Genomic DNA, 72,089 nt, shown 5'->3' on the forward strand with positions numbered 1-72,089 from the left:
TACACCCACAGGTTTTGAGAAGATGGAGCTTTTATAGTCGTGTCTTTTATACGTTTGTTATACATTTTTGATGTCATACAAACTATGTATTGAAGAGATGTACATACTATATCCCATCAATGTAATGATTGTGTTTGCTTTGATTACTATTATGCAATTGTTATGATACTGTACATGACGTCCTCTGCCCCCGAACGTTTCTGTCATTCCGGTTTGGGGGTGTGACACATGAGCATGTGCATAGACTACAGATAGTTGAACAAGGCAACAGTGAAGAACAAGTATCCATTGCCAAGGATTGACGACCTATTCGATCGGCTGCAAGGTTCGAGCTATTTCTCAAAGATCAATCTTAGGTCAGGATATCATCAACTGAAAGTAATAGAGCATGATATTGAGAAAACTGCATTCAGAACAAGATATGGACACTGTGAGTTCTTGGTTATGTCATTTGGACTAACCAATGCTGCAACAGCATTCATGGATTTGATGAACAAGGTTTGTAAACCATTCCTCGATAAATCTGTGATAGTGTTCATAGATGACATTCTGGTTTACTCAAAGAGCCAGCAGGAGCATGGCAAGCACGTGCGAGAAGTGTTAGAAGTTCTGAGGAAGGAGAAGTTGTACGCAAAGTTCTCCAAATGTGATTTCTGGATTCGGGAAGTCCAATTCTTGGGTCATGTGGTTAACCAAGAAGGGATCATGGTTGACCCAGCGAATATTGAAGCTGTGATGAGGTGGGAACGACCGAAAATCCCCACGGAGATTCGAAGCTTTCTAGGATTAGTTGGATATTACCGAAGGTTTATCCAAGGCTTTTCTTCGATAGCTGCTCCATTGACATCTTTGACCCATAAAGGAGCTACTTATACTTGGAGTGAGAAGCACGAAGAAGCATTCGAGAAGCTAAAGAAGAAGTTGTGTGAAGCACCGATTCTTTCATTACCCGACGGATTTGAAGACTTCGCAGTTTATAGCGATGCATACGGAGTTGGGTTAGGTTGTGTTTTGACCCAAAGGGATAAGGTGATAGCATATGCATCAAGACAACTGAAAGAGCACGAAAAGAACTACCCCACTCATGATCTGGAGTTGGTAGCGGTAGTATTCGCCCTAAAGATATGGACGCATTATATTTATAGCACAAAGTGCAAACTTTTCACTGATCATAAGAGTCTTCAGTATCTCTTTAATCAGAAGGAATTGAACATGAGGCAACGACGCTGGCTAGAGTTGCTCAAGGATTATGACTGTGAGATACTTTACCACCCTGGTAAAGCAAATGTCGTAGCCGATGCTCTAAGCCGAAAAGTGAGCCTTGAAAAGATAAGGCCAAAAGCGTTAAGAATTGAAGTTGTCTCAACGATTATGGAAATCATTAAGAAAGCTCAGGAAGAAGCTTCAGAGAAAAATGACCAAAAGGAAGAGCGTTTGGGCAAAACACTGGTGTTCTATACAAATAATCAAGGATTGAAGGTATTACAAGATAGGATTTGGGTGCCTAAGACGGGAGGAATAAGAGATCTTATGATGGAGGAAGCTCACAAGACCATGTACTTGATTCATCCCGGCAGCACAAAAATGTATAGAGACCTAAAACCCTACTACTGGTGGCCGACGATGAAGCTCGATGTTGCAAAGTATGTGGCCGAGTGTGTAACATGTGCTAGAGTTAAGGCACAACATCAGAAACCATATGGGAGTTTAGAACCTTTACCTGTACCCATGGGTAAATGGTAAGACATTACCATGGATTTTGTCACGAAGCTGCCCAAAATGAAGGACGGTCATGACATGATTTGGGTGGTCATTGATCGGTTCACTAAGAGTGCACACTTCATAGCAGCCAATGAAAGATAGTCTATGGATAAGCTTGTAAATGCTTACGTGAAGGAGGTAGTAAGACTCCACAGTGTTCCTCTAACGATTGTATCAGAACGTGATAGTCGTTTCACGTCAAGGTTTTGGAGGAGTCTACAAGAGGAATTCGGTACGAAGTTATGTTTAAGTATAGCCTATCATCCGCAGACCGAGGGTCAGAGCGAAATGACGATTCAAACACTAGATGATATGCTAAGAGCGTGTACCCTGGAATTCCAAGGTAACTGGGATGAACATTTACCTCCGGTAGAATTTTCCTACAATAATAGTTTCCACTCGAGCATCAAGATGGCACCTTATCAAGCTTTGTACGGACAGAAATGTCGTACGCCGTCTTGTTGGCTTGAAGCTGGAGAAAAGAAGTTTATGGGCCCCGAGATAGTCCATCAGACTGCTGAAAAGCTAAAGGTGATTAAGGAAAGGATGTTAGCAGCTTAGGATCGTCAAAAGAGCTATGCTGACAAGAAAAGACGACCGATGACATTCAAAGTTGGGGATTCGGTTTTGCTTAATGTCTCACCATGGAAGGGACTTATAAGATTCGGGAAAAGAGGAAAGTTGAGTCCAAGATTCATTGGACCGTTCAAAGTTCTTCAAAGGATTGGGAACCAAGATTACAAGCTAGAACTACCAGAAGAACTAGATGGTATTCATAATACTTACCACATATCTTATTTGAGGAAGTTCACGGGAGAAGTTCCCGACATAATTCCAATTTCTGAGATAAGGATGGATGAAAATAAGAGGCTAATTGAAGAACTGGAGGCAATTGTTGACCGTTGGACGAAGAAGTTGCGACGCAAGATGGTCGACTTAGTGCTTGTGCGATGGAAACATTTGAATGCGCCAAACCTCACCTGGGAAACGGAGAGTGACAGGATGAGTCGCTATCCGCATTTGTTTGTTGATACATGATTCCGGGACGGAATCATCCTAAGGGGGAGATAATTGTAACGCCCGTGTTTCTAGACTAAGCATTAGTATGATGATGTAATAGTCTAGGTCAACCATTGTAACATATTTTAAAGTAATAAACATGAATTACTAGAATATTATGTGAATTATGTGATTTTATGTGATTATATACTTGTTTGTAACGATATAAAAAAATAAGCGTAAAAAATAAAACGTTAGATAAGCCCAATATCCATGAAGAAAGTTGTAATGGTCGTGACAAGGATTCCGGAGATATAAAGAACACCGAAATCCGAGTTATAACGAAGAAGTTATGACCTGTCGAAGTTTCGCGACAGAACCGGCACGACATTACGTGACGTAAAAAGTGAGATTACGATAAAGTGCTTTTTAGCCTTAGCGATCTAAATGAAAGTCGTAGTATACATTAAAACAAGAGCGTGCATAAAAAGAATGTCCAAATCTGACTTCCTATGAGGAAGTTATGAATTTTCTAAGATTTGGTATAGTTGTGTGCAGCCCAGAATTCGAATTATAAATCGAGCGATTTTTAGCTGACACAACCTAAACGAGAATCGAAGATCTTGTCAATAGTAGTTCAACGGTAAAAAGACAGAAAAAAACGGACGTCGTATGAAGAAGTTATGAATTTTTAACGGACTTTTCCTGTCTAGGTTTGTTATAAATATAACTTTAAAAATAAATTCAAAATTAGCCGACAGAGTTTAAACGAAAGTTGTAGAGTACGGTCTCACCTATGCGTGGATATAAATAACATCGAAAACAGAGCTCGTATACGAAAGTTATGAATTTTTGAAGTAAGAGGTACGCATTTCAAGGTTATATGAAGAGAACGCCCAACGTCTGAAGTACGCCCTGCGTATAAGGAAGGAATGTTGCGCGGTCTCACATTGCTCGGTCCGTAAGCGGCCACATCGATCCATCCGAAGAGTGACACGTGATGTATTAACTTTGCTCCTACGCCCCGCGTATCCGAGGACCTCCAACTATAAATAGAGACCGAAGCCAGCCTTATATTTGACATATTTTACACCTTCTTTCTCTCTCTACTCTCTCTATAGCCTCCCTAAACCACCCCGAAGCCTAGGAAACCCCTAACACTAGAAGAAATCCCCGTAGCACCCGAAGGCTCCAAGAAAAAGAGTTTTTCGGTTTAGAAACTCTGCCCCGGCAGAGTCCGGTTTTCAAGCAAACCTCCCGGTTTCGTAAAAGGAGATTATTTTAAGAAGCGAAGCGCTGTTCGAATCACCACCTTATCAAGTGAGTGCGTAGTTACTTTCATCTTACACATATATATGAAGTATTTTATAAAAATTACGTGTTATGTGTGCATATTTACTTAAGATCTGTGCTAGATGAAAGATTTAAACTTCTTGGTTTTTTTTAGATCTAAACTGTATATGTATTTTGTTTTTAGATCTAAACCTTTTCTTCAGATCTAAAATGTAGATGTATTTTGTTTTCAGATCTGAACCTTTTCTTCACATCTAAACTTCTGATGTATTTTATTTCCAGATCTGAACCTTTTCTTCAGATCTAAATTGCAGACGTATTTTATATCTACAAATATGTTGGGTAAAACATGGGTAGATGTAATAAGTGGTATGTGATGAAATAAAATGATGAGAGGCCTCGATGTTGATGTTGATCCAGTCATCTAGCAGAGTATGGATGACGACCATGGACTTTTCTAGGAAGTCTAGTGGTACGCTAGCAGGCTCGCAACCTGTAGGTGTTTGTGAACGATGTGTTCACCGGTGTACTCCATCCCCCACATGGTTGCCTTACCGACATATATGGCTGAGGAAACCCATTAGCAGTAGTTTCCATCCCGATGAAATTCCTTAGGATAGGTCCCTTATAATAGATGTTTTAGGGACGTAAAGTGAAGATAACGGGAACGGGTAATCAGGTTGAATGATTGTTGAAAATAATAAACTTATTTATTATGGGTTGAAAACCCTATGTGCTCACCAGGCTCCCCATCCTGACCCACTCAGTTTCTTGTATTACAGGTAGCGACACAAGAGCATAGATGCGATGATCCGATGAGAGATTATGGATTATAGGCCAGTAGAAATAATTAGAAATGTTGTAAGGCCTATGTTGTTTTGGTTTATGCTTTTGATCTGTATTGATGATGACATCCCGGGTTTTGTAATGTAATGAAAAAACATTTCTTCGGAAATGCTTTTGTCTATATTTTTATGGGAACAAATTCTGCAACACTTTCTTTAAAATAATTACTCTGATTTTATTATAAAGCATAAACAAAATCGGTCTTTTCTGGCCGTGAAAAATGGGGATTTCACAATTTCGCTACGCATCCTTGACTAAAAATATGACCCTTGAACAAGTTAAACAATTCTATCCTACCCTATGTGCTGCTCTGCATGTAAGTATTATATGATTTGTAGTCATAAGGTGCACTTGGGAACACGTAGTTGTTTGCCCTGAAATAGGAATCCATTATGGAGAAGAAAAGTTGTCCGCTTACCAAATTAAACATATGCAAGGGTTGTTGAAATATAAGGATCTATAACGAATAAATCATTGAAAAAGTCAAAGCTAGGTACTTCAACTCACATGGTAACGTGCATGTTGGTGCGGTGGCTGAGGACATCAGAGACCCAGTGATCCTGACCTTATATTTCACCATGAAGGTGAACCCCTCAACGAAAGGGATCCATCGAGCATGTTTGGGTTCATACCTTATCTTTTCGGAGGAAATATCAAAGAAAATCATGGTCTGTGTATAAAATGAACTCGAGATGAAATAAGTAGTGCCTCTAAAATTTGATTGCTTGGACTACAGCGTAAAATTCGACATCATAGGTGATATATTTAAGTCGGGATTCATGCACCTTCTCATTGTATCATCGCGGTCGTCTTGAGTACCACCTCGGTACTCCCCATGAGTTGCTGACCATCCTCGCCCCAACATATCGGGGTCCTACACTTCCTCCCGTAGATCATCTCAAAAGGAGGTCGATCAATGCTAGTGTGGTAACTATTTATGTAAGAAAATTCCGCTAACGGAAGATACGTATCCCAACTACCATCAAAATCCATAACGCATGTCGCAATATATCCTCTAATGTCTTGATGGTCTTCTCACTTTAACCATCTATATGCGGGTGAAAAGTCATGCTGAAGTGTAAATGAGTACCTAACTCCTCGTGAAGTCTCTTCGAGAACCTGGAAGTGAACCGGACTTCCCTATCCGAGACCCCAGCACCCCATGGCGTGCCACAACCTCCTGAATGTAGATGTCTGCCAACTTCTCCGTAGAGATATTCTCCTGGATCAGGATAAAATGCGCTCGCTTGGTCTATCGATCCACGATGACCCATATCGAATTCACTTTGCACGTCGTCCGAGGCAATTTAGCGATAAAGTCCATCGTAATCTCTTCCCATTTCCAAATGGGAATATCCACGTGCTCCATTTTGCGGTGGAGTCACTGATGCTCGGCCTTGAATTTCCTCCAAGTCAAGCACCTCTCCACATACCATGCCACATCCGGCTTCATACATGGCCACTAATAATTAGGCCGGAGATATATATACATCTTGGTCGCTCCGGTATGAATAGACAATCTCTACTTGTGCGCCTCTTCCATCAAAATCTACCGCACACCACCCAAGTATGGAACCCACACCTTCCGATGAAGGGTCAATAACCCCCGGTAATCATAATCGAAGGAAGCCACCTAACCCACAATGTGCTCACTCTTCCGGTACTCTTCCTTCATAGCCTTAATCTGAGCCTCTCGAATCTGCTCTAATAATGGGGTAATCATTGTCATCCTCAAACATAAATATTTGATCGGAGCTGCGCCGCCTTGCGGCTGAGAGCATCAGACACCATGTTGGCCTTCCCTGGGTGATAAAGGATCTCACAATCATAATCCTTCACCACATCCAACCATGTGCGCTGCCTCATGTTCAAATTTGGCTGATCCACCAAACACCTCAGGCTCTTATGATCCATGTAGATAGTACAGCGGACCCCATAAAGGTAATGTTGCCAAATCTTGAGGGCAAACACCACTGCCCGCAACTCTAAATCACGTGTAGGATAATTCACCACATGAGGCTTGAGTTGCCTCGAAGTATACACTATCACATGACCCCGCTGCATCAATATTACACCAAAACTTGTGTTCGAAGCATCACAATAACCACAAAGTCCTCAACACCCTCTGGCAGGGTCAGAGTACGCGCCTCACATAATCTATGACTCAAGGTCTCAAAATCTTCCTGCTGCTCAGGCCCCCAACGAAATGTGACAGTCTTCTTTGTCAGCCTGGTCAAAGGAACCGCTATCTTGGAGAAATCCTGAATAAATCTCTGATAGTAACCTACCAATCCAAGGAAACTCTGAATCTCAGATGGAGACCTCAGAACCTCCCACCTCATCATCGTATCAATCTTGTTCGAATCGACCAGAATACCGTGTTGGTTGACAAGATGCCCCAGAAACTGCACCTCGCGCAACCAGAACTCACACTTGGAGAACTTCGCGTATGATCTCTCCCTCCTCAAAGTCTCGAATACCTCCCTCTGGTGATCCTCATGTTGCTCCCGGGTCTTGGAATAGACCAGGATGTCATTAATAAACAGAATCACAGGTCGATCCAACATGGGCCTGCCTACACGATTCATGAGACTGTGAATGCGGCTGGAGCATTGGTGAGCCTGAAATGCATAACCACGAATTCGTAATGACCATAACGAGTTCTGGAGGCCGTCTTCTGCATACCCTCCTCCCTGTACCTCATCTGTTGATAACCCAAATGCAGGTCAATCTTAGAGAACTAAGATGCACCCTGAAGCTGATCAAATAAATCTTCGATCCTCGAGAGTGAGTAACGGTTCTTCACCGTTAGCTTATTCAGCTCCCAGTACTCAATACACATCGATGCGTCTCATCATTTTTCTTTACAAATAAGATTGGCGCTCCCCATGGTGAACTACTCGGCCGAATAAATCCCTTGTCTAGTAGCTCTTGTAGCTGCGTAGACAACTCCTTCAACTATGGAGGTGTTAACCGATAAGATGCTTTGGCTATCAGAGTCTCACCTGGAACCAAGTCAATCCGAAACTCCACCTGCCTCTCCGGAGTCACTCCCGGAAAATCCTCCAGGAACACGTATGGGTATTCCCGAACAATCGGTACATCATCAATGGTCGCCTCACCCTTCTCCCGGGTATCCATCACATAGGCCATAAACCCAGAACATCCCTGCTGAAGATAACAACTGGCCCCGGCTGCCGAACAGAGAGTCGGCCCACACTGAGCACCATCACTGTGGATCACGAACTCTCCCCTACTTGGGGTCTGAACACATACCAACTCAAGCCCACAATCAATCATAGCCCCATTAGGGCTCAACCAATCCATCAAAAGAATGACCTTGCTCTCGTGTAGGGGAATCGGAACCAAATCAATAGGATACTACTCACTAAATAACACCAAAGTGCATCCCTGGTGAACCCTCGACACTTGCACCAGATGGTCATCGGTAATCTCAACCTCCAGTGGATAATCCAACTCTCCAAGAACATCATCAAACATCTTGTTAAGCGTAAGAGATACAAAAGATCGGGTATACCCCAAATTGAATAAGACCAATGCAGGAATACCGTTTACAAGGAACGACCCTAAACAGCAATACAAACATATAATCATAAAAAATAACATAAATATGAAGGTAAGGAGAAGATACATACCAGTGACCACGTCGGGTGCTGCACGATCCTCCTCGGTTGTCAGCTGAAATAGCCTGCTCCGAACAACTGGCGCCTCCGCCTTGCCCTGGCGGCCATCAGTGATCCTCAGAGTCGCTAGAGCAGGTGCTGCTACTGTTCCTCCTTATGCTAAACTCGGGCAGTTGGCCTTCTTATGGCCCCTCTAATTGCAATGGAAGCAAATCAGATCTGATATCTCGGTGGTGGCGGTGGTAGCAATGCAATCCCTGCTGAAATACCTCGTCTGGTTGCGCTTGTATCAGCCCGAACCACCCGCTCTGCAGAATCTATCATGTGCCATATCGCACTTGCCACAACGGCTCTGGCCCTACTGGCCCTTCGATCTACAGTCAAAGCCTTTGGGTTTCTATGTCGAAACCCCAATCGTCTTCCCATGCTTTACCTTCCTCTTCCTTATGTGCTCCAAATATATCTCTCGTTCTCAGGATCTGGATATCATGTCGTCTAGAGTCGGTGTAACGCTCGTGTTTCTAGGCTAGTCATTAATATTGATGTAATAGTCTAGGTTAACCTTTGTAACTCGTTTTGAAGTAATAGAAATGTATTATTTAAGTATTATGTGTTTTATGCTTAATTATTGTGACTTAATTGAATTAAGGATAAAATAAGCGTAATAATAAAATATTAGATAAGCCTGATATCTATGAAGGAAGTCGTAGTGGTCGTTACGAGGATTCCAAAAATATAAAGAATGTCGAAATCCGAGTTATAACGAAGAAGTTTTGACTTGTCGAAGTTTCGCGACAGAGCCGGTACGACAATGTGTGACGTAAATAGCGAATTTATGATAGAGCGATATTTAGCCTTAGTGATCTAAACGAAAGTCGTAGAATACGTTAAACCGAGAGCGTGCATAAAAAGAACGTCTAAATCTGACTTCGTATAAGGAAGTTATGATTTTTCGAAGTTTCGACTTAGCGGTATGCAGCCCAAAGTTCGAATATGAGATTGAGTGATTTCTAGCAGAAACAATCTAAACGAGAATAGAAGATCTCGTCGATAGTAGTCCAACGTTAAAAAAGACAGACGAAAACGGACGTCGGATGAAGGAGTTATGGATTTCTAACGGAGTTTTCCTGTCCCGGACTACTAAAATAATTTAATAAAAATAAAGTCAAAATTAGCCGACGGAGTCTAAACGAGAGTTGTAGAGCATAATCTCACCTACGCGTGCATATAAAGAACGTCGAAAACGGAGCTCGTATGCGAAAGATATGAATTTCTGAAGTTCGGGGCACGAACCCCGACACTATGTCAGAGCTCACGACGTGAACACAGTGTTCACGACTTGAACAGGTGTCGGACGCCTTCCATATCAAGTGGACTGATGACGAACGCAATGACATATGCCTGACCAAACTCACGACGTGAATTTTTGAGATTCACGACGTGAATCCAGAAAATCGACCCTATAAATAGAAAGCGAAGGGCAGCCGGCCATGGTTGCTAATTCCTTCACTCTCTCACTCTCTACACCCTCTCTGACCCTCTTGAAGCACCCTCGAAGCCCCGGTATCATCCCGACACCCGAAGCAAGTCCCGACGCTCCGAAGATCCCGAGAAGTAAAGAGTTTTCGAGCCGAAGCTCTGCTCGCAAGAAGCCTGGTGTATGAAGATATCCCAGATTCATCGAAGAATTACTACTTGAAGAGCCGTAGTGATGTCCGACAATCGTCTTAACAAGTGAGTGCATAGTCTCTTTCATAAACACGATTTTAATACAAGTATTGTTTGAATGTATTAAGTATACGTATTGAGAGAGTGTATAGTCCCTTTCTTCTAACACATAGGTATGAAGTATCTTCTATAGAATATGTGCTATGTGTATATATATTATCTGTGTATTTGGAGTGAGTATTGAATGAATATTTTATACAGGTTTTAAGTTGTATATGAATATATAAGTATATTGTTATCTACTAAAATGTTGGGTAAAACATGGGTAGATAGTTGACGTGTGATAAAATGATGAGAGGTCTCGATGTTGTTGCTGATTCAGTCATCTAGCGGAGTTTAGATGACGACCACGGACTCTTCTAGACAGTCTAGTGGAACGCTGGAAGGCTCGCCACCTGTAGGTGTTATTGAACTTGGGTGTTCAATTGTTGTACTCCATCCCCCACATGGTTGTCTTGTTTGACATATATTGCTGAGGAACCCCCGAAGCATGTGTTGTCGCCCCGATGAAAATCCTTAGGCTAGGTCCCTTGTGATAGTTGTTTTAGGGACGTAAAGTGAGGATAACGGGAATGGGTAACTGGGGTATTGTTGATTGATGAAATTAATATAATTATTTATTGTGGGTTAGGCACCCAATCGTACATCTAACAAGGATACACCAGCGTACCATAGTAGTATCACAAAAAGCAACACATGCCACTTTAACGCCTATGTTTTCCCGATCATCAGCACAAATCAAATGCTGGCTTGCACCAGTAGCACGTCGAACAAAGATTAGCACACACATCGTTATTTTACTGCCACACAAACAGCACCATCCCGCACAGCCAAGGCGAGACCACAACCCTGGAATCGTTGTCGCAGCGACCTAACGAGGCATCCCGACACCCCGCCAAGGCCCCCACTCGGAGGGGTATTATGTAAGCAACACGAAAATAAGCAACCGTCACCCAAGATCACGCTCAAAGGCCGTCTGGCGCGTTCACCCCTTGACGTGCCCTATATGCAAACCAGGCTCCCAAGCCTGACCCACTCAGTTTTCTTTGTATTACAGGTAGTGGCGCGAGAGCATAAGTTGGACGACTTATCAAGATATTTTTATTATAGGCCTTTAGTGTATATAACTGTTGTAAGGCTTATAATGTGCAGTTTATGCTTTTGTTCTGTATCGCAACATGACATCCCGAGTTTTGTTATATAATGAAAATACATTTCTTTAAGAAATACTTTGGTAAATCTTATTTTATCATATTTCGTTTTGGGAACAAATTCTGCAACTCTTTTAATCAAAGGATTACTCTAAAATTATTTTAAAAGCATAAATTAAACCGGTCTTTTCTGGCCGTGATTTTGGGGATGTCACAGTTGGTATCAGAGCATTAGTTTAAGCGAACTAGGAAATTATAGGATTTCTAGAATTAAACTTAGGATGCTAAGTAAAGATTGTGAGATGAATGTCTGTTGTATTTTAGACACGAGTACTAGTTTATTTTAGGAGAGATGCCTAAAATGCTTTTATGTGCTAAATGTTATATGTTTACCATATATGATATTATTTGTTTAGATCTATGGTTTGTTGCCAACCGGATCTGGAGACCTTATGTGTTTACGACTCTAAGCGTAGGATTACGGTATTATAACTAGCATGTAAACGTTTCGGGGTGATTTGGATAATTTAAATATCTATCATGAATGAGGATCTAAATTCACCTTATTCGGTGTATAGATCAAGAATGGCAAGAACTAGAAGTGGAGTTGGAAACGCGAACGAAAACAGGAATCAACCACCTGTAATTGAGCAAGCACTTGTTGTAGCAGCAGCACATGAGCCAGTGACAATGGCTGGTGTACAAGCGATGAATCAAACGATGTTGGATCGTCAAATGGAAGAAACTAGACGTCTGCTTCAGCAGAATCGTGAAGAACTCTCAATGCCGATTGTACAGCCCGAATTGAGTGAAGGGCAGTCGGAAGGAGGAAACTTCAGTGGGGTTGTTGGTCAAGCCAACCCACCAATAATTAGACAAAACAACCAAGAGGGAGGAAAGGGTGGACGTGGATGCAAGTACAAAGATTTTTTGACTTGTAAACCATCAACCTTCACTGGAAAGGAAGATCTGATCGGAGTTATGGATTGGATCTCGGAGATGGAGCTAGCCTTCATGACGTGTGGTTGCAGAGGCAAGTTGCATACCATGTTCGCAGTACGTCAGTACATAGGGGGCGCTGTTCGTTGGTGGAACACTCTGGGAAAAACCCTAAGCCCTAATGAGCCACTGCAACTGACTTGGGCAGAGTTCTTGGTGCAATTCAAGCGCAAGTTCTGCTACCCAAAATCTGCTGGAGTTGGAGAACAAATTTCTGTCATTGAAGAAAGACAGCATGTCAGTTGATGAATACACCAATGCCTTTATAGACAAGTTGGAGTTTTCTTTGTGCATCATACCATACGAGCTGACAAAAGTTGACCGGTACGCATAGGGACTCCCATGGGAGTACGCAGTGCCAGTATGACAGACACCTACTCTGGAGGCAACTATTTGGGCTGCGAAGTTTGTTGAGGAGATGATCAAGGGGAGGACCGCCAGCAACGTTGAAGTTGGCGAAAAGAGAAAGTTTGGAGGAACTTCAGGTTCCAACAAGAAAAACAAATTTTCGAAGTCGAATTCGAAGAAGTTTGGAGGAGGAGGAAGAGGTGAAGGGGAATGGTGTGAAAAGTGCAAGAAAAAGCACTTTGGAAAATGTAGTGAGGAGGTGACTTGCTACAAGTGTGGAAAAACTGAGCATTATGCCAACGAGTGTCCGTCCAACAAGAGGATGTGCTTTGGATATAACGAAGAAGGGCACATTTTGAAAGACTGTTCGGAAAAGAAGGAGGCAGCAAAACCCAACATTCCACCAAATCCGAAGGCGAGAGCCTTTCAGATGACACTTGAAGCTACGAAAGATGAAGCTGATGTCGCTTCAAGTACCTTTCTCGTAAACGAATTGCCTGCCCAAATTTTATTTGATTCTGAAGCCAACTACTCCTTTATTTCGCATGAATTTGGTAGAAAACTAGCTTTGCCTGTCGATATACTAGATAATGTTTTATTAGTTGATGTTGCTAGTGGCAAGTTTATACATGTTAGCCATCTTATGAAAAACATCTTCATCGACTTAAATGGGAATAAGTTCCACATGGAATTATTGCCTATTGAGCTAAACGGTTTCGACATCGTGCTGGGAATGGATTGGCTTAGCGCCAATGATGCCGAGATATTATGCAAGAAGAAGATAGTAAGAGTAAACCCGCCAGGTAAAGAGTCATTTATGGTGCATGGGGAAAAACGCAGAGTAAATTTTGGAATCATTTCTCTAATGAAAGCCAAAAAGTGTTTGGTCAAAGGATGTACATCATATTTGGCATTCGTGATTAATGCAAAGAAGGAGAAAAAGGAGATGCAACGCATTCCTGTGGTGTGTGATTATCCGGAAGTATTTCCCGAAGATCTTCCTGGATTACCGCCTAATCGACAAGTAGAATTCTGTATCGACTTGTCTAGGAACCACGCCAATAGCAAAAGCACCGTACCGATTAGCACCAACAGAGATGAAGGAGTTGATGATGCAACTTTAGGAGTTATTGGACAAAGGTTTCATTAGACATAGTTCATCACCCTGGGGAGCTACGGTGTTATTCGTAAAGAAAAAGGACGAGAGTATGAGGATGTGCATTGAATACAGAGAGCTGAATAAGGAAACGATAAAGAATAGATATCCATTGCCATGGATTGATGACATGTTCGATCAACTACAAGGTTTAAGCTTTTTTTCAAAGATCGAACTAAGGTCAGGATATCATCAGCTGAAGGTGAGAGAGCAGGATATCGAGAAGACTGCATTCAGAACACGATATGGACACTACGAGTTTTTGGTTATGTCGTCCGGACTAACCAATGCTCCAGCAGCATTCATGGATTTAATGAACAAGGTTTGTAAAATGTTCCTTGATAAATCTGTGATAGTGTTCATAGTAGGGATGTCAAAAAGTCCCATGGTACCCCGATCCCGTGGGGCCCCGTCCCGTATGGGGGCATTTGTTCAAAAAAAAATAGGGGACGGGAGCAAGGTTAACCCCTATTTTAATTTTGGGGGCATGGGCGGGGGTTGGTAGTCCCGTCCCGAAACCCCTGTGGGGGCCCCGTTAATAAACTATATAAATTGACATATATTAATTATATAAATATTATAAACAATAAAATGATTTTTCCGTACAAAAATACAACAAAAAACATGTTTTTAAGTTGTTTGTAAAATGTAAAATTATGTTATAAATATCTATTTGTTACCTAAAAATAGTTTCTTTTAACCAAAACAAGAACTTATCTTAGCCCAAATAAGGTAGCCCAAAATCAATCGGGGGCGGGGGAACGGGGGCGGGGTCAGAAGGGGAATTCGGGGGCGGGGGCGGGGGCGGGGGTGGAAAGGATGGAGATTTCGGGGGCGGGGCGGGGGCGGGGGCGGGGGTGGAAAGGATGGAGATTTCGGGGGCGGGGCGGGGGCGGGGGAACGGGAAAATTTTCGGGCGGGGGCGGGGGATGCAATCCTTGTCCCGTTTGCCCTCGTTGACATCCCTAAGATGACATTCTGATTTACTCGAAAAGCCAAGAAGAGCATGGCAGACACTTGCAAAAAGTGTTGGAAGTCTTGAAGAAGGAGAAGTTGTATGCCAAGTTCTCCAAATGTTATTTTTGGATTCGAGAAGTCCAATTCTTGGGTCACATGGTCAACCAATAAGGGATAATGGTTGATCCAGCGAAGATTGAAGCTGTGATGAAGTGGGAACAACCGAAAAGTCCCACGGAGATCCGAAGCTTTTTGGGATTAGTTGGATATTACCGAAGGTTTATCCATGGCTTTTCTTCGATCACTACTCCATTAACAGCTTTGACCCACAAAGGAATTACTTATACTTGGAGTGATAAGCACAAAGAAGCATTCGGGTTGCTAAAGAAGAAGCTATGTGAAGCACCGATTCTTTCTCTACCCGACGGAGTTGAGGACTTTGCTGTCTATAGCGATGCGTCTGGTGTTGGATTGGGTTGTGTTTTGACCAAAAGAGAAAAGGTGATAGCATATGCATCTCGACAGTTGAAAGAGCATGAAATGAACTACCCCACTCATGATTTGGAGTTGGCAGCGGTAGTTTTCGCTCTAAAAATATAGAGGCATTACCTCTATGGCACGAAGTGCAAACTTTTCACTGATCATAAGAGTCTCCAATATCTCTTTAATCAGAAAGAATTGAATATGAGGCAAAGATGCTGGCTAGAGTTACTTAATGACTACGACTGTGAGATACTTTACCACCCCGGTAAAGCCAATGTTGTTGATGATGCTCTCAGTCGGAAAGTCAATCTTGAGAGAAAAAGGCCAAGAGCGTTGAGAATAGAAGTTGTCTCGACAATTGTGGAGAGTATAAAGAAAGCTCAAGAAGAAGCTTCTGAGAAGAATGACCGAAAGGGAGAACGTTTGGGCAAAACGTTAGTGTTCGGTATAAACAGTCACGGACTGAAGGTATTCCAAGATCGAATTTGGGTGCCTAAGTCAGGAGGAATAAGAGATCTTCTGATGGAAGAAGCTCACAAAACCATGTACTCAATTCATCCAGGCAGCACTAAAATGTATAGGGACCTAAAACCCTACTACTGGTGGCCGACGATGAAGCTTGATATCGCAAAGTATGTGGTCGAGTGTGTGACATGTGCTAGAGTTAAGGCACAACATCAGAAACCATATGGGAGTTTAGAACCTTCACATGTACCTATGGGTAAATGGGAAGACATCGCTATGGATTTTGTCACTAAACTGCCCAAAACAAAGAACGGTCACGACATGATTTGGGTGGTCGTGGATCGCTTCACTAAGAGTGCGCACTTCATAGCTGCCAATGAGAAATGGTCTATGGATAAGTTTGCGAATTCTTACGTGAAGGAAATTGTGAGGCTTCACGGTGTTCCCTTAACGATTGTATCGGATCGTGACAACCGTTTTATGTGACAACCCGAAATTTCTATTATGTACAACCATTCACTTCAGTAGGAGTCAAAACTGTTTCTGCTAATTTTCAAGCTTTTTGGAATAAGTTTAAGTATTTTAAGATTAGTACTTCAGGAGATAACAGGAGAGAGGATGCCCTAGGGTTTGTTGTGCAACAATATTATTCCAAAACTCCAAGAGTTTGGAGTTTACGGCCTAAACAAAGGTGTTTACGGCCGTAAACCCTAAAAGGGGGTATAAATATGACACTTAGTCATATTTTACCATTTTTCACATTTTCAAGATCCAAATCTCAATTCTCTCTCAAGTATCATCCAACATTTCTTCAAGATCTTCAACTTGTAAGTGTTTCTTACCCTAATAAGTTGATATATACCTTAATCTAGTGATCTAACATGATTCCATCCGTGAAATCATTCCAAAAGTGTAGATCTTCAAGTTTCACCAAGAACACCAAGAACACACACTAGTGTTCTTGGACTTTTAGCACCTTTTCAAGCTTCTACTTGTAAGTACTCTTACCCTAGTGTGTTATAGGGCTTGTTATACTTCTTAATCAACTAGAAAACACCAAGAATCAAAGGATCAAAGGTGTTTACGGTCCAAGAACACCTTGGACCGTAAACCCTAAAAAGGGTGCCAAAGTGTGCCCTAGCCCTTAAAAAGCTTTGGAAACTAGCCTAGACCCCTTCCTTAATGTGTTTAGGACTTGAAAACATCAAAAGACCATAAATCATTTGGGTTTACGGCCGTAAACCCAAAGACAAATGGTCCAAGGACCGTAAACTCCCTAAAGGAGTGAAATGGTGCCCTAATCTCTTCCTAAGGCTTATACATGAAGTAGGAATGCTTCTTAGGACTTATAAAGCTTCAAAACTCAACACGGTAAAAGTACCATGAGTTTACGGTCGTAAACTCATGGGTTTACGACCGTAAACTCAATGAGTTATGGTCACAAAACCGTAAACTCCAATAAAGGGTCTCCTTGAACCCTAAACTCAATAGCAATGTCCTACAACACTTAGATGCAATCCTTAGGACTTATAGCACTTAAATAAGGTTTTTTACATGTCCTAGGATGTCTTAACTTTATTAATTAGTTATTTAAAGACTAATTGGATACATATATGTGATATTATATGTTAACTAGGATCATCGTGTGTGTACAAGTCTTCACTTGACACCTAGCATCCTATACATTCCGTTCATCCAAACCACTCACTACAGGTGAGTTCATACCCCTTAATTAACCTTTTAAATGTTTTTAAATGCTTTTATGGGGGGGGGAATACAAGTTGAACTATTATAGTTATTATATCAATCACATGTGATTAATAACTACCAAACAAGTGGATTTCTTACTTTTCAAACTGTGTTATCAAACTGTTTTACTTCAAACTGTTTTACAAACTCTTTTACATATCAAATACTTTTATTAAACTCTTTTAACTTATATTCTGTGTATCTATATGGATATGATTATATAAGTAGGATTGAAAGGACTTAGGACTGATAGCTCACCTTACTTCATGTTCCTTGTTTGGTTGTGGACTTAAGGTATTCGGGTTATTTGTCCGAAGGTCGTTTGAATCCTAGTTATATATCATGTATATGTGTATAGATATAAAAGGTTACTTCTTTCATTCAGTTCAATGCCTTTGGGTAGCAAGGGTATACAAACATGTTCATATACACAAACAACATTACTAGTAAACTATAATAGGTATAGTTTAGGAAGATACTATTACTAGAACAATGAAACATACAATGAGCCAGTTCATTCATGAGTAATACATAGTGATGAGAAACAAACATAATACATAGTGATGAGAAACAAACATAATACATAGTGATGAGAAACAAACATAATACATGGTGATGAGAAACAAACATAATACATAGTGATGAGAAACAAACATAATACATAGTGATGAGAAACAAACATAATACACAGTTATGAGAAACAAAACATTCAGGCTAGACAGAGAAAGAACACACAATACAGCTAGCACATACATATACATATACATATACATTACTTATAGTTATGTGAGCCATTTACCGGGGGCATGGCACTACCTGTCATGACCCGTTTTGTATCCAGAATCTCCTTAAGTGGAGAGCGTATGAGTTTGTGTATAGATCTATACTGGATTGACTATCCTACACCTTGCTGCTCGCTACAGTGGGACTTGCAAGTCTACGGGTGCCAAACGTCATTTCTTACGACGTCTTACATCATCGTTTTTCTATAGAGTCGGTAGCAGGATACAGGCCGATCACATGGTACTTTAAATAACAATTGGTTTAAAGTAATTAGTACAGCAGTAGTTACTTAGTACAACACTACAGTACTATTTCATTTTCCCTTTACATTTACTTTGTGATATTTACACAATAAACAATAATGTAAAAACTATATTTTTGGTTAATGATAGTCAGATTTTGGGAAAATACACACTCGTACAAGAGACACACACACAGATACTAGATGCCTTGGTAGAAGGCTACTTTTAGTAGGAAACATAGGGTTTTCTAGGAGAGTTTAAACAATTACAAACTTTTACAAAACTTATACATTACAGACTTACAAACACTTTCATACAAATACAGACACTAATATACTTATGAACTCACCATCTTTAAAGCTGATAAACTCTTTCAAAATAACTTGTATTCTCAGGTCGCCAGTAGACAGGTACCGGAGCCAGGTTTTTGAGAAGATGGAGCTCGGTCAAGACTCATCTTTTATTTTGATGTATATTTTTGGTGTCTATAAAACTTGACAGAACACACCTGTATTAAATTATATTGTTAATGCAATGGATGATGTTGTTGCTTGTTTACTACTTTACATTGTTGTGATACTGTACATGATGTCCTCCACCCCCGAACGTTTCTGCCGTTCCGGTTTTGGGGTGTGACAGATTGGTATCAGAGCATTGTTTATAATGAATCGAGTGTATCAACCCATAAAAGATATACGAACTATAAACACAGCGGGATTAAAATACTCTGATAAAGAGTTTATACTTTTAAATAATAAAATATTTAACCAAGTATACATACATGCATTCATACTAAAATCAGTGTCACTAGGACAGAACAAAAGTATTACGATTGTTGGGCAGCACAAGTAGACTTAGAGACATATGGTCAACCCTGGGAAGATGTAGCCTGATCAACTACATTATCCAAGGAGTGATTAGCATGTGCCTAAGTGTGGTTGTGAGGTTGCAACAAGTCTAAAAACTTACCAACACTACTAACGAGAACAGTAGAACAGAACATAAACTTAAAATACTATAGGAGTATTTTGTGTTGCTATTAATTACCTATCTGAGAACTAAAGGTCTTTATTAAGTATGTCAATAGTTGCGGAGTGGATACGCTAAGGTTATATGTGTCTAGGATATCATAGACTTAGAATCTGTGATATTTGCTTTACTTCCTGTTCCTTGTTTGGTTGTGGGCTTAGAGTTAGGGTCGCTTATTCGAAGGTCTATCCTGTCTTGGTTACATATGACTGGCATGCACTACGCGAATGTTGAAGTAACTGATAAAGATTGTCTTATAATTATCTAATTAGTTCGTCTATTTAGTTATTTCGTTATCCCTTTTCTCGCATAGATTTCATGGTTGGATTCCATATCCCCGGAGACCCGTACTACCCCAACAACGGCAATGCAGGATGGCTGGGAGAAGAGCCAGAAGATGATCACCCAATCCCTTTGGATGATCACGAAGCTGAAGGATTTTCTGATGGTTCTGACTCAGAGCCTGAAGTCAACAACCAACCCCCAGCTGCTCAAGACCCAAACCTGAATCCTCGTCCAGCATTTCAAGGACCCACACCTCTGTGGGCCACAAACTTGAATAGATGGAGTCAGGAACAGGGCCAACCCATACCCTACAATGGAGACAGAAGCTTCTACAACCTCACTGAGGGAGGTTCAGCTGACAGGGTCCTACCCATAATGGTCCGTAGGATTGCTCGGAACACCTAGCAAGGTCGAGCAACTATCGACCGAGTCGTGGAGATTGACGCCAACTCTGGCATTAACACTGTCCGCATTCACCAACTAGAGTCTGCTCATGAAAGGACTCAGGTCCGCAATGCAGTTCTACAGAGGGAACTTGCTGAAACCTAAGCTGAAGTCAGGGAACTTGGAGCTCAGCAAGCAAGATCTGATAGGTGCGTGAGAGACATAGTACGTCTTCTGTCGGATTCAAGAACTCACTCTAGTAGTTCTCGTCGCCGATAGAGTCTCATCGACTTCTCTTTTGGATATAACCTAGTTATGTAAAAACTCTAGTCTAATTTCCTATCCTTGTAAATCTTACACCCGTTAGGTCTTGATTAGGTAGTAGTCTGTCAAAATTTTCCATCTTGGTTGATGTAAGACCTACTTCCAGGTCATTTTTCCCGAACTCATTACATCTGTAATTCCAGTATTATTGACAAATATCTAATCTCATGGAAATTATATCCAAATGCTTTCGTTTACAATCAATCGTGTTATTCATTTGTCCGGTTGGACTATGGAGAGTTAGTCCATGAGTCATTCTCATCTAACTCCTATTAAATTCTTATCAATATCTTCGTCTTTGTAAACTTATAGTTGAAAGATGCCTCCATGTCGATCAGCAAGACGCGATCCTCCCGCACCGACACCACCTGCTCCTCAATTCGATACGTCAGCCATAAATGCTGCTGTAGCTGCAGCTGTGGCTACAGCCATAGCTCAATATCATTCATCTGGTTCCACTGGAGGAGGAACTCCGGTTCAATCTACTCATGGTGAAGCTCCTGTACGCTTGAGAGAGTGCTCCTATAAGGACTTCAAAAACTGCAAGCCATTGTCCTTTAAAGGGACTGGCGGAGTCATTGCCCTCTCGCAATGGTTCGAGAAGACCGAATCGGTTTTCGAAATCTGCTCCTGTCCAGAAGGGATCAAGGTCAAGTTTGCTGCTTGCACCTTCGAGGCAAAAGCCCTAACATGGTGGAATAGCCATGTCAAGTCACTATCCCTTATAGTGGCAAATGCTATGGGCTGGGAAGCTCTGAGAGAGCTAATGGTTGAGGAGTACTGCCCGAGGGGCGAAATCCAAAAGCTAGAGGAAGAACTGTGGAGCCTAACCATGAAGGGCTCCAACATAGTCTCCTACACCGCCAGGTTCCGTGAACTGGTGGCCCTCTGTCCCAACATGGTTCATACAGAGGGGAAGAAGATTGAAAGATACATATGGGGGCTGGTGCCTCCATTCCAGGGAAATGTTTTGGCTTCAAACCCCACTACATTCGATAGTGCCAAGCGATTGGCACAGCGGCTTATAGACCATGGGGTTCGTACCCCGGCCGCAACAACGACCCTGGCCATCTCAAAACCCGCCATAACCGCTGATTCCAAGCGGAAATTCTGGGATGACAAGAAAAAGAAGAAGGCTGCCAAAAAGCAGCAGATCGTGGCAGTTCATAGTGCGATAGCACCTGCCACTGCTGCTGCTCCAGTAAAGCAGTACGCTGGAAGTTTGCCCAAGTGCAACAAGTGCAACTTCCACCACGTAGGAGCCTGCCGGGAAATGCAGTGTTTGAACTGCAACAGGAAGGGGCACACTGCTCGTTTCTGCAAAGCTCCGGCGAGGCCAATCACCCAAGTCCCCGGCGCTGGTGTGAGCCAAACTTGCTACGATTGTGGCGAGGTGGGCCACTACAAAAGGAACTGCCCGAAGGCAGGGAATGCCGGTGGAGTGGGAAGAGTTCTGGCCATAGGCCACGAGGAAGCGGTTGCCGACCCCACAGTGGTCACTGGTACGTTTCTCCTCGATAACTCTTATGCATGCATACTGTTTGATAGTGGAGCGGTGAGGAGTTTCGTGAACCAAAAATTTGCTCATTTACTTAAGCAAAAATCACGAGCACTTAAAGAACCGTTCACTGTAGAAATGGATAATGGAAAGACAGAGAGCACTAGCAATATATTCATAGGGTGTACCCTAACACTAGATAGCCATTCATTTTCGATCGACCTCATGCTGGTTTCTATTAAAAGTTTCGACGTCATTATCGGCATGGATTGGTTGAGTCTTCATCGTGCCGACATCATGTGTTATGAAAAGGATGTACGCCTTAATCTGTCATCTAGCGAAACTCTAGTAGTTTATGGCTACAAACCCGGCACGAACCTTCGTATCATCTCGAGCATTCAAGCTCAGAAATTCATGTGAAAGGAATGTCGCGCATTCCTTGCTCATGTGGTCGACGTGATCCAAGAAACGAAAGACATTCAGAACATTCCAGTAGTACGCGACTTTCCCGACATCTTTCCGGAAGAACTCCCAGGATTACCTCCGCAACGTCAAGTCGAGTTTCGAATCGACTTAGTTCCAGGGGCTACTCCCGTAGCCAAATCGCCCTATCGTCTAGCACCTGCAGAGATGAAAGAACTGTCCTGTCAACTTAACGAACTGCTCAGCAAGGGCTTTATAAGACCAAGCTTCTCACCCTGGGGAGCTCCAGTCTTGTTCGTCAAGAAGAAAGACGGATCGTTTCGTATGTGCATCGACTACAAGGAGCTCAACAAACTGACCATCAAAAATCATTATCCTTTGCCTCTGATTGACGATTTATTCGATCAACTTCAAGGGGCCAACTTCTTTTCAAAAATCGACTTAAGGTCCGGATATCACCAACTACGAGTGCTATGGGAGAATGTTCCGAAGACAGCCTTCCGAACTCGTTATGGGCACTACGAATTCGTAGTGATGCCGTTCTGATTAACAAACACGCCTGCTGTATTCATGGACTTAATGAATAGGGTGTGTCGTCCTTACTTGGATTAGTTCGTCATCGTCTTCATCGATGACATACTTATCTACTCTCGTAGTAAGGATGAACATAGTCAACATCTACGACATGTCTTAGAAACATTACGCTCGGAGAAGCTCTATGCGAAGTTCTTGAAATGCGAATTTTGGATCCGACGAGTCGAATTCTTAGGGCACGTGGTTAGCAAAGAGGGAATACACGTGGACCCTTCCAAAATTAAAGCCATTAAGAGTTGGTCAGCACCGAAGACGCCTACAGAAATTCGTCAATTTCTAGGCCTCGCTGGCTACTATCGTAGGTTCATTTAGAACTTCTCCCGCATTGCGAAACCTCTTACGACACTGACCCAGAAGGGTGTGGCCTTTGACTGGGAAGAAAAGTAGGAGAGAGCGTTCCAAACGCTCAAGCGAGCCTTGTACACCGCACCAATATTATCCCTCCCCGAAGGGATAGAAGACTTCGTTGTCTATTGCGATGCGTCAAATCAAGGACTCGGATGTGTTCTGATGCAGCGAGGTAAGGTGATCGCCTATGCCTCGAGACAGCTAAAGACACATGAGGTCAACTACACTACCCACGATCTTGAGCTAGGAGCAGTTGTGTTTGCTCTGAAGATCTGGAGACACTACCTGTACGGTACAAAAAGCACTATCTTTACAGACCACAAAAGCCTACAACACATATTCGACCAGAAGGAGCTCAACATGAGACAACGACGGTGGGTCGAGCTACTCAGTGATTACGAATGCGAAATTCGTTATCATCCGGGTAAAGCCAACGTAGTAGCTGACGCCCTAAGTCGGAAAGAATATTCTGGTCGTAGAGTCAAATCATTGACTATGACTATCCATTCACACTTGTCCATGCAAATTAAGGAGGCTCAGCTCGACGCTTTGAAACCTGAAAATGTGGCGGGTGAATCCTTGAGAGGGATGGATAAGAACTTGGAGGTTAAGGGTGGCGGAGCTTATTATTTCATGGATCGGATCTGGACCCCGAAACGTGGTGGTTTCAGAGACTTGGTCATGAACGAGGCGCACAACACTCGTTATTCTGTCCACCCGGGTTCAGATAAGATGTATATGGATCTTAAAAAGTTATACTAGTGACCTAACATGAAAGCAGATATTGCTACCTTCGTGAGTAAATGCCTTACTTGTGCCAAGGTCAAGGTCGAATACCAGAAACCCTCCGGTCTTCTACAACAACCGGAGATACCAGAATGGAAGTGGGAGCGGATCACTATGGATTTCATAACCAAGTTGCCCAAGACAACGGGTGGACTTGATACCATATGGGTCATCGTCGACAGATTGACCAAGTCCGCACACTTCCTGCCTATCAAGGAAACAGACAAGATGGAGAAGCTTACAAGAACTTACATTAGGGAGATTGTACGACTACGTGGTGTTCCCATATCCATTATCTCAGACAGAGATAGTAGATTCACTTCGAGGTTCTGGCAGTCGTTACAAAGTTCCCTAGGAACTAGGCTGGACATGAGTACAGCCTACCATCCACAGACAGACGGGCAAAGTGAGAGGACTATCCAAACCTTGGAAGATATGCTGCGAGCCTGTGTGATCGACTTTGGGAAAGTATGGGATACTCATTTACCCCTTGTAGAATTTTCCTACAACAACAGTTATCACACGAGCATAAAGGTTGCTCCATTCGAGGCCCTCTATGGCCAAAAGTGCAGATCCCCTCTGTGTTGGGCTGAGGTGGGTGATACCCAGCTAGCTAAAGGACGAGTTCCTGAAAGCACTCTCACAGGTCCGGAGATCATTCGGGAAACGACAGAGAAGATCGTTCAGATTCGTGAACGATTGAAAGCCTCTAGAGACCGACAGAAAAGCTACGCTGATAAACGAAGGAAACCGTTTGAATTCCAGGTGGGCGACCGTGTTCTATTGAAGGTCTCACCCTGGAAGGGCTTGATACGCTTTGGAAAGCGTGAAAAGCTAAATCCAAGGTACATAGGGCCTTTCGAGATTCTTGCCAGAATCGGCCCTGTAGCTTACAAACTTAACTTACCACGCGAACTCAGTAACGTACATTCTACTTTCCACGTCTCGAACTTGAAAAAGTGTCTGTCCGACGAGACTCTTGTAATCCCACTCGACGAGATTGAGATCAACGAGAGCCTCAACGTCGTGGAAGAACCAGTAGAGATCATGGACCGGGAGGTCAACCAAACGAAACAAAGCCGTATCCCAATAGTGAAGGTTCGCTGGAACGCCAAGCGAGGACCTGAATTCACTTGGGAGCGAGAGGATCAGATGAAACTAAAATATCCTCGTCTTTTTACTTAGTTATTTGTAACTACTTATTTCCTTAAATTCTAATTTCGGGACGAAATTCCTTCTAACGGGGGGATGATGTGACAACCCGAAATTTCTATTTTGTACAACCATTCACTTCAGTAGGAGTCAAAACTGTTTCTGCTAATTTTCAATGCCCTAGGGTTTGTTGTGCAACAATATTATTCCAAAACTCCAAGAGTTTGGAGTTTACGGCCTAAACAAAGGTGTTTACGGCCGTAAACCCTAAAAGGGGGTATAAATATGACACTTAGTCATATTTTACCATTTTTCACATTTTCAATATCCAAATCTCAATTCTCTCTCAAGTATCATCCAACATTTCTTCAAGATCTTCAACTTGTAAGTGTTTCTTACCCTAATAAGTTGATATATACCTTAATCTAGTGATCTAACATGATTCCATCCGTGAAACCATTCCAAAAGTGTAGATCTTCAAGTTTCACCAAGAACACACACTAGTGTTTTTGGACTTTTAGCACATTTTCAAGCCCCTACTTGTAATTACTCTTACCCTAGGGTGTTATAGGGCTTGTTATACTTCTTAATCAACTAGAAAACACCAAGAATCAAAGGATCAAAGGTGTTTACGGTCCAAGAACACCTTGGACCGTAAACCCTAAAAAGGGTGCCAAAGTGTGCCCTAGCCCTTACAAAGCTTTGGAAACTAGCCTAGACCACTTCCTTAATGTGTTTAGGACTTGAAAACATCAAAAGACCATAAATCATTTGGGTTTACGGCCATAAACCCAAAGACAAATGGTCCAAGGACCGTAAACTCCCTAAAGGAGTGAAATGGTGCCCTAATCTCTTCCTAAGGCGTATACATGAAGTAGGAATGCTTCTTAGGACTTGTAAACCTTCAAAACTCAACATGGTAAAAGTACCATGAGTTTACGGCCGTAAACTCATGGGTTTACGACCGTAAACTCAATGAGTTATGGTCACAAAACCGTAAACTCCAATAAAGGGTCCCCTTGAACCCTAAACTCAATAGCAATGTCCTACAACACTTAGATGCAATCCTTAGGACTTATAGCACTTAAATAAGGTGTTTTACATGTCCTAGGATGTCTTAACTTTGTTAATTAGTTATTTAAAGACTAATTGGATACATATATGTGATATTATATGTTAACTAGGATCATCGTGTGTGTACAAGTCTTCACTTTACACCTAGCATCCTATACATTCCGTTCATCCAAACCACTCACTACAGGTGAGTTCATACCCCTTAATTAACCTTTTAAATGTTTTTAAATGCTTTTATGGGGGGGGGGGGGAATACAAGTTGAACTATTATAGTTATTATATCAATCACATGTGATTAATAACTACCAAACAAGTGCATTTCTTACTTTTCAAACTGTGTTATCAAACTGTTTTACTTCAAACTGTTTTACAAACTCTTTTACATATCAAATACTTTTATTAAACTCTTTTAACTTATATTCTGTGTATCTATATGGATATGATTATATAAGTAGGATTGAAAGGACTTAGGACTGATAGCTCACCTTACTTCATGTTCCTTGTTTGGTTGTGGACTTAAGGTATTCGGGTTATTTGTCCGAAGGTCGTTTGAATCCTAGTTATATATCATGTATATGTGTATAGATATAAAAGGTTACTTCTTTCATTCAGTTCAATGCCTTTGGGTAGCAAGGGTATACAAACATGTTCATATACACAAACAACATTACTAGTAAACTATAATAGGTATAGTTTAGGAAGATATTATTACTAGAACAATGAAACATACAATGAGTCAGTTCATTCATGAGTAATACATAGTGATGAGAAACAAACATAATACATAGTGATGAGAAACAAACATAATACATAGTGATGAGAAACAAACATAATACATGGTGATGAGAAACAAACATAATACATAGTGATGAGAAACAAACATAATACATAGTGATGAGAAACAAACATAATACACAGTTATGAGAAACAAAACATATAGGCTAGACAGAGAAAGAACACACAATACAGCTAGCACATACATATACATATACATATACATTACTTACAGTTATGTGAGCCACTTAACGGGGGCATGGCACTACCTGTCATGACCCGTTTTGTATCCAGAATCTCCTTAAGTGGAGAGCGTATGAGTTTGTGTATAGATCTATACTGGATTGACTATCCTACACCTTGCTGCTCGCTACAGTGGGACTTGCAAGTCTACGAGTGCCAAACGTCATTTCTTACGACGTCTTACATCGTCGTTTTTCTATAGAGTCGGTAGCAGGATACAGGCCGATCACATGGTACTTTAAATAACAATTGGTTTAAAGTAATTAGTACAGCAGTAGTTACTTAATACAACACTACAGTACTATTTCATTTTCCCTTTACATTTACTTTGTGATATTCACACAATAAACAATAATGTAAAAACTATATTTTTGGTTAATGATAGTCAGATTTTGGGAAAATACACACTCTTACAAGAGACACACACACAGATACTAGATGCCTTGGTAGAAGGCTACTTTTAGTAGGAAACATAGGGTTTTCTAGGAGAGTTCAAACAATTACAAACTTTTACAAAACTTATACATTACAGACTTACAAACACTTTCATACAAATACATACACTAATATACTTATGAACTCACCAGCTTTAAAGCTGATAAACTCTTTCAAAATAACTTGTATTCTCAGGTCGCCAGTAGACAGGTACCGGCGCCAGGTTTTTGAGAAGATGGAGCTCGTTCAAGACTCATCTTTTATTTTGATGTATATTTTTGGTGTCTATAAAACTTGACAGATAACACATGTATTAAATTATATTGTTAATGCAATGGATGATGTTGTTGCTTGTTTACTACTTTGCATTGTTGTGATACTATACATGACGTCCTCCACCCCCGAACGTTTCCGCCGTTCCGGTTTTGGGGTGTGACATTTCGCCTCAAGGTTTTGGAAAAGTCTGCAAGAGGAATTGGGTACCAATTTGTGTTTGAGTACAGCTTACCATCCACAGACTGATGGTCAGAGCGAACGGACGATACAAACACTTGAAGATATGCTGAGAGTGTGTACCCTGGAATTCCAAGGTAACTGGGATGAACATTTACCCTTGGTAGAATTTTCCTACAATAATAGTTTCCACTCGAGCATTAAGATGACACCTTATCAAGCTTTGTACGGACAGAAGTGTCGTACGCCGTCTTGTTGGCTTGAGGCTGGGGAAAAGCAGTTTATGGGACCCGAGATAGTCCATCAAACTGCTGAAAAGTTGAAAGTGATTAGGGAGAGAATGTTAGCAGCTCAGGATCGTCAAAAGAGCTATGCTTACAAGAAAAGGCGACCGATGACTTTTGAAGTTGGAGATTCGGTTTTCCTTAAAGTCTCACCGTGGAAGGGACTTATTAGATTTGGGAAAAGGGGAAAACTAAGTCCAAGGTTTATTGGACCGTTTAAAGTTCTTTAGAGGATTGGGAACCAAGCTTACAAGCTCGAATTACCCGAAGAACTGAATGGAATTCATAACACTTTCCATGTGCGTTATTTGAGGAAGTTCACGGGAGAAGTTCCCGATATAATTCCAATTTCTTAGTTAAGAATTGATGAGAACAAAAGGTTAATTGAAGAACCAGAGGCAATCGTTGATCGAAAGACTAAGAAGTTACGACGCAAGATGGTCGAATTAGTGCTTGTCCGTTGGAAACATACGAATGGGCCAAATCTCACCTGGGAAACGGAGAGTGACATGATGAGTCGCTATCCGCATTTGTTTGTTGATGTGTGATTCCGGGGACGGAATCATCCTAAGGGGGAGAGAATTATAACGCCCATGTTTCTAGGCTAGTCATTGATATTGATGTAATAGTCTAGGTTAACCTTTGTAACTCGTTTTGAAGTAATAGAAATGTATTATTTAAGTATTATGTGTTTTATGCTTAATCATTGTGACTTAATTGAATTAAGGATAAAATAAGTGTAATAATAAAATATTAGATAAGCCTGATATCTATGAAGGAAGTCGTAGTGGTCATTATGAGGATTCCAAAAATATAAAGAATGCCGATATCCGAGTTATAAGGAAGAAGTTATGACCTGTCGAAGTTTCGCAACAAAATCGGTACGTCACTTTGTGACGTAAATAGTGAATTTACGATATAGAGATATTTAGCCTTAGTGATCTAAATGAAAGTCGTAGAATACGTTAAACCGAGAGCGTGCATAAAAAGAACGTCTAAATCTGACTTCGTATGAGGAAGTTATGATTTTTCGAAGTTTCGACTTAGCGGTATGCAGCCCAAAGTTCGAATATGAGATTGAGTGATTTCTAGCAGAAACAATCTAAATGAGAATCGAAGATCTCGTCGATAGTAGTACAACGTTAAAAAGACAGACGAAAACGGACGTCGGATGAAGGAGTTATGAATTTCTAACGGAGTTTTCCTGTCCCGGCCTACTAAAAATAATTTAATAAAAATAAAGTCAAAATTAGCTGATGGAGTCTAAACGAGAGTTGTAGAGCATAATCTCACCTACGCGTGCATATAAAGAACGTCGAAAACGGAGCTCGTATGCGAAAGATATGAATTTCTGAAGTTCGGGGCACCAACCACAATACTGTGTAAGAGCTCACGACATGAACACAGTGTTCACAACGTGAACAGGTGCTGGACGCCTTCCATAGCAAGTGGACTGATGATGAATGCAATGACATATGCCTGACCAAACTCACGACGTGAATTTTTGAGATTCACGACGTGAATCCAGAAAATCGACCCTATAAATAGAAAGCGAAGGGCAGCCGGCCATGGTTGCTAATTCCTTCACTCTCTCACTCTCTACACCCTCTCTGGCCCTCTTGAAGCACCCCCGAAGCCTCGGTATCATCCTGACACCCGAAGCAAGTCCCAACGCTCTGAAGACCCCGAGAAGAAAAGAGTTTTCGAGCCGAAGCTCTGCCCGCGTGAAGCCCGGCGTGTGAAGATATCCCGGATTCACCGAAGAATTACTACTTGAAGAGCCGTAGTGATGTCCGACAATCGTCTTAACAAGTGAGTGCATAGTCTCTTTCATAAACATGATTTTAATACAAGTATTGTTTGAATGTATTAAGTATACGTTTTGAGAGAGTGTATAATCCCTTTCTTCTAACACATAGGTATGAAGTATCTTCTATAGAATACGTGCTATGTGTATATAAGTATACGTTTTGAGAGAGTGTATAATCCCTTTCTTCTAACACATAGGTATGAAGTATCTTCTATAGAATACGTGCTATGTGTATATATATTATCTGTGTATTTGGAGTGAGTATTGAATGAATATTTTATACAGGTTTTAAGTTGTATATGAATATATAAGTATATTGTTATCTACTAAAATGTTGGGTAAAACATGGGTAGATAGTTGACGTGTGATAAAATGATGAGAGGTCTCGATGTTGTTGCTGACTCAGTCATCTAGCGGAGTTTAGATGACGACCACGGACTCTTCTAGACAGTCTAGTAGAACGCTGGCAGGCTCGCCACCTGTAGGTGTTATTGAACTTGGGTGTTCAATTGCTGTACTCCATCCCCCACATGGTTGTCTTGTTTGACATATATTGCTGAGGAACCCCCGAAGCATGTGTTGTCGCCCCGATGAGAATCCTTAGGCTAGGTCCCTTGTGATAGTTGTTTTAGGGACGTAAAGTGAGGATAACGGGAATGGGTAATTGGGTTATTGTTGATTGATGAAATTAATATAATTATTTATTATGGGTTGAAAACCCTATATGCTCACCAGGCTCCCAAGCCTGACCCACTCAGTTTTCTTTTTATTACAGGTAGTGGCGCGAGAGCATAAGTTGGACGACTTATCAAGATATTTTTATTATAGGCCTGTAGTGTATATAACTGTTGTAACGCTTATAATGTGCAGTTTATGCTTTTGGTCTATATTGGAACATGACATCCCGAGTTTTGTTATATAATGAAAATACATTTCTTTAAGAAATGCTTTGGTAAATCTTATTTTATCATATTTCGTTTTGGGAACAAATTCCGTAACTCTTTTAATCAAAGGATTACTCTGAAATTATTTTAAAAGCATAAATTAAACCGGTCTTTTCTGTCCGTAATTTTGGGGATGTCACAGTAGGGCAGGCGAAAAAACTAACAACCTCCCTGATATCATGTCTCAGCATGTCATGGTACCGGGTCTTCGTCATCACCTCATCTGCTGCATATTGGGGTACCAATAAAGCTCTCTCTTGGAATTTGGCGGTGATCTCTGCCACGGTATCATTCGTCTGTCTCATATCCAGAGACTCCCTAGCTAGTTGTTGCACCTCAACAGCTGGTGAAACATCGGTCGGAATCGGGTCACAAACTCTGACCAAGTCATGGCCTCAATGGTTGAGGCTCACAAGGTATAGCCAACCTCCTCCCACCAATCCCAAGCTAGCTCCCTCAGACATCCTGCATCGAACCTTACCTTCGATCCGTCGGGGAAGAAGCTCGTTATCTGGGCACACTCAATATCTGCTAGCCAATGCCTAGCGGCAATAGGGTCCTTCACCCCCAAAGAATTTTTTTGCCCCACATCCCCCAAAATCCTTGAAGGAGAGAGTGTGGGACCTAGACTGGCTAGTGGCCAAAAATCTGAATATACGAAGGTGATCCTCCATCAGCTCCATGATACCCTCCATGATCGACCCAAACATCACCAGGGTTGCATCAAGGAAGCATATAGTATCCTCAGACGCACTGAACTCGCGTAAACCCTCATCAAATGGTTCAGTTCCCGTTCCCAAACCAGAACCAGATCCTGATGTCACACCCCCAAACCAGAACGGCGGAAATGTTCGGGGGCAGAGGACGTCATGTCAAGTATCACAACACATGCATTATAGTAATCAAAGTACAACAACCATTGCATTAATAATGTATAATCTTTTACATAAGTGCTTAAACATTTGATTTCCAAATATCAAAGTAGGTAAAACAAAAGACAAAAGACAAAAGACGCAGCACGGAACGAGACTGTCTTCTCAAAAGCTCCGAGGGTGTACCTGTCTACTGGATTCCTGAAGATACAAGTTATTTTGAAAGAGAAGATCAGCATATAAGCTGGTGAGTTCATAAGCAGTAGCTATGGTTGTTTTGTTTTAAGAAAATGTTTGAGTACGCTCCAGAAAGTCCTATACTTTCTGCTTTACAACTGAAATGTATTTTTACTCCATAAAATCCTTCTGTTTAAGTGTTATTGTACTTAAAAATCTAGTACAGCATAATTTTAATTCCTCATAAAATTATAAAAAGACTATTTTCTGTTTTGGTTATGGAAAACGATTGATGCAGTAGTATCTCTTAAAATATACTACTGGCGTAATGACTACCCTATTATTATACTAGTTAATTAGGGTTAAAATGTGATGAAGTTATAACCATTCCTACATTAATCGTATTAATTAGTACCAAATTTATGAGTTATTATAACCATACTTGACCATTGAATTGCCTGAACGACGTTCTTCAGGCGTCGGAATCGAAATGACTTTGTCACCCAGACCTGTCGTCCTAACTGTAGCTAACAGTTATGGTGCGGGATTGTCAATCTCGTATAGATCTATACACAAACTCACGTTCTCCCTCCAGGAGACTCTTGTTATAATCTCAGGGCTTTTGTTAGTACTTAACTAAGTACGCGAAGGTGCTCACTCATAAAATGTTATACTCACCATTAGGTGTAGAATAAAATGAATCCATTGAATTTAGATTACTGTTTATATGACTCATAAACGATACTCTATGTAGCTTATATGTTCGATCGCATTGATTCTATGTTTTGCACATTGATAAAGCAATTGTTCCATAAACTATACCTATTATAGCTTATATGTTCATTAATGTATCCAATTCATGTTTTATACTGAAAACTCTATGATTATGTTGAAATCTTCCCTTATGCTCAGCATTTTACAAAAGGAATAAAGTTCTAAGTGTTTTATAAAATGAATAATATTTGGTTTGAATCAACCACACGAGTTTTAGTCCTATTTAATCCATTATGTATATCACAAAGTTTATATATGTTTTGCTTGTATCCTCCCCCTAAAAATGTTAAAAACAGTAAAGGTATATAGGTATGAACTCACTTGATGTTGAAGATTTGATTAAAGATATGATATAGGATGCTTGATATGCCAAGAGAAGTCTCGGGTACAGTAAGATCCTATTAGGCACATATTAACACATATAGGCCTACAATTAGTGTCTATAACCACAAACAAGCATAGGAAACAACCTTAGGATCTAGGAAACACTTACAATGAAGTGTTAGGACCGAATATGAGGGGCAAGAAGGGGTTCACGGCCAACCACTATCGGTTCACGGCCCATGATGAATGTTCACCACCTTAAGAAGGGTTCACGACCCAAGAACTTGAAGAACACTTGAAGTCACGACCCTACATGAAGGGTTCCTGGCCGTGAACTCTTGAAGGTCTTGTAAAGATAAAGTGATGAATCAAACGATGGAAGTAACGGGGTTTCAAGTATGAACAAGAGAAGGGATGAAACACTTACGATTTTGGAGTGGAACGAGGACTTTTGAAAGATGATACTTGAGAGTATTTCTTGATGATCACGGCCAGGAGGATGAATAATGGGGAGGAAATAAGTGAATCATATATATATGGAGGGTGGTTCACGGCCCAAAGATGGGTTCACGGCCATGAACCTAGTTTACGGCCGTGAACCACCTTTGAAGGTGTTTCAGACTCGATTGCAAACTACTGAACTCAAGCTAACTCGTTCCAACACTCAATCCTTAAGTGTACTAGGCTTAAAGACCCTCAAACTGACCCTTAACACAGCCAAAAGGTAACGGAATTAACTCTGACTGATGATTGATTAGACTGGCTTTATAGGATAAAGATTTCGGGTTGTCACATCATCCCCCCGTTAAAGGGAATTTCGTCCCGAAATTTAGTCTAAGGAATATGCATAGACGGAGGTGAAAGATACGGATACTCATGTTTCTTTTGATTCTCCCATTCTTACGTGAAATCAGGTCCTTGCTATGCATTTTAGCGGACTTTCACTAACGGGGTACGGTTTCGTTTCGTTCTCTAGACATCACTGTCTAGGGTTTCTACATATTCCTTCGCAAAGTTTGAGGCTCTCGCTTATCTCGATCTTAATCGAGTGAAATAATAAGAGTCTCGTCGGACTACTATATTTAAAGATAAAGATGTGGAAAGTGGGGTGTATGTTATTGAATTCTCAAGGTAGTTGGGGTCTATAAGTTACTGGATCAAATCTTGTAAGAATCTTGAATGGTCTCATGTACCGATTTAGTATTCTTCGCTTTCCGAAGTGTATCATACCCTTCCAGGGTGAGACATTCACATGACGTGATCACCAACGTGGAATTCCAAGGGTTTTTCTTCTATTGAAAGTGTAACCTTTTTATCTGACTCTGCAAGCTTTACGTCGCTCCTGTATTCGTACTCTACTCTTGGTAGTCTCTTGGGAGATTTCCAGACCAGCGAAGGTGTTGTTGGGAATTTGACATTTAGCTAGTTCCGTGTCACCTACTTTAGTCCAGTACAGAAAGGACCTGCACTTGCGACCACAGAAGGTTTCGAATGTAACAACTTTGAATGTTAGAATGATAAAGGACTCGACTAGTTGGTAAACGAGTATCCCATGCTTTACCAAAGTCGATCACATATGCTCTCAGCATGACTTCTACTACTTGAATCGTCCTCTCATTCTGTCTGTCGGTTTATGGATGACAGGTTATGCTCATGACTAGCCTAGTTCCCAGATATTTCTAAAGTACTAACTGAACTGGAAGATGATTCTACTATCTCGAACGGAGATCACAGATATTGGGACACCGTGCAGCCTAACAAATCTCTCAGACTCATGTTCTAGTTAGCTTCTCTATTTTTCCTGTTTCTTTCAATTTGCAGGAAGTGTGCGGACTTGGTTAATCTGGCGACGATTACCCAAAATGGTATCAATTCCTCCTGTTGCCTTGGGTAACTTGATTATGAATCCCATTTAAATCTTCTACCACTTCCACTCAGGTATTTCTGGTTGTTGTAGTAAGCCCGCGGGCTTTTGCTCTGTAGTTCATGATAAGACCCAATGCTTGGCTCATCCACCATCACCTCATGTATACACGTCGTATATAATTTAGATTGACAAAATGTTCGAATGGGTGACTCTGTCCCAAGTCCACAACCAGACAAGGAACAGGAAATGAGACAAAATCACATATCCTAAATCTTGTTGAGTCTAGATCATATACCACTCTTGCGTATACACTTAGCAGCGATAGATTAACCTCATGAGTCTTAGTCTCTATTCTTGAGCTTGTCATGCTGCACTAGTGACCTTATGAGATCTATTGGGGATTCTTCGGGTGTTTACTGGCTTCTAAGACTCCTTTGATGCTTTTCGCTTGCGAGTTCTCTATTTGCTAAGTAGGCTAGATGGGCGTGGTACCCCTCGTACGGGTACTTCTGAAGTTTTGAAGCAAGAGACGATATAAGGGTTCGTATTAGGTTTGTCGTTTATAGATCGAAATAATTTCGTTTGACGGTTGGTTAAGGGAAAAGTTCTTTTACAAACATAGGGATTTTTGTATGGTGAGGACCAAGCCAAAACATGTCAGACGATGATGTCGAAACTTCTCTACGTAATACATATTAAGTCGATTTGGAAGATGTGATTACTAGGATGATGAACTATCCTACGCACATATGATCTAAGCGCTTTCGGTTTTTATCCTGTCATTTTTACTGCGAACTCTATTGTAGCAAAATTAACAATTACGAACTAAGCGAGGGTTCTGATAATTCGAAATAATGTACTTTCATGAAATGACCCCTACTAGGTCTCTCTATAACCGCTTGGTGTATACAAGTCATGTATAATTAAGATTGGAATGACAGTTGACTGAGTGACCCTGCCCTAAATCCACAACCAAACAAGGAACATGAAATGAGGCGAAATCACTCACTCTAGGTCCACAAATCTTAATTATAAATAACCCTGATGTATACACTAAGCCCTCATAGTTCGCTTGCTAGGTTTCTTACTTTTATACGAGTGCTGCAATTTGGTTCGAACGGAAGTGAAAGTATAATTATGATTAATTATGAGGATTTAGGAGCGTACCAAAAATATAGTAGGGTTCTTTGGTGCCTCCCCATGCTCTGGGGTCAAACTTCTCCTGCTCCCCTGCCACCCTTCTTCGTTGGACAGTCCCTCTTGAAATGTCCTATTTCACCAGAAAGATGACATGTCAGACTGGTTTCAACATTGGTGGTTGGAGTAAGGTACTCAGCTGGAAACCTACAGAAGCGGGCGGTGTGCCCCTTCACGTTGCATCTAACATAGTGTGGCACTCGGCAGACTCCATGATGATGGTAGTTGCACTTGCTGCAGTAAGGGAGGCTTCCTAGGTACGGTGTGGGCTGTCTTGGGATAGTAGGGCTGATGGGAGTGTTGACTGCCACGGGTTGTTGCCCTTCGGTAGGTCCTTGAGTTGAACAACTCCGTTTCTCGTTCGCGAACTTTCGCTTCCGGATATTAGGTTTGATGTCTGGAGTGCCTTTACAAGTAGCCGCTCATTGCTGAGATTGGTTATTACCACAATCAGGATTTCCGGTCACATTTCCACTAACATTTGCGTTGTTAGCATTGAAGTGAGCCATGACAGCTGCTACGACTGCTGAGACGGCAGCTTGAAACGTGGCTGAATCTATCTGTTACACGATGAGAGAATGAGCTCGTGAGCAACGATGGTTGTCTCTAGATGTATTCTAATCATTTATAAATATAAATTTTTCGTTTCGTTATGCTGGTCTCAAAGATTCGACCTACATCCCTATGATGCAGTCCTAGTAAAGAGTAGAAGTAAGTTTATAGAATGATCATAAGACGAGTGTCATCCGAACAAAGTTATTTTGGTTGGTGGATACTATGATCCAACTTTCGAGAAGTTTTGAAAGCAATCATAACAGAGTCTACATAAAACAGACTCATGGATTTTTAGAAATAATCATTCTCAATTGAGATTTCGTGACCCAATTTACCGTTATTAGTCGTGGCAGGAAAAGGCAATAAGCTTAATACCTAACGTGAGTAGCATTATCACCAACTCACTAGGTTGTCTTAATTGATTAGTTATTATGGTGATGAAAACGGTACTTGAACACGTCGCATAAATCACTCGTGGTTTTCCTCTGTTCTCCATTTTGCTCTGGGCGGTAAAGGTCTGTTCTCTCCTGGTATCCATATGGTGTCCTTCTCCTCCGTAGGTATATTGAATTTCTGTGTCGTCTTACTTCCGATTCTAACACTGATCCCCATTACTTCATAATTGAGAGTTCGAATCCCGGAAGTTCTTCCGAAACTCTCATCAGTGCCCTTAATAAGGTAAAGGCACTAAATGACTTCTATAGTTTCTTTACTCTTCATTTGTTTCCTTCTCGGAATTCTCATAATGAAACTCTGTTGGATCCTCGCTGATTCCTCTGTTGGTTGTTGCAGTGGCTACATCTATCTAAGTGGTTTATACGAGAATGGGAATGTCTAAAGAATCTATGAGATTAATAAAATTTTAGTTTTTATGAAGATGATCTTTCCTGGTAATTTAACAGTTCCCTAAAGTTATTTGTGGCACCTAAAATACCCTCTATAATATTTTAATTATATATTTGATTCTTGAACTTCTAGATATAAGAAGTTGATAAGTTCTCAGTTTTATTGTTATCGCATTCTAAAATACTCCTATAGTATTTTAACCTATATGTTTGGTTCTAGGATTCTTCTAGTACTTAGGTAAGTTTTAGACTTGTTGCAACACTACAATCACTCCCAAACACATGTTGATCATATCTCAAATGAATATAGTTTATCAGGCTATATTGATCCCAGATATGATTACATAACTGTCCAGGTTTAACTGCAATGTCCAACATCCAAATACTTTTGTTTTGTTCTTCTTGTGATACTCTTTTTAGTATATATATTCTGCATGTACTTATACTTTTATAAAATATTGTTACATTTTAAAGTATAACTCTTGGTCAGAGTGTTTTTATCCCAATGTGTTTATAGTTGTATATCTTTTATGACTGATATACTGAGTTCACTATAAACAATGCTCTGATACCAATCTGTCACACCCCCAAACCAGAACGGAGGAAACGTTCGGGGGTGGAGGACGTCATGTCAAGTATCACAACACATGCATTATAGTAATCAAAGTACAACAACCATTGAATTAATAATGTATAAGTTTTTACATAAGTGTTTAAACATTTGATATCCAAACATCAAAATAGGTAAAACAAAAGACAAGAGACAAAAGACGCAGCACGGAACGAGGCTGTCTTCTCAAAAGCTCCGAGGGTGTACCTGCCTACTGGATTCCTGAAGATACAAGTTATTTTGAAAGAGAGGATCAGCATTTAAGCTGGTGAGTTCATAAGTAGTAGTTATGGTTGTTTTGTTTTAAGAAAATGTTTGAGTACGCTCCAGAAAGTCCTATATTTTCTGCTTTACAACTGAAATGTAATTTTTCTCCATAAAATCGTTCTGTTTAAGTGTTATTGTACTTAAAATCTAGTACAGCATAATTTTAATTCCTCATAAAATTATAAAAAGACTATTTTCTCTTTTGGTTATGGAAAACTATTGATGCAGTAGTATCTCTTAAAATATACTACTGGCGTAATGACTACCCTATTATTATACTAGTTAATTAGGGTTAAAATGTGATGAATTTATAACCATTCCTACATTAATCGTATTAATTAGTACCAAATTTATGAGTTGTTATAACCATATTTGACCATTGAATTGTCTGAACGACGTTCTTCAGGCGTCGGAATCGAAATGAATTTGTCACCCAGACCTACCGGCCTAACTGTAGCTAACAGTTATGGTGCGGGATTGTCAATCTCGTATAGATCTATACACAAACTCACGTTCTCCCTCTAGGAGACTCTTGTTATAATCTCAGGGCTTTTGTTAGTACTTAAGTACGCGAAGGTGCTCACTTATAAAATGCTATACTCACGATTAGGTGTAGAATAAAATGAATCCGTTGAATTTAGATTACTGTTTATATGACTCATAAACTATACTCTATGTAGCTTATATGTTCGATCGCACTGATTCTATGTTTCTCACATTGATAAAGCTATTGTTCCATAAACTATACCTATTATAGCTTATATGTTCGTTAATGTATCCAATTCATGTTTTATACTGACAACTCTATGATTATGTTGAAATCTTCCCTTATGCTCAGCATTTTACAAAAGGAATAAAGTTCTAAGTGTTTTATAAAAAGAATAATATTTGGTTTGAATCAACCACACGAGTTTTAGTCCTACTTAATCCATTATGTATATCACAAAGTTTATATATGTTTTGCTTGTATCCTCCCCTAAAAATGTTCAGAACAGTAAAGGTATAGGGGTATGGACTCGTTTGATGTTGAAGATTCGATTGAAGATATGATATAGGAAGATTGATATGCCAAGAGAAGTCCCGGGTACAGTAAGATCCTATTAGGCACATATTAACACGTATAGGCCTACAATTAGTGTCTATAACCACAAACAAGCATAGGAAACAACCTTAGGATCTAGGAAACACTTACAATGAAGTGTTAGGACCGAATATGAGGGGCAAGAAGGGGTTCACGGCCAACCACTATGGGTTCACGGCCCATGATGAATGTTCACGGCCTTAAGAAGGGTTCACGGCCCAAGAACTTGAAGAACACTTAAAGTCTTCACGGTCCTACATGAAGGGTTCACGGCCCTACATGAAGGGTTCGCGGCCGTGAACTCTTGAAGGTCTTGTAAAGATGATGAAAAGTGATGTATCAAAGGATGGAAGTAAGGGGGTTTCAAGTATGAACAAGAGAAGGATGAAACACTTACGATTTTGGAGTGGAATGAGGACTTTTGAAAGATGATACTTGAGAGTATTTCTTGATGATCACGTCCAGGAGGATGAAGAATGAGGAGAAAATAAGTGAATCATATATATATGGAGGGTGGTTCACGGCCCAAAGATGGGTTCACGGCCGTGAACCTAGTTTGCGGTCGTGAACCACCTTTGAAGGTGTTCTAGGCTCGATTGCAAACTACTGAACTTAAGCTAACTCGTTCCAACACTCAATCCTTAAGTGTACTAGGCTTAAAGACCCTAAAACTGACCCTTAACACAGCCAAAAGGTAACGGAATTAAGTCTGACTGATGATTGATTAGATTGGCTTTATAGGATAAAGATTTTGGGTTGTCACACCTGAACTCCCTACTCTATTGCATGTCACCACCATCCAGAAACATAACCACATAAACAATCAGTAAACACACGAAGAGGTTCACACGCTCGAGCTTCATCGATTCATCGTGGTCTTCCTGGTCTTGGGTATAAATCATGTGCTTCGAGTAGTACGGGACCAATACTACCTTCCACACCTATTATACCCTCCTCAAAGACTACCTCGACTCCTCCAAGTCACTCATTTCCATCTATAACTCTCTTCATACTATAAGGTGTCCTATGCACCAATACATATTCTAGGGACATCCTAGGGTTCCTTTCCTCGCCAATCTATGCTATCAATTGTAGAAGGAACTCCCACTAATACCATCTAGTTACCACATGAATACAATTACATACTATCGTTACTATATAGATCTTTGAATGAAAGGTCCCACACTACAACGGTTGGACTCAAACAAGAGTTGCACAATATAGTTAAACTTGTCCTTCTAAAATCATCCAATCTCAATAATATGTAACCAAATGCATTCATCCACTAGTTAGTTGGTACTAATAAAATTTCCTAAAAGCACAAAGCATGCAGCATTCGAGCATCAAGTAATTCAAGTCAGAACATAACCTAAACATGTTATCCTATCAGATAGCTGATCTCAAACGAGCATGTACATCTATAAGCTTATATAATAGGCACATAAAGTCATCTTTCCTAGAATACTACCATGTAATCCTGAGCTGATCCTTAGTCCTAATCTAGCATGCAATTCACATATCATAGATTTAAACATATAACATGTATGGGTATTTGGGGAAGACTTACTTGATCTCGGTTGACTTCACACATCGCACCCCTTTCTTTTAATAAAATTCCTTAATTAAAATGTTTCTTCTTATGGAAAATCTACCAAATCCTCGATTTGAGTTCAGGCACACCCGAGAGTATACCCGAATCCCTCAAACCAAGGCTCTGATACTAACTTGTAACATCCAGAAAATTTAGAAAAAATTTTTATTTTAAATTCATTCCAATCATACGATAATCATATCAAAACATTCAAGAGTATATCATAGTAAAATGTTATCAGAGTACAAAATCACATGATGCGGAAAAACATTGGTTGATGCAGTGCGATTAAGCTGGGCCCTTCCCTTTCGAGCTGGAAGTACCTGAAACATAAACTGAAAACAATAAGCACAAATCTTAGTGTGTTCCCCAAAAAAATACCCAATACCATACATATATAACAGTAAAAAACATATTGGGTCTATTTCACCCCCTTCGGTATCTTTCAACCGGTAATGGGTCTATTTCACCCCCCTTCGGTATCGTTCAACCGGTATTTGGTCTATTTCACCCCCTTCGGTATATTTCAACTGGTACTGGGTCTATTTCACCCCCCTTCAGTATCTTTCAACCGGTATTGTGTCTATTTCACCCCTACCATTAACACATATAATCGTAACAATAAGAGTCATAAAGACATCAAGTGGATACAGGCAAAACAGGTAATTGCCACGAAGACACACATCATACCACAAACATAATCTAGTGGGCCGGCATTGGTGCCTTCGACCCACGGATATAGTGAAGGAAACTCACCTCAAACATAATGTATCAAATAAAACTCGAGTTGCTGACTTGCGAAATCCTCTCACTAAATCACAAGTATAAAACCCTAATTAGAAATTAGGTCAATAATCCAACCCGCGAGTCCAAACCCTAAATCCTGAATTTAAGGGAAAAGGGCGGCTTAATCCTTACCTTATTGGGCCTACCCCAACAAGGCCCAAATCCAAACTAGCACAAAAGGCATTCCAAGTCCAACTAAAAAGGACCCTAAGGCCAAACATGGGCCCAAGAGCTCCATGATGGTCTAAATCCCACAAATTACCTGATACCACAAATAAGCCTAAGTCCTAAACTTAATCAAGGCAAAAGCCCAACTAATCCTGAGTCCAAAACACCAAAGGCCCACAGATGGACGTACGCACGACGTACCTGGCTCGTACGCCCAGTATACATTACTGATCCGGAATCGGGGAGTTGGCCCAGTACGTGCAGCGTACTCAAGAGTACGCCCGACGTACTGGTCGGACAGCTAAATCACTCCAAATATCTTAACCCATTAAGCTTTTAACGTCCAAATTCAGATCCAAGTTCATTAAAGTGTATTAAGCCATAAAGTTGCAAACTTTATGCTTTTGGATGACTTAATGGGACTCAAACCATGGATTAAGCCTTCTATCTCCCTTAAGTTGTCACCAACTCATGCATCGTTGAGTTCTAACCTCCAAGATCCGATTTTTATGAGAGCCCAAAATGACAGCTCAAATGATCCGCACTAGTCCATACTCCATGAGACCAAAGTTATGGGACCAAAATATGTTAAGTTCTTCCCCAAACTTAGATCTAGACTTAGAATGAACAAGTTTCAGACTTTATACCTCTAATGAGCTTGAAATGATGAACAATCTCTGGATCTACAAGCTCCTCCTTATCCAATGTTTCTCCTCAAGCCTTCTTCTTCTTCAAAATCACAAAAGAACACCCAAAAACTCTTAGTGGTCTCAAGAATGCACTCAAGATGGATAGGGTTTCGAGATTAGCTCAAAAAGGAAATGGAGGCTGATAAGGTGATGGACTTAGGGGGCTTAATGAGCTTAGATAGGGTGCAAACCCTAAAATTAGGGTTTGCCCATGGCTTGCGTATGCCATGCGTACGCACGGGTACGCCTAACGTATGTAGGGGACATCCCCGCTTCGCACATGCATAGGAGTACGTCGTGTATACCTTGTGTACGCCCATCATACTCGAGTCTGATCCATGGGTAATCGAAATAATTAGAAAAAGTTTTACATGTGGAAACGGGCGTTACAGTAAGCCTAAGATACGCATATTATTTGTATGCATGTAAGTGTATTGTGATATATGGTATTGTGGAGGAACTCACTAAGCCTAACGTTTACCCAGTTGTTATAAATATTTTTCAGGTAATTCGTGAGAAGGGAAAGGCTCAACTGTACATACACGCATTCGTAATCATGTTTTTGCATAATGTAATAAATACTCTAATGTAAATTAATATTTTGGAATAATAAAAATGAAATTTTTGGATTGAAAAATCGGGTTACACCCGCATATTCTTGTTTATTCATATTTGAAGATTTGCTAAAGAGTAAATGTGGTGGGACCTCAAGGATGATCTCCCCCACCTTTGGAATCACTTTTAGAATTTTAATGAATTTTATTTTACCTATTTTTTGATTAACCAGTGCCAAGGGAGTAGGATTAATGGGAATAACTCGAGGATAAAGTGGGGTTACGGCTAGGTTCGATGTTTTCTTCACGAGACTCATATTGTAAAGTCATATATTTTGCTTCAAGAAATGAGGGCAAGTGTTTAGTATTTGTTATGAAATCAACAATATTGTATCACAAGGTAGGTAATTGGTGAATGATTTTCATAAAAGTTCAACTTCTTTTATTGGTGAATCAACATCAGTTAAAGAATCGTCTAAGTTATTTTGAGAGAATAAAAATTTTGGTGATGGAATTAGTGCCCTTTTGATGTTTATGAACTTATCTTAGAATTGTAGCATCCTTAACATCTTGTTATTGAACAAGAATTCATTAAGCTTGTCCTATAAGTTCTTTGCTAAACAACTAGCACTAGAAATAATTTGAAGTAAATTAGGGTCACAGGTATTGTAGAACCAAGATTTGAGAAGGATGTCAATGAATTACTAATCCTCATCATTGTCCCCGACCGGTTTTGAATTTCTGTTGATATTATAGGATACATTTGCACCTTTGCACATGTCCAAAAGAATTGACTTTATAATTGGTACTTTTAATCATCCATCATTAGTATGAAACTAAATTGAAAATAAAAATTGGTTAAGGTATAGAGAAGTTGATGGGATGAAGGAACAACATTGGAGGAGGTCACGGGTCAGTCATGGGGTTGATAGGAAATATGAAGTAACAAAACAAAAACTTGTTCTAAGAAATCTTACCTTAGGTAGAGAGATCGTAGAAATAAAACCACTCTAACCTTACCATAGATGAGTCAAGGAAAATGATCTTTGATATGGATACAATATGATCGGAGCAGCAACAAAGGGTTGTGAGGCGGCAATGCAGTCGGCAGCCAAAGAAACGAATCAGAGGTGAGTCGGATATACAATCGAACCCTACAAATGATGGCTTAATAAAATCATGAACATTAAAAATACATGTTGGGGTTTGTGTTGTATTTGTTAGTGTATCCTACGTCGGTGCGACATGATCTTATAAGTGTATATATATGATGGAGTCTCCATTCTCTCCACAATGACACTTTTAGAAAGATAATATTGGAATCCACATATATCTTATATGGTATCAGAGTCGGCGTCCTGCACCCCGTGGTTCAATATTTGAACCGTGCTAAATGAAACTTCCTATATGATCTTTGAGATATTGTATATATTGTATATACTATATAATGAGATAGCAATTGAGTAAATTAACTAATCAATGATCGTTTATTTGATACTAAGGCAAGACATTGAGCATACAGATAGGTGATGATTTTAGTATGAGTTACCAACATTTCAAGATTGTTGACTCTTTGTAGGTTCCATAATACAATATTACAATGGATTATTGAAAGCCCTTTTGCTAGCATGCATGTATAAGTTTATTGTTGTTGTCATAATCATTGCCGCAATCCGAGCTATTTTTCACATGTAAACTAAATTAACCCACTATAAAAATAGGGTTGTGCTATAAGTACCCCTCTTAGCTGATTTTACCCCCCCCCCCTAACATCAATCTAATCAAACTTTTACATTTGATTTGACATCATTTTTTTTTTCTTTTTCTTTTTCTTTTTCTTTTTTTTTGTTTTTTTCCTTTTTGTTTTTTTGTTGTTTTTAATAATAATAATAATAATAATAATAATAATAATATTATTATTTTTTTTTTGTTGGAAAAGCTAACCACTTGGAACGATTTTAAAAAGATTTCCATATTGAGAAATATTACTATTCGTTTATTTTTATTATTATTATTATTATTATTGATTTGATATATCTTTATTTTTATCTTTATCTTTAATAATAAAGAAGTTGATTTGACATAACTTTAACTTTATACATTATATAAATGAACGATTCGTTCGATTCATTCAATTCACAAAATTATCGATCGTTCCTTCCGTCCCTATGACAAGTTTTCACACAAACATGGTATGTATTTTTGATAGATAATTTTAGTTTAATCGTAAGTTGTTATATGTTATTTTTGTAGTGGAATTCTTTTAAACTGACCAAATATATATTTATATTTGTTAGGTGTTTAGCAGTCGTGAAAACTTAACGGAGTGGGTGCAAAAAACGGCATGGTCTCTTGGATACGTGGTTGTTATTAAAAGAACAAAGACAAAAGGACATGGATATGGATATATTTCAAAAATTATATTTATGTGTGATCGGGGTGGTGTATCAAGAGGTCCGGAGACGTCCACCAAAAATACAGGGTCTAGAAAAACAAATTGTCCATTCGAAATTTTTGCTTGTTACTATAAGTCAGATGATGTTTGGAGGTTAAAGGTTAAAAATGATGAACATAATCATGAACCAGCAATGTATATGGAGGGTCACCCATTTGCAAGGAGGTTAACCCCAAATGAATCAAATATGGTTGAAGAAATGAAGATAAACAATGTTCCTGCACGGGATATTCTATCGGCGCTAAAGAGACAAAATTCCAAAAATGTTTCTACTTTGAAAACAATTTATAATGAGTGTTACAAACTTCAAATGGATGAACGTGGAGATCGAAGTCAAATGCAAGTTGTCTTCGGATTTTTGCATTCAAAAGGATATATATTTAACCATCGTGTAAATGATACAACCAATGCCTTGGAAGATCTATTCTTTGTTCACCCAACATCATTGGAAATATGGTGTGCATTTCCACAGATTATGATGATGGATGCCACATACAAGACTAACAGGTACAAATATTTTTTTAATTGTTTTGTATTTATTAATAGGTGTAACATGCCTTATATGTTTGTTATACTAATTATTTTTCTTTTATTAATAGGTATAACATGCCATTTTTGGACATTGTTGGTGTTACTTCATATGTCGTTACTCTGGATCAGGTTTTGCGGTATCGGAGTATTGGTTGATTATGCCAGACACTGCTATACTCATTGCTAACAGATACGGTGTTATCGTTATTTATCTAAGCAAACAAGGTTCTTCAACGTGGTTCCCACACCGATATGGCCCGCAAGACATACCAAACCCTGCATATGTCGTTATCGCCCACATTCACCCTAACCATTATGTAATGGTTGATTTACAAGGAGCATATCCAATGTCTGATGTTTTGTCCAGGCTTCCCCGTACATACAGATCAGAACATTCGGCTGCATGGAAAACATTGTATAGTGCTCGACTAAATGTTTTCAATCCGTATAATGCACCACGCAATACACAATTGTAATTCCGATTTTATATAGTCGTTCGAATTTATAATGTCCGATTTGTAAAATGTTGTTTGAAGTTTATAATAATAATAACAGTAATAATATAAATATTAAAATATAAAAAAATATTTAAAAACTGATTTTATATAGCCGTTTGAATTTATAATGTCGTCCGAATTTTAAAAATTTATGCGAAATTTATAACAATTATAATAATAATAATAATAATATATAAATTAAAAAAGAATTAACAAATAAAAATGTCGCCCGAATTTTAAAATTTTATACGAAATTTATAACAATAATAATAATAATAATAATAATAATAATTAAAAAAGAATTAAAAACAACTAAAAAACAAAATAGGAAAAAAACAAAAAAAAAACAACAACAAAAAGACAGAAGATCAAATCAGGGGTGGGATTGAAAAAGAAGGGGATCCTTATAGAAAAACCCTAAAAATAATCTTTCCAATATCTACAACCCAAAGTCAAATATAGCACCATGAACCTTGTATTAGTAATAAATAAATGTGGTGACATATCTTTGCTTCAGAGGTGTCGATCAATGTATTGTTTGATTTAATTAACATAGAGAGTGCATGCTGTGAGACATTTACACTATATATAATTGACAAAGTATATGACATATACCTACTAATTGTGAAAATTCGCTTGGAATCCATTTACTTAACTGTAATAAAAACACACGAAAAAAATACCAAATACTGCATACACGTCACTATCTACTTCCAAATTACCAACTCTTACCATATTACACATAATATAATTAAACATTTGAAAATGTGGTAGGGTGTCTTGATTCAGTAACAGGTGAGGTATGTATTTCTTTTGAAAATAATTACTTAACTGTAAGGTATATATTTCTTAAGTTAGAGATAAGTATGTAAAGACAAAAAAGTCGGCATGTGAATTCCTGGATAAAAATGTACATTATGTACGGATATACCTATGTTTTGAAGATTAAAAATTAAGTGCTGAATATCAAGTTTAGGAGAGGATCTCAAGGATTAAGTACACTGCGTTGTATGATAAGTTACTGTTGGCTACATCTGTCAATGAACAGCCAACATCAACCGAAAGAAACTGATCCCTTGAACATGATTAGGAGTTATTCTAAATGAGAATTTGGGAACGAACTAATACCTATTAATGCGGCTGTCATATTAAAATAAATCTAATACTATAAGGCAAGTGGTTTATATTTGACTTTCTTTGTTATTATATTAAGAGGTTTTTTTTTTGTTTATCATGATTTAAAATTGGTTTATTTCTAGACAATTTTCCGTCTATACATAGCACCTTAATTGAGAAGTCTTGGCACATCTTCTTATCATTTGATCATCAGTTCAAACATAAGTGAATTCCATTCAATAAGGTCGTCAAACATATCGAGGTTAAAAAGTCAAACCACATCATCATCAATGGAGGCTCCTGTTGGTTTCCTGGTTGTTTCTCTTCTTCTTTCTTGCTTTGCAACTACTGGCTATGGTGTTACTTTCAGTTCCCTTCAGAGAACTCTTGAAGTCACCGCTTCACCTACACAGGGCCAAGGTTTGACCACAAGTCTGAGTTTAATCTTAAAGAACACATGACACGACAGATTATGATTCCTTCATATTCAAATTCAAATTCCATTCCTTCCAAAACCCTTTTTATGAATAAATTTTTTATTGATTAAATATCATTGAATTCGGCTTTACAGCTCTCAAGGCAGGGGATGCAGATATTACAGTGACATGGGGATTCAATCGGACATTCCAAGCTGGGACAGACTCGGCCTACAAGACCGTAAAAGTGAAACTATGCTATGCACCCATCAGTCAAAAGGACCGTTCATGGAGGAAAACAGTGGACGAAATGAAAAAGAACAAGACTTGTCTGGTAAAGATTGTGGCTAAGCCATACAGTGCATCAAACAACTCCTTTACATGGACTGTAGAGAGAGATATTCCTACTGGAACATATTTTGTGAGGGCCTATGCGTTCAATGCTCACGATGAAGAGGTAGCCTTTGGCCAGACCACAAATGATAAAAAAGAGACGAATTTGTTCCAGATCCAAGCAATCACAGGTCGCCATGCGTCACTTGATATTGCATCCGTCTGCTTTTCTGCTTTTTCCATCGTCGCTTTGGCCGGTTTCTTCTACATGGAGAAGAGTAAGGGAAAGGCAGCCCAACAGAAATGAGTTTATCAACAAAACGGTATGGGGATTAATTTCTTGTTACTCGTGGCATATTTGAAGAAAAAAAAAAAGAATCCTAATTTTGTTTTAATATAGTGGTGAAGTACATGACTTATCCTGGGAGTGTGGATAAATGAAAGATGGTTGTAATAGAGATGATTTAATGATGTTTTTTTCCGTTTAAAATGAGGAGGATGTCCTTTTCGTTATTTTGAAAATATAAATTATCAAAGAGCCTCTTGCTAACATATACAATTTTATTGTTGTCTTAAATAATGATCGAGGGTCCCGTATGTACAAACCGTACACATCATCTTATGTCTGTGTCGCTTTATTTAGAAGTAAACAGGAATACACTTTTGTGAATTTCATAAATGAGACTTTGAATTAAGAATTGTACTCTCGGAGGCAAGAGAGCACAATGATCAAAGCATAAGGTATACATAACTGGGGAATGACCTATGTGCCCAACTTCATTGTTATTAGGCTACCCGGTATAGAAGGTTTTTTACGCATGAACATCTACATGGACAATCTTGTCTACACCTGAACACCGCCCCATAAGAATGTAGGTGTCTTGTGGCTTGGTGCACTTCACGGACGAAGATGATGGATTTGATTGGTGGAACAAAAATGTGACTGTTGATGTATCAGTTGGCAATAAAAAAATTATTAATTTTTAAATTTAAAACAAACTATATTTATCTATAAATACTATCACTTTTATACATTTTTCACACTACAAACACATCCATTTGTATACTCTAAAATTTTGCATCAAATTTTATGGATCAAAATCAAAATACTCCAAACACCCCCAAATAATATGTATTGTTAGATATATGCATATGTTAGCATCCTTAATTCAACAACTATTATTCACCAATCATTTATGTGCCACAAAAATACTTCTAACAACCTATATCACAACAATTTCATCATTCCTAATTCCAATCTTTTTAACAACAACATTCTCAACATTAACAATTTCAAGCATAACCATCTCAACCCCAAACTCAAGTCTTAATTTCTCAAACCCAACCTACAAACATCGACAATGACGACGGCGACGACGAAAGGGTCCAAGAAACTCAACCACCGCCTAGAAGAAGACAAAAGAAATGAAATGCTAAAAAAAGTTAGTCCGGTGGACCGAAAAAGAAGAAGCGGAGTTTTTGCGCATTGTGTTTTACACAACTTTCACGTGGAAAATGGGAAAGAGTCCCTACCAGATGTACGACGTAATCAACGAAAAATTGTGTGACATACGAACAGTTTGCACCAATATACGCAATAAAGTGGGAGAAACAATAACCGCCTCCCAACAGTTCTAGCTTACCAGCGGTGGTAGACCGTTTGGCCACCAAAAAGTGTGGCTAGTTTGTCGTAAGGGGTCCAAAATGGATCCTTAATTCGAAATCGCTTTCGGAATTGACCACTAAGTCCAACAAAAGGCCGAGAACATCCTATTGGAAATAAGTATCCAATGTCATAACAAAATTTGTATAACTTTGGGAATAATAAGAAATTCTTATTGGGTTACCCTCAAGAGCTAAAATTGCTAAAATGGGTTTGGGAGATTGAGATAATTACTTAATTGATTTATTATAGGTTAATAAATTAATTAGAAACTAATTAGAATTGACTAAGAATTAATTTGAATTAATTTGAATTAACTAAAATTAATCAAAGGGAACATTCTAGAACCCCTAAAGGGTATGGACGGTTTTGGGGAGTCTTGGAGGCTTCCAGAATCAATCCAGATAGCAGATAAGGAAAGGATTTTAATTTGTATTAAATCTGATTATTTAATTTATTCAAATCTGTTTTGTCTACAAGTTACCTCAGCTATAAATAGACCCTTAAAGCCTTGAGAGTTTCGTTCCTAAATCTTCTAAGAGTGAGATTCCATTCTCATTGTCCTCTCTCCTTCTCCTAAATATTGTAGGGTTTTAGTCTTTTGGGCGTGACCATTAGATGCATTATACTTTGGGTGCTAGTCCTTCCAAGTGATTGTAAGGAGTTCAAGATCTACAAGTGGTCAAGGGAAAATACGATTTTGTCCTAAAGGTTAGTAATCATTTCCCTTTTGATAGTTCATATTCATGTTTTAAAAGTATGTTGTTATAATAGTAAGATTAGATCCTAGGGTGCATGTACATTTAGGATATTTTAGAAATTTTCAACTACCTTAATCTAATGTATAGTTGCATAGAAAACCCAACAGTGGTATCAGAGCCTTAAGTTTTTATTATATTCAAAAGATTTAAAACTGGAAAACTTTCGCAAGAGAAACCTGTTATCGCAGGACGTGGCGTGCCTTGTCGAGTTTTGTGTGGTTTTGGATTTAAGCAATATTTTCAAATTTAGGGTTTATCTTTAGTTTTAATTATTGTATTAATTTGTTTAAAATTGATTAATAACACTAGGAAGATAAATATGCATAGTTGATTTGAATTTATTGATAACAATTTAAAAAAATAATTAATTAAAAGTTAATTAAAGATATGTTATATAAATTATATAATTTTAAATTGTTTAAAATTCACCCCTCATATAATTATAAAAGTTTATAAAAAATATGAAATTTATATATGTAATTACCTTACAATATGTAAAAGAAAATTTAAATAGGCCTCACTCATAAAATCATACTATAAGAGATGTATAAGGAAACGATCTATAATATAAACGTTAAATGAGTATCTTTTTCACTCACTGCTTCTTAGTATGGTGGGTTGTCCTTAGCCGAAAGGGATCGATAGGATGATGTCTCGTTAAAACTATAACAAGTATAAGTACTAAAAACAAAATTCTCGTTCATAGTTATTTTAGGAAAATGTGAATAGTTGTTAATCCATGATTAACGCACATTGCTAGTTCATGTCAAGTGATCCTTAGACAATTTGAGGCAATTAAGATTCCGAGATGATTGAAGATCTGAAGTTATTACCTTCTGAAGTGATAGATATTCTGAGATTGAAGAATATGGAATGATCTGAGATTAGTATTGTTTTGTCAGTTTGTATTTTGTCTTATTTAATGTTATACATGTAGGTGACAAGGTCAACCACAATGATATGTCAGTAGGTTGATATGCAGTTTACTCTTAGTACAAGTATCCTTTTGTGATTGGTTCTAGGTTAGTATAAATAGGACCATCACCCCATGTAATTCCATACATTTTACACACCCTTTTGAATCATCAGTCAAAGTATCATTCAGTCAACCATTCGTTTTGTTCTTATTCCTGTTCATACTTTTAATATTATTATCTAATATCTTGTTTACTTTGTTGTTCTATCTCTTCAAAGCTTGACTAGTATATTCCAGACTCGACTGGAAAAGATTATTTGCCTCCATTGTTGTGTTTAACTCAAGGTTTACGTTATTGAACCTTGTCCTAGATATCTTTGGATATCTACTGTTCTTACAATTGGTATCATAGCCAAAAATGGTTGTCCTTTGAATCCACACGATTAGATTATAGTTGGTTGAGATTACCTTGATGTCTCAATCATTTCTGTTTCGGGATATAAGTTCTATGTACCACTTTTTCTCGAAATACACACGACAATGACTACTCTTAATCAATCTCAATAATAAATGTATTCAATGCAAATCGCAAACAGCGTGGGTTGCCCCTCTAGAGCCCCATTGTTGGTTGTGGAAGACTATGGTCATTGGAAAGTTAGAATGGAGAGATTATTGGTTGGAAAAGAAAAGGGTGAAGAAATATGGAGATTTGTGGCTGAACGTCCTCATGTCTCGGATAGGAAGATGGTTAGAGACATTGCAGCTACGCTTATGGTTCAAGAAGAACTCAGACTTACACCTCTAACAGCCAATGACGTCGAGAAACTCCATGTTGATCAAATTGATTTTTTTGAAATGGTGTTTGGTGTTCCACCATCTCTCTTTGAGCATATCATGTTGTGCAAATCAGCCAATTAGATATGGGACACTCTTTAAGATTTGTTTGAAGGCTCAGAAAACATGAAAGACAAGCGTCTGACCTCAGTGGTGAATGATTTTGACATATTCACCACAACACCTAGAGAATATGTAGCTTATGCTTTAAATCGGTACAGGATCGTGGTGAACAACATGACGGCGCAAGTTTTTTTCCAAACTCCACTTGATTACAACCTGAAGTTCATCAATAGCCTCGGAAAGGGATGAGGTAACATCAAGTCTTGTCTTCAGAGTAATGGATCTCTAAAGAAATTAAAGTTGTATCAACTCTTTTACGAACTGTAAGGTCATGAGTCCAATGTGGCTCAAACCTTAAGAGAACTCTCTTGTGGTCCTCGTGCTCTTTCCAGTTCTGTAAACCCACCTACTCCAAACCCTATTGTTTCAGACCTATTTAAATTTGTTCCACTTATTCCCCCTCCTTTGTTTGTAGAAAACTTTGACCCAGAAGTTGTAGATGTCGAACTTCGTTTCTAACAAGTGTTCGCTTTGATGTCCATGTCTTAAATGTGACTCGATCATTTGGAGCATTCTCATGGAGCATCTGGATCAGTTCTCATGGAGCATTTGGAGCACTTAGATCTCAATGGAGCACTTGATGTTCTTGGAGAAAGTGACGAAGTAACTGATCATCTGAGATGGCTTTGGATCATCATAAAAATGAATAGATCAAGTGACAAAGGAACGGATCTTCCAAAAGGAGGTTTGGAGCAACTTGGAATGATTTGGAGCAACTTGGAGTGGCTTGGAGAAACATGGAGCAACTTGGAGCACTTGGAGCAACATGGAGTACTTGGAGTAACATGGAGCACTTAGAGCAACATGGAGCAACTTGGAGCACTTGGAGCACTTAGAGCAACATGGAACATCATGGTGTGCCATGTTAAAGGAAGTTGTGCCATCCTTGGGGATGTTGCACCAAATCATAGCATGATGTGTCATCATGTCTGAAGTTGCACCAAGGTGATGTTGAGCCAAGGAGATGTTGAGCCATGAACATGATGTTGCTCCATCAAGAAGGGAAGTTGCACCATGGAGGATATGTTGCGCCATCATGGACCATCTTGGTACATGATGTGCCATCTTGATTCCTTTGTTGTGCCATATTGATCCATGTTTTCTTAGAAGATGGTCATGCTCAAGAAATATACAATGTTGTGCCACCATGATGGACGTTGGCCCATTAGTGATCATGATGCTCTACATGTGTATCATGTTGCTCCACTATGGTTAAGGTGGTCCATAATGTGTCTTGTTGATGCTCATGGGTTGTATGACATGGATGATCTAGAAGATGCTACATGGTGGAATATGATTGGTTGTCAACTTTCATGGGCCTATGGGCCAATAGGCTTGGCCCATTAGGGTTTTAGGTCTGATCCCTCAACTATAAATCGGGATGATTGCTTGGTTATTTGAGTTGTCTTGTCTCTTGTATCCTTAGTGAGTAGGACGAATCTCTGGTGAATTATACTTGTAACATCTATTTGAGAACTCTGAAATAAAGAATATTCCCCTCCTGCCTGTGGACGTAGGTCACCTTGACCAAACCACATAAATATTATGTCTTTGTGTGCTTTTAGTTTGTCTTTTTATCCACATTATTTCCTAACAAGGTCATCAGAACTTGGCAAGTGGCATCAGATTTGTTCTAAGTCTTGACAAGTATCGTATGTTGATCCTAACAAGTGGTATCAGAGATGTGGTTGGTGTTCTGTTGATTGAATATGGCATCTCATAAGTTCGATTTGGAGAAGCTCAATGGTTTGAATGATTTTACTTTGTGGAAGGTGGAGATAAAGGCTCTTCTGGTTTAACAAGGATGTGCAGCAACACTGGAAGGAGAAGAAAAACTGCCAAAGGACATGGAGGCTGAAAGGAAGGTGGATATTCTTGAAAGAGAGCACATAGTGTTATTCTATTGAGTTTGACAGACGAAGTATTGAGAGAGGTCGTGGATCAAACGAGTGCTGATGGGATTTGGGAGAAATTATGTGACAAGTATCAGAATAATTCTCTGACGAACAGACTATACCAGAAGCAACGTTTGTATACTCTTAGGATATCGGAAAGCACCCAAGTGAAGGATCATCTGTACAACTTCAATAGGATCATCTTGGACTTATAAGGTGTGAATGTAAAGATTAAATATGAAGATCAAGCACTTATCCTCTTATGTTCACTACCGAATTCGTATGAGAATTTCGTTGATACCATGTTGTATGGTAGGATAACGATCACTGTGAATGATGTGAAGGATTATTTGATGTCTAAGGAACTGAAAAGAAAAGTTTCAGTTGGAGAAGAAGTTTCCAGTTCTGGTTTGTTCGTAGGCAGAGGAAGAAGATCAGAGAAAGGTGGAGGTAATAAAAGGAAGTCAAGTTCTGAATCTAAAGCCAGCATCAAATGTTATAACAACAAGGAAAAGGGGCACTTCAAAACAGATTTTCCATGGCTGAAGAAAGGGAATAATGGTGTTGGACCAAGCAACAACAATGTTGTTGTAGTTCAAGGAAATTCTAATGAAGGGGTGATGGTGAAGTTTTGATAGTATATACATCGAGTTTTGTTGATGCTTGGGTCCTGGACTCTGGAGCATATTATCATATGACATGAAATCGTGACTGGTTCGAGGTCTTCAAAGACTGGAATGGCACAGTCAAGATGGATGATGATTGGGTGATCAGTATCATGGGTAGTGGCACAGTTCAGATCAATATGCACAATGGTATGGTCAGGAAACTGGATTGTTGGTTCGTCCCATAGCTTCGAAAGAATTTGATTTTTCTTGGCACTTTAGCCAATGATGGATTGAAGTATTCTGGAAAAGGTGACTGGTTAAGAGTCTCCAAAGGTTTTCTTGTAGTTATGAATGGAAGGATAAATCCTCATGGAATTTATATTCTGGATGGTTGTACGTTTGGGGGAACGGTGACTGTATCCCAATCCTTGGATCAGTATGATGATGACAGGAAGTTGTGGCATCATAAGTTGGGGCATGTGAACGAGAAGGTGTTGTTTGGTGGAGATGCAACTGGAAATGCTAAACATGGTGAAGCTTGTTTTCAAGAGATACAAAGAAGGGTGAAGTTCAATTCGGTTTGACACTCAAGAAAATATATTCTTGAGTATGTTCACTCAGATCTATGGGGTCCCTTTCATGAATTCTCATGGTGGATGTCAATACTTTGTGACTTTTATCGATGATTACTCAAGGAATACATGGGTGTACTTTCTGAAGACAAAGGACCAATATTAAGTATTTGGGCGGTTCAAGGAGTGGAAGATGATGGTTGAGAAACAAACTAGGAACCATATCAAGTCACTTAGGATGGAAAATGGGTTGGAGTTTTGCAAGGCTTTGTTTGAAAACTTCTACAAAACAGAAGGTAAAGTGAGGCATCACATTGTACGGCTAACACCACATCAAAGTGGAGTGGCTGAACAAATGAACCAAACATCGGTGGAGCATGCTCATTGCATGCGATTATCTGTTGATTTATCGGAGAAATTTTGGGCGGAATCAGTCAATATTGATTGCTATCTGGTGAATAGATCTCCTTCAACTGCAATTAATTGTAAGACTCCTCAAGAGGTGTGGTCTGGAAAACCCTCTAAGAATTCTGGTTTACGAATGTTTGGATGCCCTGCTTACGCTCGTGTGAATGATGGTAAATTGGAGTCGAGGGAAATGAAGTGCATATTTCTAGGATATGCATCTGGAGGGAAAGGTCATTAATTGTGGTGTAAAGAAGAAAGAAAGTCTCAAAAATTTGTTATTAGCAAAGATGTCACCTTTAAATCTGCTATGTGTAACCAGAGAGGAGGTGGTACAAGTGTTATGGGGAATGATCATGGTGTTATCTAGAAGGTGGAGTTTGAAATAGAAAAGCCACACATTTTGTGATAAATGTGGAACAGCAGGTTGGTGTGGAACAGCATAGACGTGAGGAATCCCTTGATCAACCCAGGGAAGAAGTGTCTAGTGATGTTGATGCCAGGAAAGACAACTTGAAGAAGCTTTTCGAAAATGAGTTTTTGATCAAACGATTTAGGAGATGAAAAGAAGATAACAAGGATGGAGATTCAGATATATAGAAGAGCAGGATAGTTATACATTTCTCATTATATTGAGAAAATCTTGTGGCCGTTTTATCGTGATCAGTCCAATCGTGTTGGTACTTCTTTGGTGGTTCGAGATAATCTGGGGAAGCTTATTGGGAAGTGGTCAAGTGGATCTTGTAACACTTGAAGGTAACGGTTGATGTTTTTCTAGTGTATGGTGCAAATGCATGACATATGCACTTGGTTGGATTGATAGACGTGGACCATGAAAGTGATCTAGATATAAGAAGATCATTGGTGGTTGGTCTTGTTCAAAGTCTTCTTTTGAAGGTGGAGAAACCTATCATGTTCTATGGCAGGTTATGCATTAAAAAGTCTGGTGCCAAGGAGAATCCGGAAGACATGGTGACAAGGACGTTTCCCATAGAGAAGTTCAATCTTTACTTGGACTTAGTAGATGTTCGCAGGAGATAAGCCCCTTCGATGATTGATGGAAGGAAGGGAGAGAAAGTTCTTATTTAAGGTGTAGTTCAGAGGATGCTCAAGTCAAGGTGGAGATTGTTAAATGTGACTCGAGCATTTGGAGCATTCTCATGGTGCATCTGGAGCATTTGGAGCACTTAGATCTCAATGGAGCACTTGAGGTTCTTGGAGAAAGTGACAAAGGAACGGATCATCTGAGATGGTTTTGGATCATCATAAAAAGGAATGGATCAAGTGACAAAGGAACAGATCTTCCAAAAGGAGGTTTGGAGAAACTTGGAGTGATTTGGAGCAACTTGTAGTGGCTTGGAGAAACATGGAGCAACATGGAGCACTTGGAGCACTTGAAGAAACATGGAACATCATGTTGTGCCATGTTGAAGGAAGTTGTGCCATCCTTGGGGATGTTGCGCCAAATAATAACATGATGCGCCATCATGTTTGAAGTTGCACCAAGGTGATGTCGAGCCAAGGAGATGTTGAGCCATGAAGATGATGTCGCTCCATCAAGAGGGGAAGTTGTGCCATGGAGGAGATGTTGCGCCATCATGGACTATCTTGGTACATGATGCGCCATCTTGATTCCTTTGTTGTGCCATATTGATACACGTTTGCTTAGATATAATCATGCTTAAGAAATACACCATGTTGTGCCACCATGATGGATGTTGGTCCATTAGTGATCATGATGCTCCACCTGTGCATCATGTTGCTCCACTATGGTCAAGGTGGTCCATCATGTGTGTTGTTGATGCTCATGGGTTGTATGTAATGGAAGAATGTTCTAGAAGATGTTGCATGGTGGAATGTGATTGGTTATCAACTTTCATCGGCCTATGGGCCAATGGGCTTGGCCCATTAGGGTTTTAGGTCTGATCCATCAACTATAAATAGGGATGCATGCTTAGTCATTTGATGTGTCTTGTCTCTTGTATCCTTAATGAGTAGGACAAATATCTAGTGAATTATACTTGTAACCTCTGTTTGAGAACTCTGAAATAAAGAATACTCCCCCCTTCCCGTGGACGTAGGTCACCTTGACCAAACCACGTAAATACTCTTATGTCCTAGGTAATAACTGTAACTCTTATGTCCTTTCAAATGAGTATGTAACTCGTGGACTTCTCAACTAGTGGCGACGCCCAATCTTGCATCTGGTCTTCGTACTATGTTGGAATTTCAATTGTAACCTTCGAGTTACAATCTTGATTCTTAGTGGAAACTCCTTCTTCTTCTTAACAGACTTAACTTAAGATAAGTTTACTACGATTATCATAACAGACCGATGGGTCATGTCCTAATGATCTCCCATTGTATGATGCAATGCTTAGACTCATGTCTTTTTGAGGCAAATTCCAAAATGGAATATACCTTCCTTCATGTTCTAATCTGATATAATCACATTCTAACATGTAGCACTTCTAGCTATAAGCTTCTTACTTTAACGGCGATCGTGATACTTCTATGGATCGCTTCGATTATCTTTCACTTCAATCTTCTGGCTTAAGTTGGATGCTACATCGAACATGGTTCTCTAAACCACGTAACATACTTATCTTAGTCGGACTCGATTTGATATGACCACTAAGGTCGGAATAACAATCATCTTCTTAGTCATTATTGAAACGATGGTAACGACATACTTGAACAAAAAGGAATCAATTACTAGCTTCTTGGTAACCTTGTGACTTTCCCTGATCCAAGTGCGAGTCTTGTGCTTCCAGTAGTATAGGCCTCTACTAACTTTCACACCTACTCATACTCGTCCCAAGTATTGTCTCTCAGTTCTCCAAGTTATTATCCCAAAAAACAATTAACACTTAAAAATGTGTCCAATCAATCATATAATTTTCCCTAGACTCTACTAGGACTTCTTCCATACGTATCTTCAATCATCAATTCTGCTTTAATTCATTTGGTGGTGGAAATGTCAGACGATGAGATAACTTCATGGATTATACCAAAAGTTCTTTTTTTCTGATAATCGAAAGTTTACTTCTCCCATACTAGACATAATATTTATTTAGACGCATTCTAAAGGCAATATACCTCTCTTACGATATCTTCTGATAAGTGTCATTCACTATCGTAAGCCTCCTCGTTTCCTCCGTTTACTCAATTCACTACGAGTCTTCACCACGACGTTATGTTCACGAAAGCATGCGTTCAGCGTATCAGGACGAGAATACAGATGGAGAAGGTTTAGACGTGTAATCATAAATCATATATAGATTCGATCGGCAGTAGTTAAACATTTAGAAATTTGAACACATAAAATTTCCAGATCCGGTCGGCAGTAGACCAGAGATTCGATCAAACGATAGCATCATAAATCATATATAGCATTTGTATAGCTATAACATAAATCATTTAGCACATAAAAGCAATTTAGGCATCTTTCCTAAAATAAGCTAGTGCTTGTGTCTAAAATGTAGCAGACACTCATCTCACAATCATCGCTTAGCATTCTAAGTTTTAAGTCTACAAATCCTACAAATTCCTAGTTCGCTTAAACTAATGCTCTGATACCAACTGTGACATCCCCAAATTTACGGTCATTTTAAAAAAAAATATGCTTATTTGAAAATCAGAGTATTCATTTTAAAGAATAATATTGTGAAATTTGTTCCCAGAAAACATGATAAATATATTATCAAAGCATTTCTGAAGATATGTATTTTGTTTATATTAAAACTTTGGGATGTCATCGTCAATACAGAAACATAAGCATAAACAGACCTTACATTCATTTACACTAGTGATTTACGTCTCCTTTAATCTCTCATTGCAATGTAGCTTCGTATCGACACCTGTGATACAAATAAATTGAGTGGGTCAGGTTGGGAAACCTGGTGAGTACATAGGTTTTTCAACCCACAATAATATAGTTAAATTGTTTCTTCACATAATTCATGTCAAACAATTAACCCAATTACTCATCCCCATTTTCTTCATTTAATCTTCCCTAAAGATTTATCCTAAGAGTCGTCTCCTACATCATATTTATCTCTCATCTCCTTACATCACATTTCCTTATATGTTTGTTCCTAAGGACTTTTCCTAAGGATCATCGCCTACATTGAATAGACAGTACCGATTCGGGGATTACTCCCCCAATACTTTTCCAGTAAGGTTTAGGGTATCATCACATGAATACGTAGTTACAACATCGCCTGAACTCGTAATTCAAAGTAAGGGTTAGAGTATCATCGCATGAATACGTAGTTACAATATCACTTGAACTCATAATTCAAAGTAAGGGTTACAGTATCATCGCATGAATGCGTAGTTACAACATCGCCTTAACTCGTAATTCAAAGTAATGGTTAGAGTATCATCGCATGAATACGTAGTTACAACATCGTCTGAACTCGTAATTCATCACCTACAGGTTATGAGCCTGCTGGTGTTTCCACATGACTGTCTAGAATAGTCTGTGGTCGCCATCTATACTCTAGTAGATGACTACATTGCCACATTGTCGGTCAAGGTTATGACATCTCCTCTCATCTCACATCACCTATTTATCATCACCTATCTATCATCACCTTTCTATCATCACCTATCTCTCATCACCCGTCGCTACCCAATATATATTTATAAGTATAAAAATACGTATACAATTTAAATCACGTAAACATGTATAATTCATTCATCGAGCATAGATATCAGGAACACAGATAGTATGCATACATAGCACGTAATTTATATTAAATACTTCTTATCTATGTGTAAGATGAAAGTAACTATGCACTCACTTGTTAAAGTGATGACTCGAAACTTATACAGCGCTTCGCTTCTAACAATCGTCTTTTCCTTCGATGAAACCTAGTATCATTATCGCTAGATTTTAGTCTAATATTCATTGCGACTATTTATGAGCGATATTGTTTTATAAGTGTTAAACAATACTTTTCAACCACTATGTACAAACAGGGGCCAGACATGAAACACCGAAGGGCAGGACCATTTTGGCATTTAAGCACTTCTGAAATCCAACAACCCTATGCGGCCCTTCAAACCATATTCCCCGTACCGCGAGTAGTTAAAATATATTATAATAACACTTTATATATTATATTTTATAATACATATATTGTTTATAGGTTCATAATAACGATATTAAACTTAAACATAAGCTATACTTAAAGTAGGGTAAGCATAACTAACTTATAAAGGGGTTTGGCTAGGAACCGGGCTCTGCGGGGACATAACTTCCAAGCCGAAATCTCTTCTTCGCGGAGCCATTTGGCGCTTTGGGATTCGCCTCTAGCACTTAGGAAGTACTAGGGAAGGGGAGGGATAGTTTTGGAGTGTTGAGAGAGAAAGAAGGGTGAAGTTGTGAAGAAAATGGATGATTTGCACCTCTATTTATAGGTTGTCTGGGGGCGATTCACGTCATGAAACTTACATTCACGTCGTGAACTTGCGTGGGCACCAAGGCTTCGCCTGGTGCTGACATGTGGCGCTGGACGCAGATAAAACAGCCAATTTTAAAATAAATCATAACTTTCGCATACAAGCTTTGTTTTTTACGTTCTTTATATCCATGTGTAGGCATTGACAAGATCTACAACTTTCCTTTTTACCCCATCAGCTAATTCTCGACCGATCTTAAATTAAACAATCTGAGATGATTACATTGTTAACGACTGTGTAAAATTCATAACTTCTACATACGGACTCCGTTTCCAACTGTCTTTTTATCTTTTAACTCCTATTAATGAGATCTTCAATTCTCATTTAGATCATTTTAGCTAAAAATTGACCGATCTAAAATTTGATTTCTGAGTTGTATACTGTTATGCCAAATCTTAAACAAATCATAACTTCCTCATACGAAATCAGGTTTGGACGTTCTTTTTATGTATGTTCTCAGTTTAACATATACTACCGTTTAGATCGCTAAGGCTAAAAAGTAATTTATCAAAAATTCACTTTTTACGTTACGCGGTGTCGTGTCGGTTTAATCGTGAAACTTCGATGGGTTATAACTTCTTCGTTATAAGTCGGATTTCAGCGTTCTTTATATGTATGGAACCCTTGTGAAATATACTATAACTTGGTTAAGATTATTCATTCTAAATAATCTTCTATCAAAATGTCATTTTTGACGCTTATTGTCTCTAAATTAACTAGCCCGAATCTGCAGGCGTTACAAAGTGGAGTATCAACAGTCCGATTGTCATAGAGGCCCGCCCGTGTAAACAAGTCAGATATATATTTAGTCTAAGAAAAATGATATCCTTTCTTAGACTGAGCTACCTTAATACCCAAGAAATAACGCAGCAAGCCCAAATCCTTCATACCAAATCGATGAGCTAGATCATGCTTCAAAGACTCAATACCACCATGGTCATCACCATCAATAATCTTGTCATCCACATATAAGGACAAAAGAATCCATCATGCACTCGAGCATCTAACAAACAATGTGACATCCCGATGTTCAGGTACTTCTAAATTCATCCCTATAATTATATTTCATGTCAAATTGGTCCGTAATTTCAAGAAATATGCCCTGAAGCCCTAGCGGCAATTTCGTAATTTGGGCAGGAGTTGTACGCCAAGCGTACATGTGTGTACGTTGAGCGTACTAGGGTGCGCCCTAGTACGCTGGTGTGACAACCCGAAGCTTCTTTTGTCCAAAACGTTAAAAATAAATCAATTCGGAATTTATCTCTGCTCTTGTCAGCTATACCTCGGGTCTAATTAAATACTTCGAACTCAGTACAATCAAAGTTTGGGTCCAAGAATGAGTTTTTCAAAGTCAAAGCGTAGCATCCGGGCCAAACACCCCTTCGAGAGGAGTTTACGGACGCAAACTCGAGTTTACCCTGGGCCGCAAACCCTGACCGTACACTCCTGATTACGGCCGCAAACTCCCCATCTTCAATCGCGTGTGATTCTAACACTTAGTTTCAAGTGTTTCCTAGTCCCTAAGGTGGTTTCCTTCCATAACAAATAGTGTTATGTCCTCATTTAATACATATATGTGTTACCATATGTTAATAGGATCCGCTTGCGTGCGAAACATCAGTTGACACTCAGCATCCACACCGATCTTACGCTCGGGTCTTACGTCAAACGGTGAGTTCATACCCCTACATTATCCGTATTTTTAATGTTTTCAGGGGGGAATACAAGCTAAACATAAATGTTTTCAAAACTCATGCAATTCTCATACTTTAACCCTTTTGTACTGTGTTGAGCATAAGGGACGTTTTCACTAAAATTGCATAGTTTTCCGGACTCGATATTTCACTACGTTATACATGCAAACTATAATCGGTATAGTTTGGGATTTTCTAAACATAACAAGTACAGAAACTTTCACTACTAAACATATGCACTAAGACAGTTTACAGTTTACATCACTACATTATCATGGTATTCATAACTGTAATTATCACTACATACGGTATACATACGGATTTTCACTATGGTAGAACGCTACTACACTACATGTAAACTAGATTGTACGATACTGTGAGGCGCTACTTCAATACTGTACCCTTAGGTGTACAGGGATAAATCCTATCATAGTATAACCAGAGTCTCCTGGAGGGAGAGCGTGAGATTTGTGAGTAGATCTATTCGAGACTGATAATCCCACACCCGAACTGCTAGCTACAGTTGGGCAGGCATGCCTAGGGTGACAAATGTCATTTAACTCGATGCCTGAAGAACGTTGGAAAGGTCTCTAGTCATATCAAGTATGGTTATACGACTCACAATATGTATAAATCACTCGTGGTTTACAAACTGTCATTCTTCAACAGTTTTATTTTACTAAATAGAATTAATACACACTACAACTGGAGAATTTTCAGGGTTTTCAAACAGAATCGATCATACAATGGTTTCACCTACGAAATACTTATGCATCATGATTAGCATTAGTTAGTCACATGAAGCATTATTTTCGCATATCACTATAGTTTTCAGTAACGAACATTCATGGTTTTATACAGAATTGAAAACACTACACTTTCACTAAAGAAAATATCAGATTTTCTTGAAACTATACGAACACCTTTTTAGAGCTCATCAACAAATTTTCATTACAAAATACCGCTTATGAACTCACCAGCTTTATGCTGATATTTTTAAACTGCTTGTATTCTCAGGAAATCAGTAGACAGGTACTTGCTGGATTTTTGAGGAACTGGAGCAATAAGAGTTTTATGTTTATACTTTACAAAGCTATTTGATGTAATTCAAACAAGTTTCATACAAAGTTTCAAACTGATGTAAACATTTTTATTTAAGTATTCACTGTAATGGTTGTGTTGCTATGATTGTTATTATTCATTGGTTGTGATGCTACACATGACGTCCTCCGCCCCATAACGTTTCCGCCATTCTGGTTTTGGGGTGTGACAGATTGGTATCAGAGCCCTTGTTTATAGAGAACTAGTATACCGAACCTTACGTGGTATACAACTATAAACACTACGGGGCCTAAGTGCTCTACACTAAAAGTATACTTTCAAAAATATAAGTATTTTTATAAAAAGTATACGAGCATGCATACATAACAGGATTCGTGACATTAGCAGATCAAAACAAAAAGTATTTGGATGTTGAAACGCTGCGGTTTAACCTGGGCAGTTATGTAATTATGACTAGGGTGAATATAGCCTGATCAACTATATTCAGTCGATACATGACCAACATGTGCTTGGGAATGACTGTGGTGTTACAGCAGGCCTAAAACTTACCAAAATCATCCCACATAAAATATTATAGGAGTATTTTAGCTAGAGCCAAACTCAGTATACAGATTCACTCCAAGTGTTGCTACCTCTTCTTCCTTAAGCGATAACTTACTTGCATTAGTAACCTTTTGTGGTTATTGCTTGGTAGAACACTTTTGTTATCAGGATGAGATATATCTTGTTTCATATATCTTGAGGACTTACCATCCTCTTCTTCCTGATTGTTTCTAGCAAAAGATGCCTCCCCGACGAAGACCCATCAGAAGGAACGACAACACACCACCACCACCACCTCCTCAGTTCGACCCTGTCATGTTTTAGGCAGCAGTTACAGCCACCATGACTGCAGCAATGGCACAAGTGAATGTTGGTGGGGCTGGAGGTGGAACCGACCCACAGAGACAAGATAGAAGTCAGGGACATCAAAAGGAGTGTTCCTACAAGGACTTCATGACAGCAAAACCCAAGTCCTTCGACAGAAATGGAGGTGTCATCGCTCTGACTCGATGGTTCGAAAAGATCGAATCCATCTTCGAAATTTGCGCCTGTTCCGAAACAAACAAGGTGAAGTTCGCCGCCTGCACTTTCACCGACAGAGCTTTGATCTGGTGGAATGGTCGAGTCAAAACCCTAACCCTGCCGGTGGCAAATGCCATGGGTTGGGAAAGACTGAAGGAACTCATGCTTGCGGAATACTGCCCGAGGGGCGAAGTGCAAAAGTTGGAGCATGAACTCTGGAATTTGAAAATGAAGGGTTTCGACATCGCTGTCTACATCGCTAGATTCTGTGATCTGGCTCTTCTCTGTCCGGGAATGGTCACCCCGGAAAGCAAGAAAATCGAGAGGTATATTTGGGGACTGACGCAACCAACCAAAGGGAATGTCTTGGCTGCTAGACCGACTACATTTGAAAGCGCCAAGGATCTAGCACAGACTTTGATCGACCATGGAATCGATCTGGATGAGGTGGCAGCTGACCCCGAGCCACAAAAGGAAAGTGGTGGGAAGAAGAAGAAATCATGGAACAAGCGGAAGGGTCAGTCTTCGTAGGAGCCCTCCAAGAAACAACAAACAGTGGCAGTTCATGTTGTTACTGCTCCTGCTGCTGCTCCAGCTACTGTCTCAGCCACCCAATCTCCTACCGGTGTTTATGCTGGAAAACTACATTTGTGCAACAAGTGTAACTTCCATCATCACAGACCCTGCCGTGAGTTGATTTGCAACAGCTGTGGAAGGAAGGGACACACAGCTCGATACTGCAAGGTGCCAAGCCAACCAACCAACCAGGCTGCGGGAGCGGGTGCTGGTCAAGCTTGTTATGGATGTGGAGAGGTTGGGCACTTCAGGAGAAACTGCCCCAAGGCAACAACTGGTGGCAATACAGGAAGAGTTCTGGCGATGGGCCAGGAGGAAGCGGTCGCTGATCCTACCGTTGTTACGGGTACGTTCCTCCTTGACAACTCTCATGCATGCATTCTTTTCGATTCTGGTGCGGAGAGGAGTTTTGTTAGTCATGCATTCAAACACCTAATCAAATGTAAATCCCAACCTTTACCTGAAATGTTCACCGTCGAGATGGCTAACAGAGAGAAAGAAAGCGCGAACGACATATTCCTAGGCTGTACTCTTACTTTAGGCAATCATTCCTTTCCCATCGATCTTATGCTTGTATCTATTAAGAGTTTCGATGTCATTATTGGTATGGATTGGTTAAGCCCCAATCATGCTGAAATCCTTTGCTTCGAAAAAGCCATTCGCCTCAATCTTCCCTCTGGCGAAACCCTCATGATTTACGGTGATAAGCTCAGTTCAAACCTCCTTATCATTTCGTGCATCAAAGCTCAGAAGTACCTGCGGAAGGAATGCCATGCGTTTCTAGCTCATGTTGTTGATGAGACACAAAAGGGTAAAGACCTCGAGAGCATCCCCGAAGTCTGCAACTTTCCTGATGTCTTCCCTGAAGATCTCCCAGGAATCCCTCCCGAGCGTCAAGTCGAGTTTCGTATTGACTTGATCCCCGGAGCTACTCCTGTAGCTAAGTCTCCTTACCGTTTAGCGCCAGCGGAAATGCAAGAGTTATCCAGCTAGCTCAATGAGCTGATCAGCAAAGGATTTATAAGGCCGAGTTCCTCACCTTGGGGAGCTCCGATCTTATTCGTGAAAAAGAAAGATGGATCCTTTCGGATGTGCATTGACTACCGAGAACTGAACAAGCTGACTATCAAGAACCGATGCCCCTTACCTAGAATCGACGATCTCTTCGACCAACTTCAGGGAGCCAGTTATTTCTCAAAGATAGATCTGAGATCAGGGTACCATCAGTTGCGAGTTCACGAGAATGATGTGCCCAAGACAGCATTCCGAACTCGCTAAGGACACTACGAATTTATAGTAATGCCCTTTGGTCTGACCAACGCACCGGCAGTATTCATGGACCTGATGAATCGAGTGTCCCACCCTTTCCTGGACAAGTTCGTGATCGTGTTCATCAACGATATACTTGTCTATTCTCGGAGTGAAAATGATCATAAACAGCATTTGAGGTAGGTGCTGGAAACATTAAGGGCGGAGAAGCTATATGCAAAATTTTCAAAGTGTGAGTTCTGGATCAGGAAGGTGAATTTCCTCGGTCACGTGGTTAGCAAGGAAGGCATACACATGGACCCTTCAAAGATCAAAGCGATAGAGAATTGGCCTGCACCAAAGACACCCACAGAAATCCGTCAATTCTTGGGTCTCGCGGGCTATTATCGCCGGTTTATCCAGAATTTCTCCAAAATCGTGAAGCCTTTAACTACCCTGACACAAAAAGGTGTAACCTTTAGTTGGGGAGTCAAGCAAGACACTGGGTTTCAAACATTGAAGCAGGCCCTATGCAGCGCACCTATCTTGTCCCTGCCCGAAGGGACGGAAGACTTCGTGGTCTATTGTGATGCATCCAATCAGGTCCTATGTTGTGTGCTCATGCAGCGAGGAAAGGTCATCGCCTATGCCTCAAGGCAGTTGAAAACACACGAGGTCAATTACACAACTCACGATTTGGAGTTGGGAGCAGTGGTCTTTGCGTTAAAGATCTAGAGACACTATCTCTACGGAACCAAGTGCACTATCTTCACCGACCATAAGAGCTTGCAGCATATTTTTGATCAAAAGGAGTTAAACATGAGACAGCGGCGATGGGTAGAGCTACTCAGTGACTACGAGTGCGAAATTCGCTATCATCCCGGCAAGGCTAATGTGGTAGCAGATGCCCTCAGTCGAAAGGAGTATTCAGGGCGTAAGGTGAAGGCACTAACAATGACCATCCATTCCCATTTGTCCGCGCAACTCAGAGAGGCTCATATGGAAGCTTTGAAATCAAAGAACGTGGCGAATGAATCATTGCGAGGAATGGACAAGAACTTGGAGCTCAAGGGAAACGGAGTGTACTACTACATGAACCGGATCTGGACCCCAAAGTACGCTGGTTACAGAGAACTTGTCATGAACGAAGCTCATAAGTCTAGGTACTCCGTTCACCCAGGTTCGGATAAGATGTATTTGGATCTCAAACAACTCTACTGGTGGCCGAACATGAAAGCAGAAATTGCAACTTTCGTGGGCAAGTGTTTGACTTGCGCCAAGGTAAAGGTGGAATATCAAAAGCCCTCAGGATTACTTCATCAGCCAGAGATACCTGAGTGGAAGTGGGAAAGAATAACGATGGATTTTATCACCAAGTTACCTAGATCTCCGAGTGGGCACGACGCCATCTGGGTAATTGTCGATCGGTTGACGAAGTCCGCTCACTTCCTGCCAATCAAAGAAAACTTCAAGATGGAGAGACTCACACGGATATAACTTCGGGAAATAGTTCGCCTCCATAGGGTACCTGTATCCATTATCTCCGATCGAGATAGCAAGTTTACCTTAAGATTTTGGCAATCACTACAGAAGGCTCTCGGAACTCAGCTGGATATGAGCACGGCTTATCATCCACAGACAGATGGACAGAGTGAGAGAACAATCCAGACATTGGAAGACATATTGAGAGCATGCGTCATCGACTTCAGCACGTCATGGGACACTCATCTTCCTTTGGTTGAATTTTCCTACAACAACAGCTACCATACCAGTATCAAGGTTGCGCCGTTTGAAGCCCTCTATGGTCGTAAGTGCAGATCCCCTCTGTGCTGGGCTGAGATAGGTGACACGCAGCTAGCCAGGGGTCAAGTCCCTGACAGTACTCTCACTGGTCCTGAGATCATCTGAGAGACAACTGAAAAGATTGTACAAGTCCGGGAACGACTGAAAGCCTCCCGAGATAGACAAAAGAGCTACGCCGATAAGAGACGAAAACCCTTGGAATTCCAGGTTGGTCACCGCGTCCTTTTGAAGGTCTCACCCTGGAAAGGCATGATACGCTTTGGAAAGCGTGGAAAGCTAAACCCAAGGTACATTGGACCGTTTGAGATCCTTGCTAGGATCGGTCCCATAGCATACAAACTCCAGTTACCAAGGGAACTCAGCAACATCCATCCAGTCTTCCACGTATCGAACCTAAAGAAGTTTCTGTCCGATGAGACACTTGTAATTCCTCTTGACGAGATTGAAATCAACGGGAACCTCAACTTCGTGGAAGAACCGGTCGAAATCATGGACAGAGAGATCAAACAAACGAAACAAAGTTGCATCCCGATAGTGAAGGTTCGCTGGAGTGCCAAGCGGGGACCTGAATTCACTTGGGAACCCAAGGATCAGATAAAACAGAAGTATCCGCATCTCTTTCCTAATTCATTATTTGTATTCTATGTTCGAATTTCGGGACGAAATTCCCTCTAACGGGGGGATTATGTGACAACCCGAAACTTCTTTTGTCCAAAACGTTAAAAATAAATCAATTCGGAATTTATCTCTGCTCTTGTCAGCTATACCTCGGGTCTAATTAAATACTTCGAACTCAGTACAATCAAAGTTTGGGTCCAAGAATGACTTTTTCCAAGTCAAAGCGTAGCATCCGGGCCAAACACCCCTTCGAGAGAAGTTTACGGCCGCAAACTCGAGTTTAAGGCCGTAACCCCCCCCCCACTCCACCCCTTGGCCGAAAACTCACCCCTATATAAAGGATGAGTGGCCTTAATTTCAAGCTTTAAGCACTCAAAGGACTTTCTCTCTCTACTCTCTCTCTCTCTATTATTTTCGAGTTTTGCTCGAGGATCTTCAAAATGTAAGTGATTCTTCACTTCTATGGTGTTTCAATCCCTTTTCTAGTGATGAATCCATGTTTCATCTCATAAATTTCATCTTTTTCTAGATCTTCTCTGTCACCAAGAACACACACTAGTTCTTGGTGACTAAAAACGTCATTCCAAGCCTCTTACAGTAAGTAACTACTCCCTATGCTTGTTATCTACTAAGAATCACTTGTTTTCACCTAGAAATCGACCCGAAATCATGACCACGAAATGGGTTTACGGCCGTAATCCCTTCAATGGCCGCAAACTCCATTTTTGGTCTATTATTGGCCTTTAAACTCTTCCTTGAGATGGGTACAAGGCTTAGAACACCTCCAAGAGGCTAGAAAGGACCTTGAAACACCGAAAATCGCACCTTTCACCAAGTGTTTACGGCCGCAAACTCATGGGCCGTAAACCCACAGGCCGTAAACCCATGGACCGCGAACACTTGAGTCGCAAACTCATGGGCCGTAAACCTTGTTGGGCCGCAAACCCTGACTATACACTCCTGATTACGGCCGCAAACTCCCCATCTTCAATCGCGTGTGATTCTAACACTTAGTTTCAAGTGTTTCCTAGTCCCTAAGGTGGTTTCCTTCCATAACAAATAGTGTTATGTCCTCATTTAATACATATATGTGTTACCATATGTTAATAGGATCCGCTTGCGTGCGAAACATCAGTTGACACTCAGCATCCACACCGATCTTACGCTCGGGTCTTACATCAAACGGTGAGTTCATACCCCTACATTTTCCGTATTTTTAATGTTTTCAGGTGGGGATACAAGCTAAACATAAATGTTTTCAAAAATCATGCAATTCTCATACTTTAACCCTTTTGTACTGTGTTGAGCATAAGGGACGTTTTCACTAAAATTGCATAGTTTTCCGGACTCGATATTTCACTACGTTATACATGCAAACTATAATCGGTATAGTTTGGGATTTTCTAAACATAGCAAGTACAGAAACTTTCACTACTAAACATATGCACTAAGACAGTTTACAGTTTACATCACTACATTATCATGGTATTCATAACTGTAATTATCACTACATACGGTATACATACGGATTTTCACTATGGTAGAACGCTACTACACTACATGTAAACTAGATTGTACGATACTGTGAGGCGCTACTTCAATATTGTACCCTTAGGTGTACAGGGATA

The 72,089-nt window shown here is 39.8% G+C and overlaps 2 protein-coding genes across 2 annotated transcripts; both read left to right on the top strand.

Moving 5' to 3' along the window:
* Nucleotides 1–45,969: 45,969 nt before the first annotated feature.
* On the top strand, nucleotides 45,970–46,943 carry LOC145105306 (protein FAR1-RELATED SEQUENCE 2-like). The gene is made up of 3 exons (XM_079042433.1): nucleotides 45,970–45,993; nucleotides 46,099–46,763; nucleotides 46,856–46,943. The coding sequence occupies exons 1-3, from the start codon at nucleotides 45,970–45,972 to the stop codon at nucleotides 46,941–46,943; spliced, it is 777 nt and encodes a 258-aa protein (XP_078898559.1).
* A 1,646-nt stretch (nucleotides 46,944–48,589) lies between these two features.
* On the top strand, nucleotides 48,590–49,708 carry LOC145107648 (high-affinity nitrate transporter 3.1-like). The gene is made up of 2 exons (XM_079044584.1): nucleotides 48,590–48,820; nucleotides 48,972–49,708. Exons 1-2 carry the CDS (start codon nucleotides 48,691–48,693, stop codon nucleotides 49,454–49,456), a joined length of 615 nt encoding a protein of 204 aa, XP_078900710.1. The 5' UTR covers nucleotides 48,590–48,690; the 3' UTR covers nucleotides 49,457–49,708.
* The last annotated feature ends 22,381 nt before the right edge of the window (nucleotides 49,709–72,089 follow it).

Source organism: Lactuca virosa, chromosome 4 (genome assembly GCF_052849685.1).
Source record: "Lactuca virosa cultivar CGN04683 chromosome 4, Lactuca_virosa_CGN04683_v6, whole genome shotgun sequence".
Classification (NCBI taxonomy): Eukaryota; Viridiplantae; Streptophyta; class Magnoliopsida; order Asterales; family Asteraceae; genus Lactuca; species Lactuca virosa.

Coding starts and splice junctions, on each gene's coding strand:
- LOC145105306 (XM_079042433.1), top strand. CDS start 45,970: ATGACAAGTTTTCACACAAACATG. Junction 45,994..46,098: donor CAAGTTTTCACACAAACATG/GTATGTATTTTT, acceptor TATATTTGTTAG/GTGTTTAGCAGTCGTGAAAA. Junction 46,764..46,855: donor GCCACATACAAGACTAACAG/GTACAAATATTT, acceptor TTTTATTAATAG/GTATAACATGCCATTTTTGG.
- LOC145107648 (XM_079044584.1), top strand. CDS start 48,691: ATGGAGGCTCCTGTTGGTTTCCTGGTTGTTTCTCTTCTTCTTTCTTGC. Junction 48,821..48,971: donor TTCACCTACACAGGGCCAAG/GTTTGACCACAA, acceptor TCGGCTTTACAG/CTCTCAAGGCAGGGGATGCA.